This window comes from Callorhinus ursinus, unplaced genomic scaffold (assembly GCF_003265705.2).
Source record: "Callorhinus ursinus isolate GAN/ISIS: 27379988/994484 unplaced genomic scaffold, GSC_fseal_2.0 scaffold1, whole genome shotgun sequence".
Classification (NCBI taxonomy): domain Eukaryota; kingdom Metazoa; phylum Chordata; class Mammalia; order Carnivora; family Otariidae; genus Callorhinus; species Callorhinus ursinus.
The window spans coordinates 13,273,282-13,345,370 of NW_027397063.1; positions in this window are offsets into that span (position 1 = coordinate 13,273,282).

Here is a 72,089-nt window from a genome sequence, read left to right on the forward strand (position 1 = left end):
CATATTGAATGCACTTGACATCATGATATAAAAATGTCTTCATACATTATGCTTCTTTCACGGTAAAAATTTTATATAACATTCAAAGTTCAATGTAAAATACATTGCATACCTTATTCCAACAATTTGTCTAAACCGACAACAATGAGAGAAATAAGATGTTGTAAAAGTCAGGTTTAATATCTTTTCTTTGTAGGTTTCTTCTCACTTGTTGGTGATACTCATCTTTGTTATTGGAAATTGAAATGACATAAATTTTGACAGCAAATGCAAAGTAGGAGATAAAATAGATACTGTATTATGAAGTAAGACTTTAATAGAAAGAAATGAATTTTAAAATGTATCTACTGATTATTTAAATGTACTTTAACCATAAATTAGTTTTGTTTTGTTTTCCAGGTGGATTTGGGTAAACTATTAGAAATCTTTTTATACCTGTTTGTGTTACCCTAATCCCCAAGGTAATAGTATTAGGCATAGAACCCTTGGAAGTGATTAGGTCATAGTAAAATCAAACACAGATATCTTTCTCTGACTGAATTATTTCACTGAGCTTTATATCCTCTAGATCCATCCATGTTGTTTCAAATGGCAAGTCCATTTTGTTAATGGCTGAGTAATACATATAAAATATACATACCACATTGTCTTTATCTATTCATTTATGAATGGACAAGGATTTCACTCAAAAATAGAATTTAAGAACAAACAACCTGGTGGTTGCCAGGAGAGAGCTGGGTGGGGAGGAGGGGGATGGATGAAATAGATAGACGGTATTAAGGGTCCACATATCATGACGAATGCTGAATAATGCATAGAAGTGTTGAATCATTATATTCTGCACCTGAAACTGATATTACACTGTATGTTAATTATACTGTAACTTTAAACAAATAACACAAATGGAAACCAGATTTGAAAATTCTTTGAGCAGACAAAAACAGTTTAGTCATACAGGTAAAGCTTAATTTAGCTTATTTTTCAAGACAGGTGAGGCTAATCTGACCTGGGTTACTTCTTGCTTATGCCTCTGAACAGCATAAATGACCCTTAGATTGTTTCCCCAAATGAACATGAGGTAATCACTAACCAACTCCCTTTCATTTAAGAAAATTCTAACATTGTAACCAAACACTATGGAGAATAAGCAGTCACTGTCTCTGTACTATGTAAGCTGCTTTATAACAATGTAACTCTGGGGCTCCCTGAGCATGGCATTGGCAAGAACAAACACCTTAGGAAAGGAAGTGAAAAGGGAGCCGAGAAGACAGTGGTTGATCCATTTTCTAAGAAGGAGTGGTATGATGAGAAAGCACCACCTATGTTCAATATAAGAAATGTTGGGGGAAAAAAGAAATATTGGAAAAACACTAGTCACAAGAACTCAAGGAACCAAAATAACATCTGATGGACTCAAGGGTCCTGTTTTTGAAGAGAGCCTTGCTAATATGCAGAATTATAAGAAAGCATTTAGAAGTTTAAGTTAATTACTAAGGATGTTCAGGGCAAAAACTACCTGAATAACTTCCACGGCATGGATCTTTACTGTGACAAAATATGCTCCATGGTCAAAAAAGGGCAGCCCATGACCAAAGCTCATGTTGATGTTAAGACTACTGATGGTTATTTGCTTTGTTTACTTTGTGTTGGTTTTACTAAAATAAATAATAAATAAATAAATAAATAAATAAATAAATAAATAAAATGCACCAATCAGAGTTGGAAGGCCTCTTAACATTCAGCACCAAGAGGTCTGCCAAATTCAGTAAAAGATTTTATTTGTGACAAAGTACACGTTTCATTTTGTAAATGTTCCATGGGCATAAGATAAAAATGTAAGTTTTCTACTTGTGAATGTAAGGTGATAATATCACTATACATCGAGTTGTTGATTTTTCATCTATTTTTCTTTATTTATATCTGCCTATTTGATTTATCACATTGTTGGAAGGTATATTACTTGCTACTATAATTAAATTTGTTAATGTTTCACTGCATATCTAAAGTTAATTTATTTAATGAGATGGTTTTGTTGCACTGTTGAAATAAACAATACATCAGTAACAGTCAAGATTTAACATTACATAAAGTTATTTTTTTACATTTATTGTTTTTAGTCTTTCAGCCAATTTAATCTACCCTTAATGTTTGCACTCCTTTTATAAATTCTGGTTATCTATATCTCATTCCTTACTTTTCAGATTTAGACATTTTGTTTTAATTTATTTATTTTAAAATTATAACCTGGTTCTCCATTTTTTCACATTTTTTAAAAGATTTTATTTATTTATTTATTTTTATTTTATTATGTTATATTAATCACCATACATTACATCATTAGTTTTTGATGTAGTGTTCCATGATTCATTGTTTGCATATATAACACCCGGTGCTCCATTCCGAACGTGCCCTCTTTAATACCCATCATCAGGCTTACCCAACCCCCCACCCCCCTCCCCTCTAGAACCCTCAGTTTATTTCTTAGAGTCCATGGTTTGTCTTCCCCACCGATTTCCCCCCCTTCATTTCTCCCTTTCTACTATCTTCTTTTTTTTTTTTAAACATATAATGTATTATTTGTTTCAGAGGTACAGGTCTGTGATTCAATAGTCTTACACAATTCACAGCGCTCACCATAGCACATACCCCCCCCATGTCTATCTTTAGTTGATCTTATAACTTTGCCTTTTAATGGATTCAGTCATTTGATATTAAATGCAATAAATTTTACATTCAATTTTATTTTTTTGTGTTATTGTACACCTCCTACCTAGTTGAGAGTTTTTTCTCCTAAATTGACCAATTTTTATGATTTTGGTTACTTCACCAAGTGGGGATTTACTTAAATTTCCCCTGGATAATTTGAGGAGCTTACTCCATTTCTCCTTCTTTCATTAGATTTCTTGATCCAACTCTCTTAATGACACATAGATATTTATACTATTCTATTTTTTAATTGAAGACTTCATTTTTTAAGTTTTTATTTAAATTCCAGTTAGTGTAATATTAGTTTCAGGTGTACAATGTAGTGATTCAACACTTCCATACAATACCCAGTGCTCATCACAAGTGCCCTCCTTAATCCCCATCACCTGTTTCACCCATACGCCACCCACTTCCTTCCTGGTAACCATCAATTTTTTCTCTATTAAGAGTGGTTTCTTGGTTTGCCCCTCTCTTTTTTTCCCCTTTGCTTATTTGTTTTGTTTCTTAAATTCCACATATGAATGAAATCGTATGGTGTTTTTCTTTCTCTGATTGACTTATTTCACTTAGCATAATACTCTCTAGCTCCATCCATGTCATTGCAAATGGCAGTTTTCATTCTTTTTATGGCTGAATAATATTTCATATATATATAATATTCCATTATAAATATATATATATATAAACGGCTCAGTTTGTTATTTTTTTTAAAGATTTTATTTATTTATTTGACACAGAGAGAGACAAGCGAGAGAGGGAACACAAGCAGGGGGAGTGGGGGAGGGAGAAGCAGGCTTCCCACCAAGCAGGGAGCCTGACGCAGGGCTCGATCCCAGGACCCTGAGATCATGACCTGAGCCGAAGGCAGTCGCTTGACCAACTGAGCCACCCAGGTGCCCCACAGTTTGTTATTTTATATGTATTTATATTTATATTTATTTATTTTTATATGTCTCACATCTCTTCCTGTTCATCAGTGCATAGACACTTGGGCTGTTTCCATAATTTGGCTATTGTAGATAATGCTGCTATAAACATCGCGGTGCATGTCTCCCTTCAAATTAGCACTTTTGTATTCTTTGGGTAAGTACCTAGTAGTGCAAATTGTTGAATGACAGTGTAGTTCTATTTTTAACTTTTTGAGGAACCTCCATACTGTTTCCCAGAGTGGCTGCACCAGTTTGCATTTCCACCAACAGTGCAAGAAAGTTCCTTTTTCTCCACATCCTCGCCCCAAATAGCCAAAGCAAACTTGAAAAAAAAAACTTGAAAAAAAATTATCATTCTTTAAAAAAAAATATGTCAATACTAGCATTCAATGCTGTCAGAGTTCTGGATATCAGTTATTCTAATAGGTGTGTAGTGGCATGTCATTGTTTTAATTTGTACTTCCCTGATGACATAAGATGTGGATCATCTTTTCATATGCTTCTTTGCCATGTGTATATCTTCTTTTGTGAGGTGTCAGTTAAGGTCTTTGGCACATTTTTAATTGGGTTGTTTGTTTTCTGATTGTGGATTTTTAAGAGCTCTTTGTATAATTTGGAAAAAAGTACTTTATTAGATGTGTTTTTTCAGATATTTTTCCCTCTCTGTTGCATGTCTTCTCTTTCACCTGAAATTATCTCTCACAGAGCAGAAATTTCTAATTTTAATAAATTCTAGCTTATTATTTCTTTCATGAATCACACTGATAATTTTGTATCTAAAATATAATTGCCATACCCAATATCATCTAGATTTTCTTCTGTACTGTCTTGTAGTAGTTTCATAGTTTTGTGTTTTACATGTAGGTTTGTGATCCATTCTGAGTTAATTTTTGTAAAGGCTGTAAATCCTGTGTTTAGAATCTTCTTTTTTTTAATTTTATTTTACATGTGGATGTTCATCTATTTCGGTGTCATTTGTTGAAAAGACTTTGCTGTATTGTTTTGTGTTTGCTTCTTTATCAAAGATCAGTCGATTATATTTATGTGGTTCTATTTCTGGGCTCTCTATTCTGTTCTATGATCTATTTGTCTATATTTCCACCAATACCACACTGTCTTGCTTACAGTAGCTTTATAAGTCTTGAAGTCAGGTAGTGTCAGTCCTCCAACTTTGTTTTTCTCCTTCAATATTGTGTATGCTACTCTGAATGTTTTGACTCTCCCTATTAACTTCAGAATCACTTTGTCTATATACATAAAATAACTTGCTGGGATTTTGATTGAGATTGCATTGGATCTATAGATCAAGTTGGGAAGTATTGACATCTTGACAATATTGAATCATCCTAACTATGAACATGTGATATCTCTCCATTTATTTATTTTTTTACTTCATTTATCAAAATTTTGTAGTTTTCCTTATATAGATCTTGTATGTGTTTTGTTAGATTTATACCTAAGCATTTCATTTTGAGGGTGCTAATTTATATAGTACTATGTTTTTAATTTTAAAATCCACTTGCTCATTTCTGGTATATAGGAAATTGATTGACTCTTGTATATTAACCTTGCTTCCTGCACACTTGCTATAATTGCTTATTAATTCCAGGAAGAGGTTTTTTGGTCAATCTTTTTTTTTTTTTTATTTCCTACCTAGATGATCATTTTATCTGTGAGCAAAGACAGTTTTATGTCTCCTTTTCCAATCTCTATACCTTTTTTCCCCCTTTTCATATTCTATAACGTTTTCTAGAACTTTTAGTATAATGTTGAAAAGGAGTAGGGAGAGAAGACATGCTTACCTTGTATCTTATATTAATTAGAAAGTTTCTCAGCATTAAGTATGAGGCTGGCTGTAGTTTTTTTATAGATAGTCTTTATCAAGTTGAAAAAAGTTTCCCTCTATCTTTAGTGTACCAAGAATTTTCATCATGAATGAGTGTTGGGTTTTGTCAAATTCTTTTTTATGTGTATCTATTGATACGATTATGTGATTCTTCTTTAACCTGTCGATGTGATGGATTACATTAATTTATCTTTGAATGTTGAACTAGGCTTGCATACCTAGGATAAATCCCCCTTGGTGGTGGTGTATAATTATTTTTATACATTGTTGGATTTCATTTGCTAATAGTTTGTGAGCAGTTTTATATTTATGTTCATAAGAGATACTGTTCTATAGTTTTCTTTCTTGTAATGTCTTTGGCTTTGGTATTAAGGTAATGCTGGACTCATGGATGGGTTAGGAAGTATTCTTTCTGCTTTTATCTTCAAAAGAAGATTGTAAAGTATGGTATAGCTTCTTCTTTAAATTTTTTAGAATTCACAATAAATCCGTCTTGGTTTTGTACTTTCGTTACAGAAAGTTATTTTTTATTATTTTTTTTGAGAGAGAAAGTACACACAAGTGTGGGGGGGAGGGAGAGTGAGAGAGAGAATCTTAAGCAGACTCCTCACCCAGGTCAGAGCCTGATGAAATGGGGTTAATCTCATAGCCCTGAGATCATAACCTGAGCCAAAATCAAGGTCAGGCACTTAACCAACTGAGCCACCCAGGAGCCCCTGGAAAGTTATTATTGATTCAATTTCTGTAATAGATATAGGTCTATTCAGATTACTTGTGTCTTTTGGTGTGAGTTTTGGCAGATTGTGCCTTTCAAGGAATTGGTCCATTTCATTTTGGTTATCAAATTTGTGGACATAGAGTTGTACATAGAATTCCTTCATTATCAGTTTAATTTCTGTGAAGTTTGTAGTGATGTCCCCACTTTCATTTCTGATATTAATGATTTGTGTCCTCTATCTTATTTTCTTACTTAGCCTGGCTAGAGGTTTTTCAATTTTATTGCTCTTTTCACAGAACAAGCTTTTTGTTTTATTGATTTTCCCTACTGATTTTGTTATCAATTTTATTGATTTCTACTCTGATTCTTATTATTTCTGTTTTTTCTGCTTACTTTGGATTTAATTTGCTCTCCTTTTTCCCATTTCCTAAGATGGAAATTTAGATTATTGATCTTAGATTTTTCCTTCTCTAATGTATGTTTTCAATTCCGTAAGTTTCCTTTTAAACACCACTTTCAATGCATTATACAATTTTGATTAAGTTAGGTTTTCATTTCCATTTAGTTCAAAATACTTTTTAAATTTCTCTTGAGATTTATTCTTTTACCCATATGGTATTTAGAAATGTATTGTTTCATCTCCATGTATTTTGAGATTTTCTAGTTTTCTTTTTCTTTTTGATTTCTTATTTAATCCCCTTGTGGTCTAAAAGCAGACATTGTATGATTTCTATTCTTTTAAAATTGTTAAGGTGTGTTTTATGGCCCAGAATGTAGTCTATCTTAAAGAATGCTTTATATAAGCTTGAGAATAATGTGAATTCTGCTATTCTGAAGTAGACTACAGATGTCAATTATATCTAGTTGATTGATGGTGTTGTTGAATTCAACTCTGTCTTTACTAATTTTCTGTCTGCTTGATCTGTCCATTTCTAAGAGAGAGGCTTTGAAGTCTCCAACTATGATCATGGATTTATCTATTTTTTTCTTGCATTTCTATCAGTTTTTGCCTCCCAGAGTTTGACATTCTGTGAGGTGCACACAAATTAAGAATTGTTATGTTTCCTAGGAGAATTGACTCCTTCATTATTATGTAATGCCTTTCTTTATCCCTGATAACATTTGATAATTCTAATCTCTGTTACATCTGGTTCTGATATTTGCTGTCTCTTCAAATTGTGTGTGTGTGTTTTCCTTCTGGTATGCCTTGCAATTTTTTTCTTGATAGCTAAACATGATGTATTGGCTTAAGGGGATTGCTGCAAACAGGTCCTTGGTAATGCGGTGGTAAAGCATGGGGTAAGGGAAAGCATTCTATGGTCCTAAGATCAGGCCTAAGTGTTTTAGTGAGCCTATTTCTATTTCTCTGGATGATGAACTTCACAAGGTCTCAGTTTTTGTTTGTTTGTTTGTTTGGTTGGTTTTTTTTACCCTTAATTGTGATAGGATGGCTCAAGTGTGCTGTAGTTGGGCATTTTCCTTCCTTTAGATCAGTTAGTCGCTGATAAAATACCAGCAGGTTAAGTTCTGGTTAATAGTTTCTCCTGAAGGCAAGCCTTGTTAAGAAAAACAGAGTGCTGGGCACCTGGTTGGCTCAGTTAGTTAAGCGACTGCCTTCGACTCAGGTCATGATCCTGGAGTCCCGGGATCGAGTCCCGCATCGGGCTCCCTGCTCAGCAGGGAGTCTTCTTCTCTCTCTGACCCTCTTCCCTCTCGTTCTATCTCTCATTCTCTCTCTCTCAAACAAATAAAATCTTAAAAAAAAAAGAGTGCTCTGGGATATTTCAAAATGGTTCTTTTCCCTTTCTCCTACTAGATATAAGAGGAGATAGTTCTCTCATATTTACTGTGGGAACCTGGTTAAAATCTTAGAGGCAAACCTCACAGTGATATGGAGGCCCTCCTATCCCATAATTGGGTTCTCCTAAAGTTTTTAACTCTTCAAGCTGTCCACACTGAGCCTCCAAGCAATACGTCAATTCCTACTCACTACCAGAAACAGAAGTTTCTGGTCCTGAGTCCGCTCTGGTAAATTCTTATTCCCTGTATTTGCCTATCTCTCTAATCCTGAACACAGTGGTTTGTCCTGTCATCCCTTCTCTTATGGATCCAAGAAAAGTTGTTCATTTTTTTTCAGTTTTTTCAGCTTTTTACTTATCAGGATGGAATGGCAACTTCCAAACTATTTAAATGCAGAACCAGAAGCCAACTCTAATTAATATATTTTTATATTTCAAAGTCATTTTGTTAAGAACCAAACAAAATTTAACTTTGTGTTCCATTTGACTCTCTACTCTTTTAATAATTCCATTCCTCTAGCACTTCTACTTTATGATTCTCTTGAAAGTCACCTGGAGCCCCCTCAGATTAAGAGCTAATTAAAAATTAAAATAAAAAAAAGCTGTTCTGATAATTAAAACTCTTGTTGGGTGTCTGAAAATATCCTTTGTATCTGGGATCTCAAAATGATAAAAAGCAAACAGGTTTTCCCTGTCTGCCTGTGATTCAAATACAGCTATCAACCCCCTTCAAGAAACTTGGGAAAACTATTCTTTGTGTTCTATCCCATTTTCACTGGCTCAGGGTGGATAAGACTATCGAATAAATGCTCAACTTTGTCTTAGCCTTTTGGGGGTCTAAAAGACCTAGTTCAGTAACTGTAAGGTCATTATGGTTGTTTTCCCCCAAATTCCAGAGAACCTTAATTGGCTTTGTGTGTGTGTGAGGAGAGAGAGAATTTTGTTTGGCAAGTTTTGCTTTTGGATTCAGAATCCATTCTTCATTTGAGTATCTCTCAACTGTTTTCACAGGAGAGATACTCAATACTTCATACTTAAATCACCTGAACTTTAAAAGAGTTTAATTCCTCATTCACTGGCAGTTGCTGAAGGATCTCTGTGGCCCTGGTTCAAATAAGCTTAGAATTAAGAGAAAAAAAAAAAAAAGCTGTGTCTTTTTCTAACTTTTTTTCTCCAGAAAACATCTTGTTGTAGGGAGTGCTAAATAAATTATTAATTGGTGAGAGCATTTAGCCTAAGTAGGGGGTGAGGTAGGAAGGGACCATAGCAATCCATAAGACTACTTTTAAAAGAATCAAACTAACACGTTTCAAAAACAGGAAAAGTTATGCATACTTGGTTTAACTAATTTTAGTGACATAATTTTTCTTCAGTTCTTCAAACTTACATGAAGATGGTAAAGAGGATATTATAAAAAAGAAAACTACCTTAAATCTGTGTTCTACAAAGATAGGGCTAAGTTGTTGATCTTTATATGTGTGTGTTTGATATTCTTCCATGAAGAGGCAGAGTTATTTCTTATATAATATTCGAAGCTAGCTGATGCAAAAAGCCAAATATCAATCTTATGAGGGTCTAAAATTTCAATCTTTTTACACATCTTTCCCATAGTCTGGGTCTCAATAGGAAAATTATTTAGTCTAATTGGATAATAACATAATTCTGTCTGGAAATCCTCTATGACTATTCATTTCATAGCCAATTTATAACACAGGTTGGCTTATATTGAATTAAAGTTTATATTTTATGAAACTAACAAAGACTAAAATATTACAAGGTAGTATATTGAAGTTGTAGAAGTTTCACTAATCATTTGTCAAGTAGGAAGTTTAGTTGGTGTTATTTAATGACTATTGAGGCGTTCAACCTGGATGATCATACCATGGAACCCAAAAGTAGGCTAAGAAAAGACTTTTCAATACATCATTTTTTTTTGATCATTCAATTTCTTTTGTTTTTTCTTTCCCTTTGGATATAACAGCTATCTAGCATCCAGACAGGAAATACTATTTCCTATTTTTTTAGGACTTTTCTTCACATACATTTTGAATGAATGTCTTCATCTGTTGCACAGCAATTGAGGCATGAGGACATAGCAGCAAGGCATTTTCAAAAGACATATTATGGAATTGGAGGAAAAAGTTAACCATCAAGACATCATTCTTTTAAAAGGTGGCCCTGCTGAAAAGAGGTTATTAGGCTTCTAGGTAGAGACAGTAAGGTTGGTAAAGTTCAGAGAAATGATAGTCAATAATGTAAGGTTTGTGTGGTTGCAAGAACCAATGCTATTTTTTTTTTTTTGATCAATGTAGAAGCCAGTTTTAGGCAAACAGGCTTGAGCGATGGAATGTAGAAAGGGCCCACAGTGACCATCTGGCTGGATACAGACAGCCTATCAGGTGACTCAGCTCAAGATATCCATGGGCCCTAACTAACCAAAAGTTACTTACAATCAGGTACAGTTACCAAAAAAGGGAAAATTCCGTATGTTGCCATACCTCCTCATCTCCCCCCCTTTAAAAACAGCCCCCACCCACTATGTTGCAGACAGCTTCTCTTTTGCTGTCCTGCCTGCCACTCCCTTGCAGTGTATTCAATAAACTTCTATCTCCTTTGTTCTATCTCAGGTGAATTTTTTTCATGGCCCAGGCCACCGGCTTCCACTTGATTGTTGCCCCACATTTGGGGGTCCCCATCCAATCAAGAGAGACCCCACAATTAATAACAGTGCTGTACTCTAAAGGAAAAAAAAACAGATTGAAAGATAAAACATGTTCTAGTGTCATTATATAAACTGTAATACTTAAATAATGATAACTAATTCCACAATCTGGATATAAAATGCAATCCTCTTTGCAGTCACGCTTGATAGTCAGTTGAATTAAATGTCAACCTTACACAGAGACAAGCATCCTCCAGGATTGCTACCATTCACCCTCAAGTCAATTAGTACAAATGCCACAGAGAAAGAAATGTTAATTTACATCATACTTAAAGGGAATCTAAACATGACTTGTAATTAAAATCAAATCACCCATATACATATATTTTCTCAAGTTTACCTCCTTCCATCTAATCTCTAATTCGTACTAATAATGGCAATGTTCCTTCTCCATGTGTGGCTGAAATGATAAACTTTTCCTATTAAAGTGGTATGGCTTCAATTTGTACACATCTTCATTTCCTGATCAACAGAAATGTATTGCATTTTTCTGCACAAAGATTTGTATATATTCCTCTATGATCTTAGAACCCTGCAATTACTTAACTATATCTAGTAAATATGTTTTCATCAGACCAGGATAAACATAAATTTGAAGGAGATGAGCTTATCTTCAGCATCTTCCTATCCCTTAAGGCTTCTTTCAACTCAAATCTCCTATCCATGGGGCAAACTTTGATAAGGACCCTTGTAATAAGATTGGAAAGCAAATGGCATGGAATGGAAAGCGAATGAAAAAGGAATGGAATGGAATCGAATGGAGAAAATAGGAGAGGAAGAAAGAGAAGGGAAGAGAGACTTAATTAGGCTATAATATTACTGAACACCAGATTAATAAGTATATACTATAATAATCTTCAAAAAGAAGTTTAGTTCACATGTATTACTGTGTTAAATAAATAAATTTTGAGGTAATATAAAATCATGATATTCTAATTAATATTATTCTTTCCTAAAAACTGATGCTTATAATTTAATTTCTCTTTTCAACAAATATATAGCTCATTCTCTCTCTCTCTTTGCCTTTCTACACATTCTCATTATGTTGAAATTTCAGAGTTAAGAGTTGTAGCCCCTATTGTGGAAAACAGACACAATGACAATTACACTGTGTTATAAAAAATGCCTTAGAAGTAATAAAGGAAGTCGTAACAAATCTATCCTGAGAAACTGGGAAATAAAATTTGAGCTAGTTCCTTCAGGACTATAAAGATGGGTTGTATTTTATTAGAGAGATACGAAAGAACATGAAAGATAAAACTCAGGTACTTGTAACACAATCTCATATTTGAGAAAATAGGAGAAATGTAATAAAACTAGTTTGTAGGAAACGTGAGCCAAAACTGTAACAAGAAATGGGATTAGGATGGATTTACAGAGACGTTTCAGACTCTGCAAAAGAGATTCACTCTTTAACCTTCATTTGGTAGCAACTATGTTACAAAGAGCAAAAATTGAGAAAGGTATGGCTAGACCCATGATCTAACAGAATAATGTAAAAGAGAACATAAACCAGAGAAGAATAAAGAGGATACATTTAAAGGGCCTATTAAAATGGTCATGGTATGGGAGAGTGACAACCTGATAAAAGTCACTGGCAGTAGGAATTAAGAACAAGAATAATCAAGCGGTACTTGCTAGAAATTTTGGACTGAACCTGGTGCTTTGTTCCATTAAATCAGTGTTCTGACAGTTAATAAGAAGCAAATGTATAAAAGTATGGCATACTAAATTATTACTAGTATGTGTAATTTACAAACCTATTTTATAAAATTCTGGTAAATTTTTAGGTATCTTTCCTTGCATCTACATCAAATAACATATCATTTTATTATCATAATAGTACTATAAAGCAGGAAATATTACCCATTTGAGAGATGAGCAAATGAGAGGTTTACTAATTGAAGTTGTTCAAGGTCACATCTTAGACTGGAGATTCAAACCAGCTTAGCTGTTGCCACAGAGTCCAAGTCTTTTTGATTCAGTGCAACAGTTCAACATTACTTCAAATATTTGTATTTGTTTCCTATATGGTGAGTAAGTGGCAAGAATACAGAGGTAGTGAAGTAATGAGATGGCCAAGAGGAAAGAGGAGAATATTGGTGTCATAGAACAAATTCTGGATATGTGTAAAGATAAACATTTGGCTTTAAAAGTAGCCTGAGGATAATGCAAATGGACTTCATCTACGCATACCCAACGTTGTGCATAAATATTTATACTTTTATCATATATAAAACATCATCCTAGAACATTTATAAACAAAAAAAATGATTATATAAAGGTTTACTTTTATTTGTCATTTTAAGATGGTAAGAAATACTGTGGAGTAAGAAAAACCTTCTTGTTATTGTCACATTATACCACTCACAACATCTAGAATGCTAGCATTATTGTTTAAGTTCATTAGATCTGAAGGACAGTCATGAATGCAAAATCAGTGGCATAGAAAAAAACTATTTATATGTCTTAGAATATCTTTATCATGCCTTTAATTACTGATATAAAGAAATATATATATACATATATATATATATATATATTTTTTTTTTTTGCTTTCAACATGGACCTACCCATGCAATTGCAGCTGGCCAAGGAGTGAACCATAAATGGAATCACAGGTATGTCAGAATTAACAAGTTTCTAAAAGGCATTTATTCATGCTTCTTCCTAATTCATTTAAGAAATGAAGGCCTAGAAATATAAATGGCTTGTCCTAGTTAAATTTTTAATGATATCCAAGGTTAAAACGTACGATTAAGTGTAGGCTTTCTGGTGTTATAACCCTGTTATAATATTTTAAGATATTATTACCATACAATAAAATAATTTCTTGGTCCTTTGGAAAGGGGATGAAATAAATAAGCAAAATTAAGCTGACATCCTGAAGAAGAAAAATTGATATATTTAAAGATGCTGGAACATTATAATGTAACATCATGTGTTGACTATACTCAAATAAAAAATTCAATTAATTAATACATGTTAAAATTTTTATTTTTAAAGATTTTATTTATTTATTTGACAGAAAGAGAGAGAGAAAGCTCAAAATTACAGTGGCAGCAGAAGGAGAGGGAAAACAGTGCAACTCGGTGCTTGACCCCAGGACCCCGGGACCATGCCCTGAGCCGAAGGCAGACGCTTAACAGACTGAGTCACCCAGGCGCCCCAACATTTTTTTAAAAAATAAAGAGATGTTGGGGCGCCTGGATGACTCAGTCGTCAAGTGTCTGCCTTCAGTTCAGTTCATGATTCCTGGGTCCTGGGATCCAGTCCCCCGCATCCGGCTCCCTGCTCAGCGGGAAACCTGTTTCTCCCTCTCCCACTCCCCCTGCTTGTGTTCCCTCTCTCGCTGTGTCTCTGTCAAATAAATAAATAAAATCTTTAAAAAAATTTAAAAAAATAAATAAAAATAAAGAGCTGTAGCATTAGCCCTGATGGAGACAGGAAAGTACATTTATCTTCATTTATTTTCCCTCTTACAAGTTTATTTTCTCTGAATATCAAAAAATCGCAGGAAAGGATTAAGCCAGAAATTTACTGAAGTAAAGTCTTATGTATATAAGACTGTCAGAATATAATGTGTAACTCAAAGGCAATTGACAAATGCATTTTCATAATTATTTCCACTTACTCTTTGTGAGTGGGGGGAGGAGGATTGAGCATTTTCACTTGCTTTCTGGAGCAGAACCTCAGCTAGATGATAGACTTTAATTAGAATACTCCTGCGAGAAAAGAGCATTGCACTCCCAGCATCCTGAGATAGCAGTCAAGATGTAGCAGGTGGACAAGAGACACTACAGCACACCAGCAAGGAACAATACTTCAGTGACTACAGGAGCATACAGAAAGCAAGTGAAATAAGTACAACAAGAGCATGGGCGGAGCAGTTCCCATCCTGTTCCTCAGACTGCATTCACTGTTCAGTGATGGAACAATTACGCTACTCCATCCTCCTTTACCCAGCTGTTCAAATGCTGCCATGATGTTCCAGGTAGATATAAAATGCGGTATGATATGTATCACCAACTCAGACATCATTACATTACTGTCCACTTAATGATAAAACTTTTACATGTTAAATTTATTTGCCTTCAGATAAAAATATATTGGTAAAATTATTAATCTTTCAAAGGATAACTTCGTGATTTTTACATTATTTCTGTCACCGAGGCTTCGGGACCTGAAATCATCTAGCAATGATGTTTAATTTTCCTTTAATTAAAAGCACAAAATTTCTAAATACAGTGCCACTTTTAACTTTGATCCTGATTTCTTCTATATTAGTGATGATTCAAATGAATTTATCCCCAAAGAATCATAATATTCTGTATCTTACCCAAAAGGAAGATAATATAACAAATGAGTCAAAGTTAGCTAGTATATTTCATATTGTACACACGTGTAACTCCTGATCTTTTATTTACTCTTTCAACTTGGTGAGGAGAATTTGGCTTCAATGTTCGTATGTGTGTAAATGTACACAAACAAGCATGTGATAGATCTATTCATCTGCATCAATATAAAACACAGATTATTACATTGTTTTTAGGGTTCTAAAAAGTACTCTGTATTGTTATTAAATTATTCAAACAAGGATTTAAAGAAAAACAGAATTAAAACGTGCCATCCTAATTTTAAATCCAAGTAATTTTAAAGCCAAGCCAAGCTTCTCCTTTGATGTTTGTTTTTCCTTACTATTGTCATTAATAACAGTTCATCCACAATGAAAGGTGTGCTATTAGTCACCTCCGAAAATTGGCCACTTGTTCAGTCTGACATTTTTACAGAATTGTAAAGGCACATTAGTTTCTTCCTGCCCTTGATTAAGCTTACCACTTTCTCAAATCTAAATGCCCACCATTTAGCCAAAACAATAGTAGCTAACAGCATAGCATTTGCATGTTTCACTTTTAAGGTTTTAAACTAGTTCTTTTTATTATTTATGGGGTTGTTTTGTTTTGTTTTGTTTGCTTTTGCTCTTTCTCTTGCCTGCTTTCCCTAAGAGCCCAGAATGAATGATCAATATATCTCTTGTTTGGAGAGATGAAACAGCCTCTTTCGCCTTCTTCCCATGATCTCAAAAAACTCTCCTGGGTTGAATGGGCAGTGACAGTCCATAATTTTTCATACTCCAGTCAGGGAGTGTGTTGATTAAACATACTTCACAAAACTTTACTACAACCTATTTTTCTCCTCTCCTAGCACAAGGTTCGGGGACAGGCTGAGAAGTTGATTAGGTGTAAAGGGACTGAGCTTTCTGAGTGTTTCTATGTTATAATGTGATTAGCATAGATCCCAAGCTCCTGATTCATCTGGTCTTGTAAAGAAATATAGCCAATGTCTTAGAATAAAAAATTGTAGTCATAGTACTTAAAAGTGCTCAGACCCCACACTTTCACATAGTTCTAGAATGAAAATGGCACAGGATTGTGCAGATAAAATAAGGTGAACAGAAAAGAGACCATCTATTTTCTTTTCTGATCCTAGTTAAAGTCACTTTGACATGAAGGAGCAACTATTAGCCTGAGGACTTCTGTGATACTAGAATTTGCTTAGAATGTGGAACTAAATTGAGGATTCATTAAATGAGGATCCGTTTGAGTTTGCTTTGAGTTACAGATCTTCCAAACTTTTGGAAGACCAAAAGTTTTTGAAATCTGCCAATTAAATTAAAAACAAATAAAAAATACCTGACATCAATAGAATATAAAACAAATGCATTTTGTTTGTCTTTTGTTTGTTTTCTTACCATAAAGGAGTAGTGTTTTCCATTTGGAAGTTGAGGGCGCTTATAACATCATACTGCTCTTTTCATATAAAATAGGGGAAAAATTAGACCAACACCATCACAGCAATCAGTGTCCCTTTCTCCATCTGAAAAGTTGTTGCAACTTCTGCCAATAGCTCCTAAATCTTTCTCTATGGGTCAAGGGTTTAACTTCCAGCATCTGTATGGCACAGTGTCACAAAGAATGTGTAAGATGTTGCATTGTCTAAGAACGCCACACTTGTTTAGCATGAGTCTATGCAGATCTGTGAATCATTTATTTTAGGCATAATTTGAAAGGCTAAAAATCACTTGTGACAGTCCTGTATGCCCATTACTGTATTGATGTGGCACAGATGAGCTGGAGAAGTTGAACATAAAATAGCAGACAGTTTCGTTATCCATTTATGCATACTATTGATATCCTTTAAGGGAATACACAGTTGGGAAATAAAAGTTATAAAATTAAAAACAGATAACTTGAAGCACAGACAGGAATAGGATATACGTAACAGAAAAAATTGTAGGAAAAGGACAACACTGAATACCTGGCATAGAAAGAACACTTAAAAATTGATGGTTAGCAGAAACTAGTGTAAGATTTTTTTATTGTATAAATTTGACATGTAACATTATGTAAGTTTAAGGTATACAGTGTGTCACTTTGATATATTTATATATTGTAATATGATTGCCAGTACAGTGATATTTATCACTTTGCATAATTATAGTGAAATATTATGATCTATATTTATTGCACTGTGCAATAAATCTCTATGGCTTATATACAACTCATTGTAAGTTCATACACTTAAACACTATCTATAATCCCCCCACTCCCATCCCCTGGTAACCACCATTTTACTCTTTGTTTTAACAGGTTTAACTTTTTTAGATTCTACATATAAGTGATACAATACTTGTCTTTCTCCCACTTATTTTACTTAGCATAATGTGCTCAAGGTCCAGCCATGTTGTCCCAAATAGGAGGATCTCTTTCTTTCTCATGGCTAAATACTATTCCATTGTATATATGTGCCACATCATTTTTATCCATTCATCTGTTGACAGGCATTTGGGTTATTTCTATATCTTGGCTATTTTGAATAATGCTGTGATAGACATGGGAGTGCAGATATCTCGTTGAAATCCTGTTTTCATTTCCTTTGGGTATTTATCCAGAAGTGGAATTGCTGGATCATACGTAAATCTATTTTTAATTTTTTAAGGAAACTCTATTGTTTTCCATACTGGTTGGATGAATTTACGTTCCCACAAACAATGTATAAAGGTTTTGTTTTCACTAAATCCTCACTAGCACCTAATGTCTGTTTTCTTAATGGTAGTCATTCTAACATGTGTGAGGTGATATCTTATTGTGGTTTTATTTTCATTTCCCTGATGATTAGCAACATTGGGCATCTTTTCATGTCTGTTGGCCATTTTGATGTCCTTTTTAGAGAAATTTCTATTTATATCTTCTACCCATTTTAAATTGGATTGTTTGTTTTTTTTTGTTATTAAGTTGACGGAATATTTTATGTATTTTGGGTTTAATCCTTTATCCAATAGACAGTTTGCAAAAATTTTCTCCCATTCTGTAGGTTATCTTTCCATTTTATTAATTGTTTCTTTTGCTCTGCAGAAGCTCTTGAATTTGATGTAGTCCTATCTGTTGACTTTTGCTTTCATTGTTTGTGTTTTTGGCATCATGTCCAAAAATTCACTGCCAAGGTCTATATTGTTAAGCTTCTTTGCCACATTTTCTTCTAGAAGTTTTATGGTATCAAGTATTATGTTTAATGCTAGCTTTCTAAAATGAGTCTGGAAGTGTTCCCTTCTCCATTATACTTTGGTAGACTTTGACGAGGATTGATGTTAAATCTTTAAATGTTTGGTAGAATTCTGCAGTGAAGCCTTCTGGTCCTAGAGTTTTCTGTGTTGGGAGTTTTGTGATTACTGGTTCAATCTCTTTACTAAAATTGGTCTTTTCAGATTTTCTATTTCTTCCTGATTCAGTCTTGATAGGTTGTGTGTTTCCAGATATGTATCAGTTTCTTCTAGGTTATGTAATGTGTTGGGATACAGTTGTTCTTAGTGGTCCCCTGAGTCTATGTATTTCTGTAGTATCAGTTGTAATGTTTTTCTCTTTTTAATTTTGAGTCTTCCTTCTTTTTTTTTTCTTAGCCTAGCTAAAGGTTTTTTGATTTTGTTTATAATTTTGAAGAAACAGCTCTTAGTTTCATTGATCCTTTCTATTGTTTTTCTAGTCTCTAATTCATTTATTTCCATTCTGATCTTTATTATTTCCTTCCTTCTACTAACTTGGGGCTTAATTGGTTCTTTTTCTAGTTCCTTGAGTTGTAAAGTTAGGTTGTTTATTTGAGATCTTTGCAATTTCTTAATATGTGCAATTTTTTTTGCTATAAACATTGCTCTGAGAACTGCTTTTGCTGGAATCCGTACTTTAATTTGTTATATTTCTATTTTCATTTGTTTTGAGATTAAAAAAAATTTCCTTTTGGTTTGTTCTTTGACCCAATGGTGTTTAGAAATGTATTGTTTAGTTTTCACATATTTGTAGATCTTCTCACTTTCTTCTTGTTATTGATTTCCAGTTTCATATTATTGTGGTCAGAGAAGATATTTGGAGTGATTTTAATCTTAAAACTGCTAGGACGGGTTTTGTGAACTATCATATATGATCTGTCTTGGAGAATGTTCCATGCACACTCGATTCAGTTGGGTGGAATGTTCTGTTTATGTCTATTAAATCCATTTGTTTTAAAGTATTGTTCAATTCCAATGTTTCCTTGTTGATTTTCTGCCTGGACAATTTATCTATTGATAATAAGGGGGTATTGAAATCCTTTATAATTATTTTGTTGTTTTTATTTCTCCCTTAACATCTGTTATTATTTGCTTAATATATTTTGGTGCTCAGGTGTTGGAAGTGCACATATTTACAATTGTTCTATCTTCTTGATATACAGATTACTTTCATTATATAATAAGCCTTTTTGTCTCTCATTAACTTTTTTGGCTTGAAGTCTATTTTGTCTAAAACAGTTATGGCTACACCCATCATCTTTTGGTTTCTATTTGCTGGAAATATCATCTTCCATCGTTTCACTTTGAGCCTATGTACGTCTTTAGAGCTGAAATGGGTTTCCTGTAGGCAGCATGTAGTTAGGTCTTGTTTTTTTATACATCCAGCCACTCTGTGCCTTTAGAGGGTTGAGTTCAATCCATTTACATTTAGGGTGATTATTGATATGTAAGGATTTACTACTGTCATATTATCTTTTCCTTTACAGTTATTTTGTCTCTCCATTGTTTCTTTTTCCTTCTGTTTCTATCTTTGTAAGCTGGTGGCTTTCCATGGTGATTTTGTCAGTTTCCTCTTTTTATGTTTGGTTTCTCTGCTCCAGATTTTTGCTTTGTGGTTACCATGATATTTACAAAAAACATTTTTTTTCTGCTGATAGCAATTTATCTTCATTCGCCTATGAAGTTTCTATCCTTTTACTCTTTTTCTTTTAATTTTTGATGTCACAAATTATCTCTTTATGTTACGATTTTGTTATCAAGTTGGAGCAGCTATACTTATTTTTAAAGCTCTTTTCCCTTAACCTTTATGCTATAATTAGGAATTTAATATACTATTCTAAAAATCAATTACAGTTTTCTAATTCTGACTACTTATCTCCTTAATCATAGTTTTTTGTACTTCCATCTTTTTGTCTTAGTTTGAAGAGCTCCTTTCAACATCTCTTATAAGGCAGATCTGGTGATATTGAACTCCTTCAGCTTTTGTTTATCTGAACAAAATTTCTCCTTCATATCTGAAGGATACCTTTACTAAATAGAGTATTCTTGGCTGACAGTTCTTATCATTCAATATTTTGACTATGTCATTCCACTCTTTCCTGGCCACAGAGTTTCTACTGAGAAATGGGAGTTCCCTGTAGGTTACCATCCTTTTTTTTTTTTTTCCTGGTGTCATTAAAATTCTTTCTTTATCATTGACTTTTGACAGTTCTAATATAATGCATCTTGGAGACCTTTTTGTGTTGAGACAATAAGGTGTTCTAAAACTTCATAGACTTGTATATCCAGTTCCTTCCCCAGATTTGGGAAGTTCGCAGTATTATTTCTTTAAATAATCTCTCTTCCCCCTTCTCTCTCTCTCTTCTTCTGGAATACCAATCAATCTTATGATAGCTCTCCCAAGGGAGTCTGATACTTCTTGTAGGCCTTCTTCACTTTTTAAAATCCTAGTTCTCTCTCCTCTTCCACCTGAATCATTTCTATATTCCCATCTTTGAACTAATTTATCTTCTCTTCCATCTGATCTGTTCTATTTCCAATACTTTTTAATGCATCTGTCATCTCATTTATTGGCTTCCTCAGCTCTAGAATTTGTTAGGTTCTTTTTAAGAATCTCAATATCTTTGGTAAAGTACTCCTGTTCATTAATTTTATTCCTGCGAACATTGTATTGCCATTCTGAGTTTGCTTGTAGCTGCTGCAATTCTTCATAACAGCTATTTTGAATTCTTTTTCAGTTAGATCATAATATTCCATGTCTCTGAGTTCAGTTACTGGAAAACTGTCATGTTTTTGATACTTCGTTATCATGATTTTTTAAAAGATTTGTTTATTTATTTTATTTATTTATTTTTATTTATTTATTTATTTTTTTAAAGATTTTATTTATTTATTTGAGAGAGAGAGAATGAGAGATAGAGAGCACGAGAGGGAAGAGGGTCAGAGGGAGAAGCAGGCTCCCCGCCTAGCAGGGAGCCCGATGTGGGACTCGATCCTGGGACTCCAGGATCATGACCTGAGCCGAAGGCAGTCGCTTAACCAACTGAGCCACCCAGGCGCCCTTGTTTATTTATTTTAAAGAGAGAGATAGAATGTGAGCGGTGGAGGGCAGAGGGAGAGGGAGAGACTCCTCAAGTTGACTCTGTTGAGCAAGAAGCCCGAAGGTGGGACAGGGCGGGGCGCTCAATCTCATGATCCTGAGATCGTGACCTGAGTTGAAATCAAGAGTCCAACAATTAATGCGCTGAGCCACCCAGGCGCCCCTCATTACCATGATTTTTAATAGTGTCTGATGAACAGTTCCTCTGCCTGCTGCATTTGATGTAGCAAACACCTTTCTTAGTTGAGCAAAGATTTTTTTTTCACTTTGATACTACCAGTTCATTAGTCTGGTAACTAAGAACCTTCCTTTTGTTTTTCAGAAGGCGGCGCTATAGCACAAGTTTTTGGTTGCTTTTAGCTGCGCTAACTTCCTGGCAAGGTAGGGAACCTCACAAAAAATAAAGTAACAGAGGGGGATAAAAGAAGCGGGGGGCTGCAGCAGAGTTGAGAAAGGTGAGTGGTTAGCGCTTGGGGCTTTTGTTGTCCCGGTAGGGTGATCCTCCCGTTTGCGGATCCCAGAGGTCCCTGGGTTGTGGTTTTGCCGGAATCCCAGGGAGACAACAGGAAATACTTTCCTTCATTTTTTTTCTTTTTTGTATCCCTACTTCCTATTCCTTTCTCTCTCTCCAATCACTGCAGTTTCTGTAAGAGCAAGGGTCCCCCTCCAGCTGTAGCACTTGCAGCTGGGCAGAACGCCACCCACTGCCTTCACGCTTCAGCTCATCTGTCAAAAGTGTCCTCCTGCTGGTCCGCTGTCAAACCTGCATCCAGCCTTCTCTGCCACCACTGCCTCTACGGCCTCACTCTTTCTTCTCTCCTCTCCCTCTGAGTTCCAAACCACCCATTTTCCAGTGCACAGATGGACAGATTTCTTGGGTGTGCTAGTATGCTATGCAGAGGCTTGATTCTGGAATTCACTGCCCAAATGATACCATGACTATTTCCATTGTTTGTGTAAATCTCCTTCTCATGTCTCTCCTTCCATATCAGACAGCAACATCATTGCACACAGCAAGAGTCTAAGTGGTGGCCAAGGGGAAGGTATTTATGGGCTTGTAGATGTGGTTGTAGTGAAGTCTAGGTAGGTAAATTAAATGTTTGGGTCCATATTGACTCAACTAATTTACCTTATACTGATAACGAATACATCAGTTTACTAATGCTGTGGCTTTTGTGATTTGATGGGGTTAATAGCAACTCCTTGAATCCTTCTCTGACCCTGTGTAGGGCTATTTCCCCTGCTACTCCCTTTCCAGAGACATACAAGGGAAATCAAATCAACATAAACTATGGTGGAAATTAAGACTGTGAAATTAATAGTTATGTAAATATGAGCACCATGATTCTGCAAACTCCCACAGCTTCCTGCTGAGATCAGAGAGTCCATTTCTTTTACAATAACTTCAACTTGCTTTCCTGGCTTAAATTGCCATTTAAGGATCTTGTCAAAATGCAAATTCTTATGATTTCCACTCTAATACAGCAAATGCAGATGCATACTATATTTCATGCACCCACATATATATATTATTACTTAAAAAATTATTTATTATTTGATAGAGATAGACACAGTGAGAGAGGGAACACAAGCAGGGAGAGTGGGAGAGGGAGAAGCAGGCTTCCTGCTGAGCAGGGAGCCCAATGCAGGGCTCGATCCCAGGACCCCGAGATCATGACCCGAGCCAATGGCAGACGCTTAACAACTGAGCCACCCAGGTGCCCAATATTATTATTTTTTAATATCTACATCCACAGTTAAGCATTTTCTGCATTGGCATGAACTCCAAGAAGAATTTCCAATAATTTTGACAATATAAAGCAACAAACTCTAGCAATTCTTCCTGGAAATATATCTTGTTTTTCCTACTCTGTTTCTGATTTTTACCACACAAATAATGTTGAGATCAGTCTGGTTATAGTCTTGCCACTTAGATGTATTAGAATGGGGGGAAATTTTTTATCTTACTCTGGTAGGGAAGACTCAGTGGGAAATGTTTCCAGGGTCATTAGGTCATGGAGAGGCCAACTTTTTCTGTAAAAGTTCAAATAATAAATATCTTACACTGTGAGGGCCACATAGAATCCCTTTACATATTCTGTCATGTTTTCTTTTGTAACTCCTTTAAAATGTACACTCCAGAGCTTGTTGCTATACAAAAACAAGCTGTGGGTCTCATCTGGCCATAAGCAATAGTTTTTTAACTCCTGGTATAAATGATCCATGCACTCCAGAACCTCCAAGATATAGCCAAATTAATGGTCTGGATTTGGCCTTTTCTTATTCAAGGAGGTACTTTTCACATAAAAGAATGTGTTAGGTTCTAAATTCAGTTGAAGTTCATCAACACACATAGTTAATTTACTATTATTATTAATTATCTCTACTACTAAATGCAGTGAGAAAATAATTTAGCTTCAGGCATAGAAAGGCACTTCATTACATACAACACCTTAAGCATTTAAATTATTTGAGCTTGACACTTGTTTAAAACTACTTAGTTTCTTCAGGAGCATTTCTGTACCATGATCTTATAAGTATTACTACCTGTATGTTTTCCTAAAACTGTGCCCTAATGGAAGACAAAGTTCTAGGAGATCATGCATTATAACTTAATCAGATGGCTTTTTTTATAACATTTTTCTTAAGTTCTTTATTAACTTTATTGACATATACTTACAATGAAATCCACCAATTTTAAGGGTACAATTTGATTAGCTTTAAAAAGTGCATAGTGATTTAATAACACAGTCATGTCATAGGATATTTCCATCACCCCTTGTGTCCGTTTGCGGTAGTCAGTCCCTCTTTCCCAAGTCCTGGACGCTGGCAACTCCTGACCTGCTTTTTATCCTTTATATTTTGCCTTTTCTAGAATTTCATATAAATGGGATCATACAATATAGTCTTTTTGGCTTGTTTTACTTAGAATAATGCATTTGGGATTCAACTGTGTTGTTTCACGTACGAATAGTTTCTTTCTTTCTAATGCTGAGTAGTGTTTCATTGTATAACCATTTTTTATCCATTTACCAGTTGATAAATGTTTGGGATCATTTCCATGTTCTCCTTTCTATGAATTACACCTGTATGTGTTAACTTTTATACAGGACATTGTGTGAACATATGTAATTTGATGTTTCTTGATTGTGAGGAATTACAATTTTCCGTCTGTAGCATGAATATGAGTTTTCCTGCATTTCAATTTTAAAATTATAAAAAATTTCCAAATTCTTTAAGTATTTCCAAAGATTTATTTTTAAAAATTCCTAATCCAAATTCCCTTGTTCATTTTATATTTTTAATTCAAACAACACATCTAACTCTGCCTGATTTAAACAAACAAACAAAAAATTTAATGGAAGGATAAACAGTAACATGTAAATAACCAGTTATGTTAAAAGTAAGATTAAGTCAGTTTATTCAAGTTATGTGTTCAGGGCCCTGTAATTAGTTCAGATAATCTCCAAGTGTTTTTTGACCCTTGACTCTATTCTCCTTTAAATACAGATTTCAGGGGAGAGTCTTGTTGCCATAGTCTAGTTCATATGCCTACCCTTTTGGTTTAAAAGGAATTGAAAGATAAGGAGGAAAGCATGTGATATAAGAAGAATAGAACCCAGAAGAATATTACCCCTGTCTTACCAGCCAGGAAAAGGAAGAGACATTGGGCAGCCAAAACCAGAAGATGATGATTCTACAATTCAAGGAAAATCTTCTGTCATAAATATTCAAGAATTTAGAGTGACAAGAAACATATAAATCAAAATAATTTTAAAAATAGAAGGAATACATAATGGAAGAAATAGCTGTCAACACCAAAACATGTTTAAAACCAAAGATTAAAAAAAAAACTATAAAATGATTTAATTCATTTAACAATTTAGTTGAATTAACTCAACTGTTTAAAAATGAGAACTAAGAAAAAGAACAAAAAAAAAGTCTGAATCTAAGACTTGAGGTGATTTCAACAAATACAGTAGATAAACAAGAGAGGAGAAAATGAAAACCCCATAACTCCATGATTTTTTTTACGCTGTGGGAGGAAAGGGGGCAAACTTATGGACTTACTGTGCAGCTGAAGAGTATCCATCAACCGTGGCTGTATATGATTACCTGTGGATCTGTTAAACATTCTCATAGCCAAACAACACAGCACATACCATTTTAATCATAATCCCTGGGAGTGGGACCTTGATGATTCCCTGTGCAGCCGAGGTCGAGAACTAGTGAAAGAAGGAAAAGGCAGAGCAGGAGGAGGAGAAGGGAGAGGAAGGATAGCAGTAAAATCTAAATAAGACTACGATTACTGTAAAGTAATTTAAATTGCTATAAATTTAAATTTAAATTTATACTCCTTACAGTTTCTCTATGAATAGATGTTTTAATTTTCTAAGGTTAGCTGTTCCCATAAGAATGAACTATACATTTAGTAATTCTGTTCATATTCACCTATCTTCAAACAGGAAAAAAGTGTGAAAGTGTCCCCTTAAGAACTGCAATGGGAATTGATTTGACCAGCTTGACTCATGCATTTAATCTTGTTTAGTGACAAAGAAGTGATACTGAAAAAAGGAAATTTAACAAGATAACCTAACTATACAAACACAAAATTAAAAGTTGGTAAGAAGGCCAAATACATATTATTCAAATAAATATCAATGATAATATTTAGATAATAAAGAAAACAGAGCTCAGATTAGTATTTTTTAAAACTATATAGTTATTATAAGGGATAAAATTCAAAAATTTGACACAAAATTGGGGTGCCTGGGTGGCTCAGTCAATTAAGGTTCAGACTCTTGGTTTAGGCTTGGGTTAAGATCTCAGCCCCACCTCTGGCTCTCCACTCAGTGGGGCGTTTGCTTGCTCTCTCCCTCTGCTCTACCACCCTGCTCTCATATGCTCTCTCTCTCTCTCAAAATGAATGAATAGGGGCACCTGGGTGGCTCAGATGGTTAAGCGTCTGCCTTCCGCTCAGGTCATGATCCCAGCGTCCTGGGATCGAGTCCCGCATCGGGCTCCCTGCTAGGCGGGGAGCCTGCTTCTCCCTCTGCCTCTGCCTCTCTCTCTCTCTCTCTCTCTGACTCTCATGAATAAATAAATAAAACATTAAAAAAATGAATGAATAAAAAATGTTAAAAAATGAATGAATAAAAAATGTTAAAAAATGATACAAAATTTAAAGATAAGGAGATAGAAAAAAATTTAAATGTAAATACTAACATATTCAAAGTAGCAGCATAAGATTTTAATGTTTGATGCCTTAAAATAGGATGATAGTAACTGTCCCCATTCAATTATAACAGTCAAGTATTTGCATGCATAAGACAAAATAGCATCACAGTAGTTTAATTAAAAACTACAGAGTGTGAAAAAATGAAAATTAAAAGAAAGGTGGCAGCATACCAGTCTCAAGAATAATCTTTAAAAAAAGAATGTTCTGTAATACATACATACATACATACATACATACAAGTCATACGAGACATTTGATGGTTACCGTGTTTGGCCTTGTAATCCTTTCTTTAACTAAGCTGGTATGATTTACCTTAGTTCTGACTGGAAGAGCACTGTGTCAGTAGATTTGAGAGCACCAAACTGGACAGAGGTTGAGAGTTCAAGGGAATATTGCCTTTTATTTATTTATTTATTTTTGTATTTATTTATATATTTTACTTTTCTTGTTGTTTCTTTGTTTTTTGTTTTGTTTTGTTTTATCTTATTTTATTATGTTATGTTAATCACCATACATTACATCATTAGTTTTTTTTTTAAAGATTTATTTATTTATTTGAGAGATAGAGAGCATGAGAGGGAAGAGGGTCAGAGGGAGAAGCAGACTCCCTGCTGAGCAGGGAGTCCGATGTGGGACTCAATCCCGGGACTCCAGGATCATGACCTGAGCTGAAGGCAGTCGCTTAACCAACTGAGCCACCCAGGTGCCCCATCATTAGTTTTTGACGTAGTGTTCCATGATTCATTGTTTGTGTATAACACCCAGTGCTCCATTAAGTACGTGCCCTCCTTAATACCCATCACCAGGCTAACCCATCCCCCCACCCCCCTCCCCTCTAGAACTCTCAGTTGGAATATTGCCTTTTAAATGTGTACAGTATTGGTATCTGAGCAAAAGTCACTCTGATAAATTACAGAGTCCAAGGTACAGGTAAGGAAAGATGCAATCATATTCTGATTACAATTTTGAGGAATGTATACTTAAGATACTGCTCCAATATTTTTAAAGAAGTTGTAATAGTGTTCTGTAATAATAGGTTTTAGAATGGTTTAAAGGGAACACAATAGGTATTCATTCAAAATGTAGCAAGGGAGTCACTGCATTGTGAAGAACACACAGAATAGTTATTTTGCTTTGTCCAATACCCAAACGCTGACTCAAGAATTGCCATGGTTCAGCAGAAGAAAAATTTGTGCCATTGGTATTTTGTAGAGTTTATTATTAAGAATTAAGTAACAGCAATCATCATTTCCTTTTGCAGCATTATGGGAAGAATATAAATTGCCTTCTTTTTGTAAACACCTGAGCAAAGACACCTGAGAAGTAAGAGGATTTTTTTTTAATATTTTATTTATTTGTTTGTTTGAGAGAGAGAATGAGAGAGAGAGAGCACGAGAGGGGGGAGGATCAGAGGGAGAAGCAGACTCCCTGCTGAGCAGGGAGCCCGATGTGGGACTCGATCCTGGGACTCCAGGTTCATGACCTGAGCCGAAGTCAGTCGCTTAACCAACGGAGCCACCCAGGCACCCAATATAAGAGGATGTTGAGTGGGAACACTTTTGAAGTGTTGCTTGAAAGAAAATTAATTATGCAAACAGGAGGAGAGAAAATCATCAATGGGCTTATTTTATGGCATAGGAGGAACGATAAAGATTCATATGACATTATAGAGAGAGTCCAATCTTGGATAAGAAGAGTACCAGATGAAGAAAGAAGAAAGATACTGTGGAATGGCTTCATTATTTCAAAAAAATAATTCTCATTTTATGGTGACGTCAATTTAATTAAATAAAGGTAACATCCAATACCAGGGATGTAAACAGTAATGAAAGTGGGGAAATGATCTAAGAAGTGTTACTAAAGTGCATACACACACACAGAAACAGAAAAAGATTCAGCTGATTGTTGTGAATGCAAGTAAGCCACTTTTTTTCTCCACAAGTATAATATTTCTTTGCTAGATCGTTGGCAGTGACCAATATTTAGATACTACTGAGGGTTGACTATTCTGTTACACCTTGCTCTTAAGTTAAAATAACCCCAAATCTGCCATGTTTATAGACCTTTGTTAAACACGTAAGACCAAAACTATCCTGCAATCTCTTCTGTATGCTTGATGAATACCCATTTCTCTATCTTTTAGAATATTCTGGATAATAAAAACAAAACTCTGAGCCATTTTACTGGAAGTGAATATAACCACACTGATTGTAGGCCCAGGGTTTGATTTACCATCTTTTAGAAATCGGACCATATAAGGACCAAACTGAAAAAGTATCAAACTTTAAGGATAACCACGGAAGCCCTCCCAGATTCTTACCCACTTACCCAGATTCTTACCCACCCCCTCTAAACATACCAAAAATATTTATTTCAGTCACCTCACCTATCTTTGTTACCACCAATTCCACTAATGAAAACCCATATCCAAATTTCATTTTAAAAATTTTCAAGGCAATGGAGTTTCTGATAAAAAAAGATGAAGTTCTCCTGTAGCCACCTCCCAGAAAGTGAATTTTTTAAAGATTTTATTTATTCATTTGAGAAAGAGAAAGAGCACAAGCAGGGGGAGAGGCAGAGGGAGAGGGAGAGGGAGAAACCGACTCCCCACTGAGCAGGAAGCCTGACAGGACCCCAGGATCATGACTTGAACGTAAGGAAGACGCTTAACCAACTGAGCCAGCCAGGCGCTCAGAAAGTGACTTTTTAATTCAATGCTAGCTTATTCCCCATTGGAGTATGAATTCCTGAATAAAGCAAGTCATGTGCATCTAGATAGTAGATCAGATTAACACATAGTGCCACAGTGTCTGAGCTGAAGAATTCTAAGTTACTGGCATCTTAACGTTGACCCTGTAGGCTCGGGAGTGCTACTGGTTACTACTGATTTGTTGCTTCTCCTATTGACCATTCAAATTAATACTTGTAATAAATCATGACATGTCTTATTCACATTTTTTTTCTTTTCAAGTCTACCTGCAGGAATTACTGCTTAAAAAGAAACTTCAATATTCAGGAACCTTGTATTAGAAAAAAAATGAAAGTTTGCTCACCAAGTGTTCTGTTTAATCTCCCATGCAATCCAGATGACCTGAATTTTAGGGAGCTCTCCCTCCTCTTACCATCACTCCAGATGGTTAGGCCTATAAATAATGCAATTCAAAAATTTACTCTTGAATATCACATAGAATGTGATAACCACTACATTTATGACAACCATCTTTTCAAGCCCTTTCCTTTCTGTGAGTCACTATTAGTCATAAAGTTCTCTGCTTGTGATTAGTGCCAAAATTTAAATTATGTATTCAAGACTTCTTGTTCTTCAGTTCTAAAAACTACATGCTTAATATACCTTCTTTGCTTACAAAAATGTGAAATATACAGAAAGTTAATTTAAAATGGAAGTTTCAACATTTTATTAAGATTTTAAAATTTATTTACACATAGTTGTCATTAAATATATCCCACCAAAAGTATTTATACTTTTCTTTTCAGTGTTCTGTCTCTAGTATTGCATGCTTTGTGATCTTGAAGCAGAATTGCTCCTATTATTAGTGAACTTAAAGGAAATTTGATAGAAGAAGTTTGGGGAAGTTTATTTATTCTCTGCCATTACAGATTGAGTCATATTTAAAAAACCTCATCTAACTTTCTTTTACTTAAAGATTTTATTTTGCTCTTATTTACTAAGGAGTATTAATTTTCTTCCCAGAGCACTCTCATCACTGAACTGTTTAAGATTTAACACATAAATCAAAATCCATCTACTTCTCTTTATAAATGTATTTCAAGGAGGTATGAATTATTCAGAAATATATATCAATCAAAATACACATATATACATATCATATCAGACTTTTTAATAAGTATCTGACATATGCATACATCTATGTACATATAAACAGTTGTATACAGATATACAGTGCTACAAAAGTTGAGGAATGTGTTTTTTTAAATGTATTAAAGAGGGCACATTCTGCATGGAGCACTGGGTGTTATGAAGAAACAATGAATCATGAAACACTACACCAAAACAAATGATGTAATATATGGTGATTAACATAACAATAAAAATTAAAAAAATAAATGCACTTTATTATGTTAAACATAATGTCAAATTTTGCTTATAGGAAATTTAGATTCAGCTAAATCTCAGTGGTCTAAAATTGCCATCATAAGGAAATTAATTAAAATATTCCACTGAGAGAAGAAATAATTTTTGAGACAATGAATTTCCAATTTCAGATTACTTAACAAAAAAGGCAGCTGAGCGGAGCTCCATTTACATTGGTATCATGAACTTTATAATTAAGCTTTAAGTATTAAATTTACTAAAATATTTTTTTTAAAGATTTTATTTATTTATTAGAGAGAGAATGAGAGATAGAGAGCACAAGAGGGAAGAGGGTCAGAGGGAGAAGCAGACTCCCTGCTGAGCAGGGAGCCCAACGTGGGACTCAATCCCGGGACTCCAGGATCATGACCTGAGCCGAAGGCAGTCGCTTAACCAACTGAGTCACCCAGGCGCCCCAAATTTACTAAAATATTTTTAAGCAAACACTTATCATGGCATAATAACAGATCCTAACTTGGGAATCCATGACTGTCAAGATTATGGTTAGCATTTCTTTATGTTGACACCCAGAAAAAATTCTTAGAGTGATCACTCGACTATACCTATTTCCTTTAAAAGTTATCCCTGAGTGTTTGCAAATAAATATTCTGTTCACCTCTTGAATTCTCTCATAATATATGCTGATAAAAATAAAGCTATATAATTGGTTTGTTTCCTTAAAATATTCACATAAACCTATCAAATAGGAAAGAAGTAATTGAAGCCACTTATGCACAATTAGATGAAAAATTATTCTCTTCAGGGATGCTTATTTTATCTACTACCTATACTTTATTTATAACAATGATTTCACAAGGCTTGGCATTATTCGTGCAATATCTTCTTTTCTAAACAAACTTCAGTTTAAATAAATATTAATAACAATGTTAAAAGGATACATTACTGTTTTGACATAATACAGAGATAAACTATAATTTATTGAAATCTTAATCTGTGCTAAATACTACTCTAAATTTTACACATTTATTATTCCAAGTATTTATTATACTAATTCTACCAAGTGCTTGATAATATTATTCCTATTTACAATTACAGAATCTGAAACTTAAAAATGTCTAATTACTTTGAAGAAATGAGTTTCACCCCATGTAGATGTGAACCCATATGGGTAATAGCCAGGGGGCAATGCATTAAGATCATTGACTTTAAATACAATGGATTTAAGTTCTTACCTTATATCCCTACATTTGTAAATGTAAATAATTTTCACCACACGGATAGTGTGAAACAGCATACTCAGGAATCTGTAACTGTTTTGTGCTTGATCTATTATGTTATTGACGTTAATACCATGTTTATAAACCTAGAAATCTCAACATAAGTGCTGTGATGAAATATTCATTTGGGAGGGAGGCACTGGAATGGTTGGTTAAGTGGGTAGACAGTTTCTTGATGTGTACCGTTTTGATGTGTTATCAAGTGTTCCCGGAGTTAAAAATTATCTGTTAAATAGAAATATTTAGGGGCGCCTGGGTGGCTCAGTCGTTAAGCATCTGCCTTCAGCTCAGGTCATGATCCCAGAGTCCTGGGGTCGAGCCCCGCATCAAGCTCCTGCTCAGCGGGAAGCCTGTTTCTTCCTCTCGCACTCCCTCTGCTTGTGTTCCCTAGCTCACTTCTCTTTCTCTGTCAAATAAATAAATAAAATCTTAAAAAAAAGAAATATTTAACTTTATTAGATAAATTATATTGTATTATGTGGGGATCAAAATAAAGCAGAAGTCCCTCAGTGAGAAGAGAATTTGTTACTGAGAAGAAACTTTAATAAAAGATCTATTTCTATCTCATTTAATCATAGTTGTGTGCATATGACTCATATCTGTAGGCTGACTCAACCTTACACTAAATCTGGTCCTATAGTTTCTCAAGAGATGTTAATAATAAACCTTGCAATTGTGTTGTACAGGGGCTTCATTCTGAGCTTTAAAAAAGTAGTTGTAATAATAGCAACACTCTAGTGTAAAAGTTTTAGTGTAAAAATAATAATTACAATAATATTATGTTTTATATCTTTCTAGCTTTTATTTCTTTTAAGATTTATTTATTTGAGAGAGAGGGAGAGAGCATGAGTAGGAGAGAGAGAAGCTGAAGCTGACTCCGTGCTGAGCATAGAGCCTAATGTGGGGCTCGCTTTCATGACCCTGAGATCATTACCTGAGCCAAAACCAAGAGTCAGATGCTTAACCAACTGTACCACTTAGGTGCCCTTTTTCTAGCTTTTTAAATATTATCTGATTCTCACAATAAAAAGTATGAGAAAGGCAGATGAGATAGTATTAGTTCTGGCCATAGATTTTTTTTTTGAAATAAAGGTTTTATATTTATTTATAGCATATTAAAAAGTTCAAAAATTATACATATATATGGCAAAGTAAACACACATACACTAAAGAATACCTGTGTCAAAAAATAGAACATTTCCTGTACCCCGAAAGGCTCATGATTTCCTTGTCAAATTGTTACTCCCTTCCTATCTCTCAAATCCTAATATCTGTTTTTCTTAGCTTTATAATATTTTGATATTTACTTCCACTTGCTGATGAATAATTTGCTTGTTTCTAATTTGAGCTGCCATTTCTAAAAGCTATGAACATTTTTCATGTCTTTTCATATAGATCAGTGTGTATTTCCATGGGATTCTTAGCCCATGTTGAAAATCTAAGGCATAGGGTCTGCATATGTTGAGTTTCAATAGAAATTCTTTATAGTTATAAAATAATTATACCGGTATGTACTATTACTCATTGTGGTGAAGAGTTGCAGTAGCTCCACATCCTTGCCAATACTTAACAGTATTGGTTATTCTCTTATTTATGTGAGGCATCTCATTACAATATTTTTAAATCTATTATTGAAGTATAGTTGACATATGATGTTATCTTAATTTCGGGTATAGAACCTATTGATTTGATAATTCTATAATTAGTGCTCACCACAATAAGTGTATTCAACATTTGTTACCATATTACATTACCACAATATTATTGACTGTATTCCTTATGCTGTACTTATCATGACAATATTTTTAACAGAACTTCTACTTTTTTAATAATTTTAGATTTGCTGAAAGTTTAAAAGATAGTACATAGATAGTATGCTACTCAAATTTTCCTAATATATATTAACTGTGATCAATTTGTTAAAACTGAGACAGCATTGATACAATGATATGAAGTCTGTTCATATTTCACCAGTTTTTCCATGCATGCATTTTCTTGATTTAGGGTCTGATTCATAATACTATTGCATTTGCTCTTCATACTTCCTCAGTTTCCTTTATCTATTGTGGATTCACTCCTGTCTTATTTTTTATGACTTTGAGATAACTGAAGAGCCTTAGTGATGTAACTTTGGGTATATGTGCTGTTTTCTTATGATTCTCCTGGAATTATGGGGAACAATAAACACGCTTTGTTCTCAGACTTCCAGCCTCCAGAACCATGAGAAAATACATTTCTATTGTTTAAACCACCCAGTCTGTGGCACTTTGTGATGGCAGTCCTAGCAAATGAATACAGATACAGATTTCATCTGTAAAGAGTTATCTTTTCTTCCCAATTTTTTTATTCGTTTATTTATGCCAATATGGAGTCATGTATATTTATTGTTTTCTTGAGATTATAATCTAATATTTTCATTAATATTGTTGCACCAATTATTATCATTTTGGCCATTGGGAACTCTTCCAGTTTTACCTCTATGTCCCTCTGATATGCTCCTTTATCTTTATCTTTTGAGAGCACTTTATTTTTTTCTCTTTCCTTTTTTCTTTCTTTCTTTTTTTTTTTTTTGTACTATAAGATAATCGAGACTCCCCTTGCATATTCCTTGCCTAATCTCTACAAGTAGTCTTGGTTGCTTTTACTGTAGAAAGGTATTTAGAAACCAAGTTATAAGATTTGAGTGTGTTCATTTCTACTGAGTCATCTACTGTTTCTAGATGTACTTAGTGAACAAAGATAGGAAATCCATATTTATAAAATAAACCATGTTTACTAAAATATCTATCATTAGTTCTCTATATCTGTGTGTGTTTGTGTGTTTAAACATAATGTATATGTATAAATATTTATACACACTTTTGAATATATAGACTATAGGTGTAGTAACTAATGTCTGCAAATTATAGCATATGTCCATTTCTAGGTATATTTTCTTTGATTGAATATTCTCATCTCCCTGATTCTTTGTTTTCTGATCATCTTTGGATGTAAGACTGTGAATTTTACCTTGATAGGTGCTGGCTATTTTTATATATCTTAAAACCTTTTGAGTTTCTAGAAGAGATAATTCAGTTAATATACTTGGAATACATTGATCCTTCCTGGTATTCTTTTGTTATTGTTGTTGTAGATGTTGATGTTTTAAGGCAGAGTCAGTGCAATCCTCACTCTAGGGCTTATTAGTCCCTACTACCTAGATAAGACCTACTTAAGTATTCCACCCAATGTCCCATGAATTATGAGATTTTCCAGCCTGGCTGGAGAAAGCAAACACAACACTGCTTGAGCACTGGGCACTGTTTATTTTAATCCTTTCAGTGGTCATTTGCAAAAATACCCAAATGAACAATTAAGAAAAAATGTATGCATTAATGGTTGTAACAAAATGGCACGGATAAATTACTTCCAGAAGATAGAAACAGCTGCAGCATAAACAACTTATTTGTTCCCGGTCAATGACCTTCTCCTTTGTATTTAATATAGTCAACTTTAGCATTGCCTTGACACCGTGGATCCCCACTGAGTTGCATCATGTTGGCAATTCTACCCCCTGCATCCAAACTCAAGGGAACAGCACAAGCTTTCAATAGGCTAATCAAAGCCACTTCCATGCTCTCTAGGAGAGCAAATTAAGTTGATTATTTTTATTGCTCAAATGCAAATGTTGTTGCACTAAAAATTTAAGATATACAATGCATAGGTTGTATTCAGTGTCAGCATTTTAATATACTCTTGTAGAAAAACCCACACAGTGCTTTTAAATTTGCACGTAATTATAGAGAATGATATCATTAAATTTCAGTGTATCACTATTATGCAAAAGAAATGTGTTAAGTGACTCTGGACATCTTTTTTTTTCATTTTTTAGAATGTTATTAGATATTGTTTTAACAGTTTATATTATTTCTCATAGAATTTGTAAACACATAGACCGGAAGTGTCAGTAGAAAAACACATAATTTTAAATGGAAATATTACCATTTCAGTTATTTGCAGTGAATGTCTCTTTAGTAATCAAGTAAAGTAAACACATTCATGTGATAGAAAGCTAATATTCAAATAATGTACATCAACATTACAGTTGCACTTCACAGAACCTTTTTCTTTTTTTTTATTTTAATTCTGGTATAGGTAACATACAGTGTTAAATTAGTTTCAGGTGTATGATATAGTGATTCAACAATTCTAAACATCATTACGCAGTGTTTATCATGATAACTGTGCTCTTAATCCCTTTCATCTGTTCCACCCATGCTACCCACCTCCCCTCTGATATGTTTGATTTTAAATGAGTACGCTCAGTTAAAGTTATTTTTTTCAACAAGAACATTTTTTATTTGAAGCATACTTCAGAATACATGTTTCTAAAAGATACATCTAAAGCATTCCGTCAGAGAAAAATAGAATACACGTTTCCTTTAAGTATACACAGAAGAATCTCCTGGTCAAATCACATAAAAAGAGACATAACAAATAGTACAAATTTAAGAACTCTAAAAACTTTGTTCTAAAATTAGAACCCCCTTGAATGAAGGAGATTTAAACATAAACATAAACATGGTGAAAACCTTTTGGAGGGAAAGGAAACATCACACTCAAAAGTTTTATTTGGAATATCCCAACATGAGAAAAAAGAATAGAATGGTTAGTTCTTTTTAAAATATAATCTAATGCAGTAGATGGGGGGGTCCCTTATAAAATAGGTAATGTTGAAATATGAACACAATTACTAATTGCTTGCTTGGTATAATATAAATTGTACTCCAGGCTTCTACTTGCTTTTTGAAGAAAAACTAAATATAATTGAAGTCTAATTATTTCTTATAAAGGAATAGTCTACCATATTACTTTAAAAAATAAAATAAAGCTTAATTTTAGATAGATGATAGATAGATAAAAGTAATTCATATGGGCGCCTGGGTGGCTCAATCAGTTAAACATCAGATTCTTGATTTTGGCTCAGGTCATGCTCTTAGGGTTGTGAGATCGAGCCTTACATAGGGCTCAGCACAGAGTCTGCTTGAGATTCTCTCTTTCCCTCTCCCTTTACCCCTCCCCCAGCTCTCACTCACTCTTTCTCTCTTTCTCAAATAGACAAAGAAAATCTTAAAAAAAAAAGTAATTCATATATCAGAACGCACAGAATGGAGGCCACCCAGTGGCCTGGCCCATGTCACAAATCTAAACTTAAGTCAGCCTGCACTTATGGGAAATGCCTCACTATCAAGAAAACCTAACATATACCAATCACAATCCTCTACCTCAGCTGTAGCTAGCTTATCTTGCCTCAGAAAATTGGACTTGCTAGCCTTAATATGTTACCAAAAAAATCTATCACAACTGTTAACTCAGGAAATGAACAGGTAAGCCCTGGTGCACAGACTTGGCCAGCTACTCCATTCCAGGGGAACCCAAGGAGGCTGGACAAATGGAAAGCATAGCTCCAGCTGGGTTTGCCAACACTGTTGCCAAACAAACGCAGATAAAGTCATCATAAAAGAAGTCAATAACTCAAGAGAGGAGGGTTTTGAAAAGAGCAAGGGAGAAATTAATTTCCTGTGCCGGTAGCCAGGGGAGGTGACAGGTTCAATCCTTAACAATCGACCTCTCTGCTTACAATATGGACTCTTAGAGTTTTATGAGGAAAGTTTCAGGAGTACCTGCAAAAGAGCAGGCAGAGAGTTCATGGTTCTGGGCAGGGGTGGCACGTGATCAAAGGCACAGAAGGGGACGTGTGGGGTGTGGTCTTCCAGGCATTTTATTGCTATTTGAGTTCTTCAGGTCTGGTGGTTGGAATGTTCTAGTAATTGTCAATGTCTCAAGAAAGTGCAATAAGAAATCATTGTTGGGGTCTATAGTTGAACAAGACCACTCGCTGACAACCTCCTAGCTAATTATGCCCTGTTTCTATGTTGCCTCTTCTAACACCCTATAAAACTCGTTTTGTGCAAAATCCCTTGGGAATAGTGCCCCACTGCTGTTAGGCACTGTGCTCCCCCAATCTAAGAACTTTTTTCCTTGAATAAATAACATGGAACTTGTTATTAAATTATTATTTTTGTCATTTAGCAGTATGTATGTATATAACAATTATACTGTTTTCCAAAAGAAACACCACAACATGACTAATCATTTAGTATGCATACCTATATTGAACATATGGTGTGATTAATTTTCAGAAAGTTTGTTTTATTCTATGTATTTAAAAAATAGATGTGGAATAAGAACTTATTCAGGAAGTAGTTTTTTTACTTTATAAAGTTTAGAAATTCTTCATGATGCAATTCTAATTGTAGCTATGAAAAGACAATCACAATGTCTACACCTATAGATTTATCTGCAAATAGAAAAGACCATTATTACAATATTGTAGGAGACCAGAATACAGACATACACTGTTTTATTGCAATTTGCTTTACTGAACTTCACAGATAATGTATTTTTTACAAATTGAGTTTGTGGCAACCTTGCATCTAGGGAAGTCTATTGATGCCATTTTTCCAACAGCATTTGCTCACTTCATGTCTCTGTATCACATTTTGGTAATTCTTGCAATATTTCAAACTTTTTCATTATTATTATATTTATATGTTATTATATATATTCACCATTAAGATGCCATGTGATTCATGGTTAGAGATATAAATATCAACATTAACAAGAGTTTGGAAAAAGTTAATTCCCACCTACATGGATGACTTTGAGTGGCTCAAGACTTTCATGAAGGAAGTAACCACTGATGTAATGGAAATAACAAGAAGCTAGTTAGAAGTGGAGTGTAAAGATGGGTCTGAATTGCTGCAATCTCATAATAAAACTTGAGTAGATGAGGAGTTGCTTCTTATGGAAGAGTGAAGAAAGCGGTTACTTGAGATAGAATCTACTCTTGATGAAGATACTGTGAAGATTGTTGAAATGATGAAAAGGATTTAGAATATTACATAAGCTTAGTTGATAAAGCAGTAGTGGGGTTTGAGAGGAATGACTTTAGTTGTTTTTTTTTTTATTAAAGTTCTGTTGTGGATAAATTACTATCAAAGAGCATTGCATGCTACAGAGAAATTGTTTGTGAAGGAAAGAGTCAATGGATGTGGCAAACCTCATTGTTGTCTTATTTTAAGAAATTGCCACATCTACCCCCAAATTCAGCAATCACTACCCTGATCAGTCAGCAGCCATCAACATTAGGGCAAGACCCTCCACCAGGAAAAAGATTATGACTCACTGAAAGCTCAAATGATGGTTAGCATTTTTAACAAGAAATTATTTTTAATTAAGATATGTATATTGTTTATTTTGACATAATGCTATGCATACTGAATAGACTAAACCAAAAACAAAAATTCATTTGACTCACTTTCTTACGATATTTGCTTTATTACAGTGGTCCAGAACCAAACCCATAATATCTCTGAAGTATGCATGTATGTCACTCAAAAATATGTCTCTTTGGCATAAAGATTATTCTGAATGGATTATTTTAAGAAAGAGCAGACACACAAGCAATTCTGAAGATAGCCCATGTTTTCTCTTTTTGAGGGAAATTTACATTTTTAAGGGAATCTCCCCTTGTAAATGTCTCTCTCTGTACCAGGTAGACAAGGATGACTTAATCACAAAGGATTTACGAATGGAGAAGGCGCTGACAAATCTATCAAAACTTACCCTCGTTGGGATGCCTGGGTGGCTCAGTTGGTTAAGCGACTGCCTTCAGCTCAGGTCATGATCCCGGAGTCCCAGGATTGAGTCCCGCATCAGGCTGCCTGCTTAGCAGGGAGTCTGCTTCTCCCTCTGACCCTTCCCCCTCTCATGTGCTCTCTCTCTCTCACTCTCAAGTAAATAAATAAACATCTAAAAAAAAAAACAAAAACTTACCCTCGTTTACCACACTTTGCCCCATCACCTTCCCGCAAGTTGTCTCACCTACCCAGAAGCCCCAAATCTCTTTTCTTTAGTTGACAATAGTATATAAGCCTAAGATCTAAACACCCCTTAGAGTTACACATCTCTGAGTTTCTCTCATTTATATATGAGTCATACATGTTAACACACTTCTGTTGGTTTTTCTCTTGTTAATCTCTTGCGACAGAGACCCAGCCAAGAACCTGGAAGGATAAAAGCAAAAATCTTTTGTTCCTTTACAATATCTAATTACTTTTTAAACATATTTTATTTATTTATTTGTGAGAGAGAGAGGATGAGAGCTAGAGAGCACGAGAGGGAAGAGGGTCAGAGGGAGAAGCAGACTCCCTGCTGAGCAGGGAGTCCAAAGTGGGACTCGATCCCTGGACTCCAGGATCATGACCTGAGCTGAAGGCAGTCGCTTAACCAACTGAGCCACCCAGTCGCCCCTAATTGCTTTTTTAAAAAGATTTTATTTGTTTGTTTGACAGAGAGAGAGAGACAGCTAGAGAGGGAACACAAGCAGGGGGAGTGAGAGAGGGAGAAGCAGGCTTCCAGCCAAGCAGATCATGACCTGAGCTGAAGGCAGACACTTAATGACTGAGCCACCCAGGCACCCCCAACATCTAATTACATTGAGAAAGGTCTGTTTTCTTTCACATTGTTAAACAACAAAATTCAACTGAGTAAATTTGAATATTTAATTGACTGTATTCAACAGTTCACAAATAGAGTAGTATCCAGTCTAGGAAGTAGAAAGAGGCTCCAAAGAACTGTACAAAATAGGTTTTTAAAGGTAGAAAATGGATGGGACAAGGAAGTCATAAAGAAAGGATTATATCAGGTAAGGTCACCTTCTTTTGGGGAAAGGGTGTCTATCAGACAGATTACCTCACTAGTGTTGATCAGGTAATTCCAGACTGACTGGTTAAAAAGTCACATCCTTAGGAGTGGCTGAAATTGCAGTCAAGCCTTGGTTTGTTGAGGTGGTGGCAAGAGATTATATTTTCAGCTTGTTATTTCTTTTTTGACATGATGCTCTGAGATGCTTTTTGCTTCCCAAAGTTTTATTTTTATTTCTTCATATGTTGCTCAAATAGCAATGACTGACTAAATTCAATAGAACAATTGTACACACTATTCACTTTGGCCAAGTTAGAGAAAGGCACCTAATTTGAACAGACTCATGGACCTTAGCAATTTTACTTCATTCTGAAATGACTGGTAGGAAAGCCACATGTTCTTTAAAGTTCTCTTGCTATGACATCTTTCCTTAATTTATATTAAACATTTTTGTTAATTTATTGGAGTTATTGTTAAGCATTTTAGAATTTTATAAGCAAGTTATGATTTATTTCTCTAGAAGACATTTATTGGGTGGGGGAATTAAAGAACAAAATGTTCTTAACTTTCTAAAAATCAGAAAGTCAAAACTACAAAGTTTACTTTCTCAGGACCTTGGCAGTTCTTGTAAACTGTGGAAACTAATTTTCTTCTTTTGTTATTTACTTCCTTCATAAGAACTCTAATACTTAGATTGTCAATAATAGTCTTAAAAAAAGGAATAGTTTGATGTTAAAGTTAAGTGGAAATGATGACATATATTTGAAATATGTCATAAATAAATTAATTTTTACCACACAGAATAAACAAAGATGAATGAAGGAGCAGATGTTATGGAGAGTTATCAGACATCATTATCAATAAGGAAAAGGGAAAAGTGGGCATTCAGTAACCAAATTTTGCAATAAGAGAGAAAACAGTCCTCTCATCTGGAATTTTACCAGGAAACTTATCAGTGGCTTTCAAAAATCCTTTCAGATATCATGTAGATTGAATTTATATGAATGCAAAGAACTACATATTTTATGGCCATCTAAGAATGTAATTTCTGATTCTCTTGCTCCTAAGGAGTCCACATGATGTGATGAACACTGGGTGTTAAACTGATTTACTGAACTCTACAATATGCAACTAATGATGTTCTATATTTTGGTTAATTGAATTTAAATAAAAAAAAGAAAAGAAAAGGATTCTTTCTCTCACTCTCCTGCTACTCTTCCTCCACTCTCTCTCTCTCTAAGAAAAATAAAATAAAATAGCAATTACCTCTTATAAATACCTAAATAAAAAAATAAAAGGTATAAGTACTCTTCACTATATTCAAATTTAGAAAAAAATATTTTGATTTTATATAATAGCTGTGAATTAAAACTCAGTAAATCTGTTTCCTTAACCATAAAATTAGTTGATAATACTAGGATTAGGATGCAAACTAAAAATTAACAGTATATTTAAAAGAACACTGTAAATTAAAAAGCATGTTCCTGCTTAGTTATTTAATAATTATAGGAGGGGAAAGTAATTTTCTCTCTACCCTTCTGAATTCTTGGCTGAGATTCTTGTAATAAAAGACAGATTAACAAGAGAAACAGAAGTTTGTTACCATGTATACCTCATGTATACATGGGAAATACCCAGGGAAAAATGTGTAACTCTCTGGGGTGTTCTAAACCACCAGCTTAAATACCATATTCAAGAGAGCAGGTGGTGGCTTAGGTGGGACAGTTGTCAGGTATGGTGGAGCTGTTTTCAAAGGTTTTATAAAAAATTCAAAGGTTTTATAAAATTGTATTTGTTTATTCAGGCTCTAATTAGGAGCATCATATAACAGCTACTTATTGTAGATTTTCCAGTTCAGCCTAATCAAACAGCATGTCTTGAATTTTAAATTTTAGCTTTCCATGAATTTGTGCATTTTTTTTTCAGGTTAGAATACTACTTATAGGAAGATAATGTTCCTCCCCTGGGAAATTAGATCTATATCTTCTCTAAAAATTCAGTGGGGAGCAGTGTTTTATCAGGATGGTACATATTCTTGTTGTATTCTATTTCTCACTGAAATAGTGGCATGTGTCTGAATGGCCACACTTGGGTTCCCTGCTGCCATTACAAATGAGTATGAAGCCATTTCCCTGGTGGAAATAGCTCTAGGACTGACATTTCATTATAATGAAGGGACCTGGTGTTCCTCCAGATAGAATGCCATTAAATGCTTCCCCACTTCCCCACTTTTCCAGTTAAGAATCTCAAGTAAGATAAGAACTGAAATGCAGCTTACATTAATATAGGGCCATTCCATTTGTAATCGTAACTTTTTATATAATTACATCTAGGCCCCCAATGGCCTTCATACCTAATGTTCATCAACCTTACAATATTTGTCAAAGATCCAAAATAGTGCTGGATTTTTAAGTAAAACATTTAATTCAAACTAATATTTTTTTCTTAGTTATAATTTATTCACCTCTGGCTGACATTAGATGGGAGTACATTTTATGGACAATGAAAATTAATTTGCTAAGTTAATAAAAAAAAATATTTCTGCAGTCATTTGACCTCACAAGTTTGTCTTTCTAAATTAACTCTTTTATTATTATTTGTTTGTTTGTTTGTTGTTTATTTTTAAGTAGGCTCCCTGCCCAGCATGGAGCTTAACACAGGGCTTGAACACAAGACCCTGAGACCAAGACCTGAGCTGAGATCAAGAGTGGGACACTTAACCCACTGAGCCACCCAGGTCTGAATTAACTCTTTTAATCAAGTATTTACATATTGTACTAAGCATAAATGAATCTGCCTTCTTGCCTTTTGTAGATGCATATGTTGCTTTAGTAAATGTACTGTTTCTTTTGTAATAGTACAATGAGAAGTTTGATACTGTAGTTTTTCCAATTGCCAGAAATTGAAAGTTTCACAGTATAGAAAAGTAAAATTATTTTCTTGGAATTATTTAGCAGACACATCAGGAAACAAAGTACTGTGCCTTCATACTTTTTGTAATAGAACTTATCTTTTCCTTTCTCCCCCCATCTTTTTTTTTTTCTGTTAATGATTTTGGCAATGTAATAAAAAATTCATTTATTCTTTCCTCTATTTAGTCAATAGTTCTTACATGCTTATCTGACTAGCTACTACATAAAATAATCCAAACAAAAGCTGTGAGCTCTAAAATTCTACCATCAGTTAACTTTTGTCAATTTTATCCTAATAATGAATAATAGGGAGTATATTTGAAAATAACAAAGCGAGTTTCAATGACAGATACTTAAACATTTGATAAAGTTTATCTGTTAAAACATTTCATCAAACTCATCAGATATCTTCTTTTAAAATTCTGTTATTTATTAAACCAAAGTTTTTGTTTTAATTTGTTTTGTTTTGAAAAAATCCAAATCTGTATGATGAAAATAACTCATTTTCAATCCTCTCTTATGTTTATATGCTTTAAAATAAATGTGACCATATTCTCAGAATTTTAAAAAACAAACAAATTAACAAACAACCATTGAATGACATTCTTGGTTGGAGAGAATTTCTTCAGAGTTTTAAAAATGTTATAAAATTTAAAATTGATAATTTAATGGTGTTTGAAGATTATTTTATCTGAACAACTATGCTTGGTTTAGCCATGCAATTGTATTCAATTTTATTTAGTGTCTGTTTTTACTTGATTCTCAGTTGCTCATCCTGCATGTGCATCAAGGGTTGATGCAAGATCAAGTTTGTTTCTGTTTCATAGATTCGGTGAAAATTCTCTATTTATTATCTTAGATTAAACTCTATAAAAACATTGAAAATTAAAACATTTTATTTCTTTGTTAAATATATACCTACATATTAATCAGTAGATATAAGAGTAGTTTGGACAGTCTTGCCTTCTTTTCTCACAGGATAATTTACACTGTAGAGTGAGCATTTTTTTCTAAGCCTCAGTGACTTGCCATAGCCCTTTCTAAGGTTGGATCAACTTCTAATATGTTATCCTGTGAATTTTCGTTGTCATGAAACATCTTTGAGAGTTTCCTCAACATGAAATTTGACTGACCTCACTTCCCCTGAAACATATTCATCCTTTTTGTCACAGTTAGTTTCTTCATTTTTTTTTTTTTTTGGTAAGTTCACCTTTACTAAAATTCCTTGACTGCATATCTCAAGTCTCTGAAACTATGGCAGTGTCAACATTCCCCTGGCCATCGATTTCTTCTAGAACTCCATTTATGTTACATTTTAATTGAACTTTTTAACTTTACTGAACTCATACTTTTGTTGGCCAATTCCTTCTTTCTGTTGTCCATCTTGTAAAATGTCACTTGGCTTTACACTGGGAGAAAGAAGGCAACACAACTACATGCTTCTTGTCTGCATGGGCTGAACTAAAGATGGGAAGTGACCACCACCATCAGACTTCAAAGTATACAAATATAACAGGTTATGATGAACAGATCACTTATATGGTGATTTGTGAACTGAAGAAATAGCTGTGAATTTTGCACTTCATTGCAATTGATCACAGTTAATACACCTGGGTAACAAATTTGAATAATATTTTTAGGGGGACTGATTTTAACTAACAATGGTAAGTAGAATTTGTGAACCTCAGAACCATGCAAAACAAGGACAGCATCCATAGCTTCAGATAGAAACAATTTAAAAAATCTGAATATACATTTTCTTTGTGTTCTGTGTACACTGAAAAATAACCCTCAGACAGCAAAAAAGTATATCATATTTCCTCCATTTAACCAAAAAGAGGTTTTATGGACAACGAATATTTTTCTCTGTCTCTCTAATCCCGTTCATCCCAAATGTGTTATTGTGTGCATTCTGAATGACAGATACAAGGAGACTTCATGTTCAAGGCAAGCTCATTGTGGAGTAATCTTCTTAGTTATCCTTATGGATATTTTATTTCCATGTCCTTCAATCCATCCAATCCATCAAATACCCTTTGGGATATTTGAAATCTTTACCTATTTTTGCTTATTTCTCATAAACTCACACAGATCCTATATTTCTCTCTCAGTGTTCCACAAGCAAAACAACAAATGCATTCAATTCTGGAACGCTTTCGGTACACTTTGTCAATGTCCAGATACTTTTCAATTCTGTACATTTTTTTAACTGATGTGCATCTAGCAGAGATGTATGACTTAGTGTATATCACAGGTACTCTTGCCAGAGTCAAAATGGAAACAGTAGGAAAAAATTATTCTGCCACTCTCACACTACTGTATTTTATTCTTAAATCATTGCAACCAATTACTGGAAAATGTAACTGATGAAGAAAATGTTTCCTCCCAGTGGGAACAGTATTTTTGATATGCAGAGTCCCTTAGTCATGAATTAAAGTACCTCCTTAAGATTTGGTTCATTCAGTTTCCCGGCAGGGTCCACTCATACAAAGTGTGAAATGGCAGGGTGTCATCAAGCAAATGTCTGGTTAGAAAACATTTCTCCGTAATCTAGTGGCATGCCAATATCAAACATAGGAACAAACGAGACAGGGATTAAAGAGCACGGAAAGGTCAGGAAAGCAAATGTTCCCTCCCAAGTACAGGCAAGCTGGTGAACAAACGTATTGACAGTTCTCATTTTGGAAGGTCCCACTTTTACTGTGTAATCTGTATTTCACTGAAAGCTATTCTTTTCTTCCCTAGTGTTTCTATGAAAAATGTTGTCATTGCTAATACTTATAATACTTCAGAAATTAATCTCAAAAGGAGGCAGATTAGTGGCAAAGGCAGAGATTACTTAAAACACACACACACAAAAATACTTGACATACAATCAGATATTTTTTTTCCTTTTATACCCCCTGTCCCATATCTGAAATTATAAAGGAAATAAGTCATTACTATAAATTGAAGTAATATATATATATGTACGTACATACATATAATACATATATTACTATATATATATTACTTAAGAGCATAATCCTCCTTCCCTTAGTAACTTCCTCATTTCATGTTATTCATCTTACTCCAAACGCATCTGTAAATGATGGAGTATTAATTAAGCCTTTTCCTATAACTCTGAATTTGAGGAAGTTGAAACAGAATTATTAACTAGGGACCAAAGGTGAAGAAAGCAGTTGTTAAGTGCTGTATGTTCTAAAGAGAGCCACAGATCACTGGGGCAGGTATTAACTACAGACTCACCAAAAGATGGAAAGATGTATCCACCAAGTACTGCATCAATACCCCACTTCCCAAAATAAGACCTGTAAAATAGAGTGACGTACTTTGCCGTCTTTCCTGGTTCAGCCAAAAGGAAGCTAGTTCTAAGAGTGCCACATAAAAATAAACATGTTTAAGATGATGATGCTAATACCTTGTTTCCTGGTTACTCTTCTAATGAACTAAACAATCTAAGGGACTACCATCCTTGGGACATCTTGATATTTGAACCCTGAATTTGAGAAAAGGTTTTAAACTGAGACTGGTACCTACTTCTTTCCAAGATGGAAGGTTTAAAGAAATAACCCATTCATTCTTCTCCTGGTTGGGGTCTAAAACTTGAGTGGGTCAGCAATACTTGCAATACTTGTCTCCCACATCTGGCCTCTCTCTTCGGCAAGGACACCCTTACCTCACTGGAGCTCTTACACCCAGAGCCTGCCCTGAGATATCCTCTCTCTGGGCAACCAAAGCTTCTCAAACCAATTTATACTACCTTACAAAGCACAAAAAGTGCTTCTTTCTGCCTACTTTCTGTATTGAATATTGATAAAATTTTTAATTTGCATTCTTAATAGTGTTCATATATTGGATATTTGTATTTATTTTATATGAAATATCAGTTAATTGTTTGCCTTCTTTCTTGTAGAGGTATGTAGTCCTTTTTACTATGTTGATTTCTAACTATTTTCTAATTTAATTAGCCTTTATGCATTTGATGGCTTTTATAAAGCATGCCAATTTTTTTACTCATTTTTAACAAGAGAAGTATTTGATTATTATATAGAAAATTACATATTTCTACATTTTGCAGAATGCTTAGAAATACCCTCTAAAACCAAATTTATAAAGTTAGTTTTGCCTAAATTGGAGTACATATCAGCATAATGTAGCATTCTAAGCAAAACGTGATAAAACATTATTATTATTATTGTTTCCACATTAACTGATAACTTTTCCCAACATTATTTATTGGATAGTAAAACTTACCACTACTAGAATCAATTTCCTCTCTACCTTAAAATAAATTATCTCATGTATTTATATATATCTTAGATATTGTAATTATTTTTATTGACTCATCTATTCCTTAGTTCTTTAAGGTTTTAATTACCATAGTCTTATATCATGTTTTAACTTATAGTAGGAGTATAAATTTTGTTAAACTTATCTGAATTTTCATGGTTACTTGCATTTATTAATCACTGACATACTTTGTGATGAACTTTAGATACTTGTGATGAATTTTTGATCCATCCTGTTAACTACTTCCTCCCTCAAAATATGTATTGATTTTTTTAAAAAATGTTGATTGCGGGGCGCCTGGGTGGCTCAGTCGTTAAGCGTCTGCCTTCGGCTCAGGTCGTGATCCCAGGGTCCTGGAATCAAGCCCCACATCAGGCTCCCTGCTCGGCGGGAGGCCTGCTTCTCCCTCTCCCACTCCCCCCTGCTTGTGTTCCCTCTCTCGCTGTGTCTCTCTCTGTCAAATAAATAAATAAAATCTTTAAAAAAAATAAAAATGTTGATTGTTTTGCATTCCAAAATAATTTAAAGGGAATTTACAATTTTACAACACAAAATTATCTTTTTTTTTTTTTTTGGAGAGAGAGAGGATGGGGAAGGGGAAGTAGGGGAGGGAGAGGGAGAGAGAATCTTAAGCAGGCTCCATGCCCAGCATGGAGTCCAACTCAGGGCTCCATCTCATGACCCTGAGATCATGACCTGAGCTGAAATCAAGAGTCTGAAACTCAACTGACTGAGTCACCTAGGCACCCTGAGTTATCATTTCTAAAGACAAATGTAATGCCCCTCATTTATTCAGGTCACTTATATTTTCATCCCTTTTATATTTTTCCTTCATACTTGTCCTTTTTTTTCCTTAAGATAGACATAAATATTCGTAAAATATCATAGAGCAAACTTGGCTACAAATAGTGTTATAAATTCATATTTTTCTTCATTTTTTCATCTTTATTGAAGTATAATTGAAAATTAAAACTGTATGTAGTTAAGATGTAGTACTTGATGTTTTTGTGTAAGCATACATTGTGAAATAATCACAATAATCAAGCTAATTAACATATCCATCACCTTACATAGTCACCATCTCTTTCTTCTTTCCTTCCCTTTTCTTCTTGTGTCTTTTCTTTCTCTTCCTTTTGTTGTGGTGAGAATGCTTAAGATCTAAAACCTCTTACAAATTTCCAGTAGACCATACAGTATTGTCAATTATAGTCATCATGCTGTATATTAGATCTCCAGAATTTACTCATCTTACATAACTGAAAATTTGTATCCTTGACCAAAATATCCCCATTCTCCCTCCCTTAGACCCTTACAAATTCTACTCTCTGTTTCTATGAGTTTGATTATTTTAGATTCCACACATAAACCAGATCATGCAGTATTTGTCTTTCCATATCTCACTTATTTTATTTAGCATAATATTCTCCAGGTTCATCCACGTTGTCACAAATGGCAGAATTTCCTTCCTTTTTTCTTTTTAAGATTTATTTATTTTAAGGGGGGAGGGGCAGAAGGAGAGAATCTTTAAGCAGATTCCCCACTGAACATGGAGCCAGTTGCCAGGCTCAGTCTCAGGATGCTGAGATCATTACCTGAGACAAAACCAAGACTATGAGGCTTAACCAACTGAGCCACCAGGCGCCCTGCCCTAGAATTTCCTTCCTTTTGAATGTTAATAGTCCATCATATTCCATTCATACATATATTCTTTATTTATTCATTTGTTTTAAACAAGTTAATTCAACCTTATCTCTGGAAAGTAAGTGAAGTCAGTGAGAGTCTGTGTTTATGTACTTTAAGATGGGAAGGAGAACTCAGATATACAAGAAAGACAGAATCAAGCCTACACAGAGAAATTTGAAAACTTGTGAATGTACTCACAGAAGATCAATAAGAGTAACAAAATTTACCATTGAAACTACAGTAACAGTTTACCTCATGTGCAATTCAAGGATGAAAATTATTAAAATTTAAAATATTACATTTATTTATTGAATTTGAAAAGCTTAAAGAAAATATTAATATTCTCTGATGGTAAAATATTTAGAATTGTTTACAATAACAATCTTGTTTCTAAAGAAAAGATATTGCACAATTGTAAAAGTTGGGCTAAATACATTGTAGCATAAGCCTACAATCAAATATTAGGTGGCTTTAAGTAAGCAGAACTTTAACTGTACAGACTCAGCCTTCCAGATTGTCTAGTTCAAATTCTTACCTTCACATTATTGTGAGTCCAGGGCTAAGTTCTTAATGTGTCTCTGACTGTGTCTTTGTCAGCAAAAGGCAATCTATGGTGATAATAATCATGCCTAACTATCTTATAAGGTAGCTATAAAGATGAAGTGTGGTAACACAAGCCATGGCTAAGGACAGTTTTTGACTCATTCTGAACAACGAATATATGATCTCTACTGATGAAAATAATGCCACAGAAATTCCTGTATTAAAAAGAAATTACATTGTTTCTTTTTCTTTTTTTTGTGTTTTTTGAAATTACATTGTTTCTAATTTTTGAGTTAAAAATGCAAAAAACAGTGTTTTGTAACTGTTTTTTTTTTTTTTTAAATATGCCCACCCCCTCAATGTGGGGTTCAAACTCATGACCTGAGATCAAGAGTCACATGTTCCACTGACTGAGCCAGCCAGGTACCCCTTTTAAAACATCTTTTAATGTCAGAAAAACAAAAATATTACAGATGGTTATCTCTAAGATGGGGATTATGTCTATTTTTATTATTTTCCCCTTTATAAAGTAAATTTGCAATATTTACAGTACAGTAAAAATCTAAATGAAATTAAATTACTAATATGATCCAAACAAGAAATGTTTCTTAAAAAGTCCATTTCTTAAAAGTTATAAACCCAGTTATTGCTGGTCTGATAAATGTAAGCAAAGAAAGTATAAATATGAATTAAAAATTGAAGTTATAGTAGAATTACATGAGTGAAATAACCAGATCTGTAATATTTTGACTACACAATTCATGATATCAGAAATATTTGGTATAGTTATCAAAAGTAAGCACAGTGTGTTTTCTCCAATAATCTTTGCAACCTAGACAGGAAGAAAATAAAAGAAAACAATTTTAAAAAGATCTGAATAAGAAAAAAAAATAGCTTGTTAAATACTCAGAACCTAAGTCTGAGTTGCCAGGAATTGCAGAAAACACCTTTGTATGCTTCCCATGCCCATTTCCTAATGCCTATTTCTTTTCAATAAATAATGAGTGGAATTATTCACATTATAACAGGACCAAAATGGAAATTACTATCATGCTTGACAATTCTCAGGGCCATAGAGTCAGAAGAAAATGTGTGTTATCTTATGTTTGCACTATTCTCTGTAGAATAACTCAAGTTAGCTCGCACATGAGAGACAGGAGAAAAAAATAATGCAATGGGCAACGAGTTTCTTGAGTGGTGATAATCAGCCCTCAGCTAAATAGAGTGGAGCTCAGTCAGGGTGAAGAACGTGAAAGACTATTCAAATATGCTTCTGCCCACTTAAATGATCAGCATAAAGAAAACATTAATAGGCAGGCATGACATGTACTATTTTTGCCTTTCCAAAATTTGTTATACCATTTAATATGATTTTGAATTATTTCTTAAGATGGCATTTAAATATGTTCTCTATTTAAAATGCACACATTTACAACGTTTCCTTTTTTTCCCCACTGTGGCTCTTCCCCATCCAGCTTTGTCATGTAAATTGCTGGCTGCCTATTATTTGTTGTTTCAGCCATTCCTGTCTTCCTTGCTTCTGTATATTATTTTGTTGCATGTCTCAGGAGAAAGGAATTTTAATAACTTTTATTTTAACCATATTCTTCATTTTTATTTTTGTGCTGGGAACTTACATGCTTTTATATATTACCATAGTTTATGCTGGGAGATTTTAATTTTTAATAAGTATTTTTCTACTGCATAATCTCTTTTTCTAGAAGTTTGTGTTTAGAGATGTTTTCCCCTTAAGTTGTCATGTTTTTAGAGATTAATTGACTTGTTTTAATCTTGCCATTGTACTGTACAACAGAGTCTAAAATCAAGGTTAGGTCAAAGTTTTATAAATAGCCATGTTGTTTTCCTTTTCCTTTTTCTTTTCTTTTTCTCGAAAGAAGACAACAAATATTTCCAGATGATATTTTTTTCTCTGAGGAGAAAAAATAATTTAAAATTCATAAAAAGTATATATCTCTATATATACACACATACACATACCCACATGTTTCTTTCTGACAATGCCAATGAATTATTTAAAATTTTTAAAAAGATGTTTTCCATTAAAAACGTAGTATTATGGTATGATAAAATGTATACTCTAAACTCCTCTCTAAATGCTTTAAATATATTGCTAATACCTCATACAACTCTGTGACTTAAGCACTTACCGTTATTTACCCTAGTTTACATAAAAGAAAGCCTAAGCTAGAGAGTCAGAGTAACCAATGTAAGATCATACAGATGCTAAGTAGCAGATCCCAGACAGTCTAGCTCCAGAGCACATAACCTGTATTTGTTATTGCCCTTGTTACATTCCTTAATAAGTTAACATGGAAATAAAATTCTTAGAACTGGGTATATTTAGAATGAGCCCTCTTAAGAGGTAATAAAAAATAGTTAATAAGTATTGAGAATTTTCAGTGCAAGAATTATTTTAATTATATTAGTTTTAATAACATACATGATTGAAATAATTTAACCCATAACATAGGTGTTATTGTATCCTGATTTTAGACTTACCTCCTGTGGCTTACATGAGATTAACTAATCAACCTAAGGTTGCACTACTTGCAAGTGGTAATGCCAGGGAGGACTCTAACTCAGGAAATCTGGTTCCGGAAGGCACAGTTGTTGATAAGAGATACCAGCCTAACCTTTCTCACTTATATCAGTTGGTTGTTCACCATTCCACATGTGAATGAGCAATATCTAATGGCTTGCCCTTAGATTTAAATTGCTATTTTAGGCTATGGAGGATTTGTCTTTAAGACTTTTCCATGCTGAGAGGTATGATTTTACTCCTCGAATTCTTAAAGGTCCTGTGCCAAATTAGTGGGAGGAATCTTTAAGAGAAAAGCAAAAATGAACTAAATTGAAAACTTTTGACAAATGTTACATGGATGCTTGAAAAGGGGGCACTGCTGAGAAAAACATGGCTACAGGAAAATGCCAGATTTTATAAATAAATGCAAGCATTCAAAACATAACAATTCATAGATAGAACATTTTTGTGTCTAGAAATTATGTACATACATGGGAATGTCATTTTCTGAGTAGGAAATCCAAAGAACGTGGTGTTTTAACTGTCGATATGGGTACATTTGCCTGCATTATCCCTTGCTTTGGACTACCTAAGTGATAGAAGGAACAAAAAATCCTTAAAATCGAAGCTGCATCTTTCCTCTGGTATTAAGTAAAATCCTACAAAAATCATCTGATAATGTTACCTAAAACCACAGGGTAATATGGTGTGGGCTATCAGAGTGGAGATCATGAAAATCAGTCTTAGCTGGTATCTGTTACATAAGTACATGAAGACCATAGCCTCCACTTACTTTCCCCTTTTCATTGTGGATGAATGTGTATGTCTCAGCATGTTCATAAATTGTCTATTTTTTTTTATTTTCACCCTCCACCATTTTATAGAGGGAATGAATATATTTTCCATTTAGTTTACCTTAATAAATACCTTAATAAAAACAAAAAGGCATTATTTGAGAGGGGAACAACACTATTCACATATCCTAGAATGCACTAAATAGAACAAATGGAATTATATGTCTGTGGGTGGGAGCCGCATGTGGATTCAGTGAAGCACATGTTATTTGTCTTGTGGAATTTTAAAATAAATCTCAAGAATGGTGTGTGGACGTTGAACCATCAAAGTATGCAATATAATGAACATTACATTTTTTGTGTCCTTCATGTCTTCCTTCTTTTTTTTTTCTAATAAGAGAAGTCCAAGTTTTCTGTGAGAACAATCTCTCTGCACAATAGATAATATTAATGGGAGTGTCATTCATGGTCATTGGCACAAGATCCATTTCAGGGCTGATAAATGTCCTTTTGCTCCCTCTGTGGGACACAGCACAAGAGTTAAAAATGGTTAGACTTGTTCCACTGTGGTGCTGTCTTGGTAAAAAAAGGTCTATTTCCTTTGGTCAGCCAGATTCCCTGACTTTCTCCAGTCAGTGTCATTTTTTATCACCCTGGTAAGCTATGACCCCCTAAGTTTCAAAAACTTTTCTTACCTTCATTATTCAGAAAAAACTGTAATTTGTACAGCCAAAGAAAATTGTGGTTTTCTTTTCTATCAGTTTTTTTTTATGTTCACACTAATTTCTTAAGACCACAGATTCATCAAAATAATAACTTTCTAGGGAATAAGGTTCCCTATTGCTCTTAACATGAGCAAAAGCAGGTTCTTCTTTTTTTTTTCCCCTTTAAATTTGTTCATCATATAGTTTTGCCTCCATAGTTTCAAGTTTTAGTGTGATTTGAATGTAAGGGGTATATTTACTTTCTTCCAGAAAGTTTATTTTAATAATTTCCTAAAAAAGTTCTGCTGAATTTAAAGGCATTTTTAGCTTTTTTTTTAAATAATATTTCTTAGAAATGATTCTAATATTTTACAAAACTTTAAATTAGTACATTTGAGATGATGTCATTTGATTGTACATGGAAATGCATATGTAGATGTAGATTCTCATCAGTCATTCCAACATTTTTAGTTTTCAGAACTTCTTTTGTTTTTTCAGCAAAGTACCTACTAAGGCATACCATTATAATTACATTCCTTCTGTTAATCATTGATCTAGAGGAGCTATATGAACACTTCTGTCCAGTGAGATGTAAGTGGAACTTTGTAGCAGTGCTTTAGCATATTTTAGTCTCCAATCTAAAGAGCTAAGCACACAAGAAAAGTAACCTGCCTTATCCCCTTCTTTTTCTGTTTTTGACTATTATAGAGTGAGTAATGAAATCCTTAAATCTGCTTCAGCTACCCAGAGAAGATATATAGTGAGGATGGTAGTAGACCAGAAAGATGAGAATGACTTGAGCTTACCCTGTTGTTATTGAGCAGTTGAAACTTCCATCTACCTCCTTCTAAATTGCTAAGTAAGAATTCTGCATTTGTTTTTGCAGCTTGGCACTGACTAAACCTAGAAGGTATATTCTTAGTAAGTCTATATGTGACTACTGTAACCAGGATGGGAATGTGCTCCTGGTACTGTGCAAGGTGCAACATGTGCTTTTGGCAGGTGTATGTTCTGGCTCAAATAAGAGAGATAATAAATACCTTAATTGTATAAGTCACGCCTATTGGATATCATATTTTCAGCAAAAAATATAGTGACATTAAAAATCTGAAAAATAAATGCATAGTGGTTAGCTGTTTCTCTTACAATAAACTGCTGTAAATGAATAACATGTATTAGTAATATTTAAAATAGGAATTGTCATGAACTATTTTTATCATCTATGATTAAAGAGGTAATATTAAAATACAAAGTAAACTAGTGCTCGGGGCACCTGGGTGGCTCAGTCGTTAAGCGTCTGCCTTCGGCTCAGGTCGTGATCCCAGGGTCCCAGGATCGAGCCCCACATCGGGCTCCCTGCTCGGCGGGAAGCCTGCGTCTCCCTCTCCCACTCCCCCTGCTTGTGTTCCCTCTCTCGCTGTGTCTCTCTCTGTCAAATAAATAAATAAAATCTTTAAAAAAAAAAAAAACAAAAACAAAGTAAACTAGTGCTCGCTTAGGCAGCACATATACTAAAATACAAAGTAAACTAATTTATTTTAACTACAATATAACACATTTTAATACTTAGTGTCCTGATAATACCTAAGTTTATAATTACTTTAATTGAATTTTTATTTTACACTGATATTAAATAAGTTATAACATTCTATATATTAGGAGATAACTAATTGGCTATTCCATAGTTGACCCAAAATAATGTCAGAGCTTTTATAAGAATGCTATTCTGGTTATAATCTTTATACAAAAGAATATGAGGGCTTATAAGAAAAGAATTCAGGGTATTAAATGAAAACAAAAATTAATATGCATTCAGAAATTATATATTTCTACATAACATACAATTAAATATGATGAAAGCCTCACTTCCTAGTTTAACAGAAATATACATATATAAATATGCAGAAATTTTTATATAGCTATAAATTTTTAAATTTATAAAATTAAGTATTATACTTGTATGACTTATAAATATAAATAAATATAAATTTTAACATTTATAAACATAAATTATAAATATTTATATTATTAATATAATAAATTGATTAAATATAAAATTCAAAATTTAAAAATAGCTACATATAAATTTTAAATTGGTAAATTTATATATATAAATTTTGATTATTAACTTGGAAAAATGTAATCTTTCAGGGTGTTTTAATTTGTATGCTAATATATTCCTCAATTTAATTTCATAAGGAAATTTCTATTTGGAATATTTGGGAGGAAGAGAACCTGACAATTGCTAAAGACATAGTCTTGCTTTTAGGTCTGATGAAATGCTTTATATTAAAGTCCTTGAGGACTCCAAAACACATTGGTATTAATTATCCCAGTTTTAATTAAAAATAATGTGGAACAGAGTAGTTAAAAAAAAGAATAAAAAGAAAGGCCATTGTCTTAAAAAAAGGTGCTTCTGCTTAGTCTGCCTTAATTAAACATGAAGAAGTTTGCAAGTCTCAGTAATCAAGATACATTATATGAAGGATTTTTAAGAAGATGGATCATTGTTTTATTTGGGTTCTACTTTTTACCCCCTAGAGAAATTAGATACTGACATGATTGCCTTCATTAGGACACTTCTAATTTCTCTCAAAATATTTCATCTCTTCTAAAGCTGTAATAAATAAGGTGCAGTGCAAAGGTAATTAATCCTTTGTGAAATGAAAGAGAAATACAATGTGCTTACTTTGATTTCTTTTATTATGAATTAATTCACAATCAAAGCTACTGGAATCCACAAGTAGTTTTACACATTAATCTTGTGGAATACATGTCCCTATACTGACATTCTTAGATGCATAGTGACTGTATCTATAAAAAATGTATAACAGATAAAAGATATATTGCTGAAGAAAGTTTGTTAGATGTGCTTATTTAGGCTACATTTGTGCTGTGACTCATGACTTCACACTGCTCACAGATATAATGTAATTATGCAGTTGATCATGAGAAGTTTATTTCACTTAGGTTTAAGATGACTATAAAATTTTTGCTTGCAGTATAGCTTCATGGTATGAAAAGAATCAGTTTTATTTTTTTTGAGAGAGAGAGAAAGAGAGCATGCACACAAGTGGGGGAGGTGGGGCAGAGGGAGACAGAGAGAGAGAATCCTAAGCACGCTTTTTTCATAGCGTGGAACCAGACTCCGGGGTTGGTTCCACAACCCTGGATCATAACCTGAGCCAAAATCAAGAGTCAGGACCTTAACTGTCAGATATTTTTAACAATATATTTGCTAACAAGTATAAGCAGGTATTCTTTGTCTTAAATATTTGAATATTAGAACATTACCCTCATATAAAATATCATCCTTTTGACATTAAATTTTTCCTGAAATTCTCCAAATGGTGCAAAGGGATAGTACCAATTCCAGTTATTTAGGACACCTGATTTTTTTTTTTAACATGTAATGTATTATTTGTTTCAGGGGTACAGGTCTGTGATTCATCAGTCTTGCACAATTCACAGTGCTCACCATAGCACATACCTTCCCCAGTGTCCATCACCTAGCCACCCCATCTCTCCCACCCCAGTCCACTCCAACAACCCTAAATTTGTTTCCTGAGATTAAGAGTCTTTTATGGTTTGTCTCCCTCTCTGGTTTCATCTCATTTCATATTACCTCTCTTCCCCTATGATCCTCTGCCTTGTTTCTCAAATTCCTCATATCAGTGAGATCATATGATAATTGTCTTTCTCTGATTGACTTATTTTGCTTAGCCTAATACCCTCTAGTTCCATCCATGTCATTGCAAATGACAAGATTTCTTTTTTTTGATGGCTGCATAATATTCCATTATATATATATATATATATATATATATATATATATATATATATATATTACATCTTCTTTATCCATTCATCTGTCAGTGGACACCTAGGCTCTTTCCATAGTTTGGTTCTTGTGGACACTGCTACTATAAACATTGGGACGCATGTGCCCCTTCGGATTACTATGTTTGTATCTTTGGGGTAAATACCCAGTACTGCAATTGCTGGGTCATATAGTAGCTCTATTTTCAACTTTTTGAGGAACCTCCATACTGTTTCCCAGAGTGGCCGTACCAGCTTGCATTCCCACCAACAGTGTAGGAGAGTTCCCCTTTCTCTGCATCCTCGCCAACATTTGTTGCTTCCTGCCTTGTCAATTTTAGCCATTCTGCTTGGTGTGAGGTGGTAACTCATTGTGGTTTTGATTTGTAATTCCCTTATGCCGAGTGATGTTGAACACTTTTTCATGTGTCTGTTGGCCATTCGGATGTCTTCTTCGCTGAAATGTCTGTTCATGTCTTTTGCCCATTTCTTTTTTGTTTTTAAGATTTTATTTATTTATTTGACAGAAAGAGAGAGACAGCGAGAGAGGGAACACAAGCAGGGGGAGTGGGAGAGGGAGAAGCAGGCTCCCCGCTGAGGAGGGAGCCTGATGCGGGGCTCGATCCCAGGACCCTGGCAACATGACCTGAGCTGAAAGTAGACGCTTAATGAATGAGCCACCCAGAAGCCCCTCTTCTGCCCATTTCTTGATTGGATTATTTGTTGCTTGGGTGTTGAGTTTGTTAAGTTCTTTATAGATTTTGGATACTAGCCCTTTATCTGATATGTCATTTGCAAAAATCTTCTCTCTTTCTGTCAGTTGTGTTTTGATTTTGTTGACTGTTTCCTTTGCTGTGCAACAGCTTTTTAAAAAATTTTTTTATTGTTATGTTAATCACCATATATTACATCATTTGTTTTGGTGTAGTGTTCCATGATTCATTGTTTGTTCATAACACCCAGTGCTCCATGCAGAATGTGCCCTCTTTAATACCCATCACCAGGCTAACCCGTCCCCCAACCCTCCTCCCCTCTAGAAACCTCAGTTTGTTTTTCAGAGTCCATCATCTCTCCTGGTTCCTCTCCCCCTCTGACTTTCTCCCCTTCATTCTTCCTCTCCTGCTATCTTCTTCTTTTTCTTTTTTCTTAAAATATGTTGCGTTATTTGTTTCAGAAGTACAGATCTGTGATTCAACAGTCTTACACAATTCACAGCGCTCACCGTAAGTCCCAATAGTTCGTTTTTGCTCTTGTTTCTCTTGCCTTTGGCGATGTGTCTAGGAAGAACTTGCTGAGGCAGAGGTCGAAGAGGTTGTTGCCTTTGTTCTCCTCAAGGAGTTTGATGGATTCCTGTCTCACATTTAGGTCTTTCCTACATTCTGAGTCTATTTTTGTCTAAGGTGTAAGGAAATGGTCCAGTTTTATTCTTCTGCATGTGGCTTTCCAATTTCCCAACACCATTTGTCGAAGAGAATGCCTTTTCTCCATTAGACATCCTTTCCTGCTTTATTGAAGATTAGTTGACCATAGAGTTGAGCGGCCAGGTTTGCTCTGAGGGTCCTGGGATAGAGTCCTGCATCAGGCTCCTTGCTCAGCAGGGAGTCTGCTTCTCCCTCTGCCCCTCCTCCCACTCATTTTCTGTCTCTCTCTCAAATAAATAGATAAATAAATAAATAAATAAATAAATAAATAAATAAATAAATAAACAAATATAAAAAAAAAAGATGAGGACTAAAAATGAGTTAGCAACACGGTAGTTATTGATACACAGATATCTCCCTTCCTGGACTATTGCAATAGATTCATAGCTAGCTAGTCTGTCTGCTTCCATTCTTGTTTTCTTGTATTTATTCTCAAAACAGCAGCCAGCATGATCCTGTTAATATAGAAGTCTGAGTGTGTTGAAAATTCTCCATTTCTTCCTAACTTATTCACTGTTAACAAAATGTCTTAATAAGGCTGACAGTGCCTGGACTATTTGGACTCATACTACCTGTCTGGTCTTATCTCCTACCACTCTCCCTTTTGCTCCTCCCTCTGAAGCTCTTCTTGCAATACCTGGACAAAACCCCACCTCAGGAAGCATTTTGTGCTTTTTCCTCTTGTGTCTGAGATTCTTTTTCCAGATGACCATGTGGCTCATTCCATCATTTTCTTCCAGTCTTTGATCAAATGCCAGCTTCTCTGAAAGTTTTCACTTAAAATTATTGTTTAAAATTACAAGTACTCTTCCACTTGGCTACCTGAAACATCTGCCTAGTTTTAATTATCATAATAACACTTGGCACCTTCTGCTATATTACTTATTTTTAATGTCAGCCTATATCCATTAAAAATTAGTTTCATATCAGCAATGTTTTGTTTTTTTTAAAGATTTTATTTATTTATTTGAGAGAGAGAGAATGGAAGAGGGAGAGCATGAGAGGGGGGAGAGTCAGAGGGTAAAGCAGACTCCCCGCTGAGCAGGGAGCCCGATGCGGGACTCGATCCCGGGACTCCAGGATCATGACCTGAGCCGAAGGCAGTCGCTTAACCAACTGAGCCACCCAGGCGCCCAGCAATGTTTTTTGTTTGCTTGTTTTACTGCTTTATTTTCAGAAATGGAACATGCTGGGCAAATGTTAGGCACTCAGTAAATATCTATTGAATAAATTAATGAAATAATGAGTTAAACTTTTTTTTTTCTCCACTGTAAATATGCACAGTCAACAAATAGTATAATTAGAGAAGGGTAGGGCATTTGGGTTGGAAATAAAGTAAGTTACCATTAATGATTGTATACCCATTTATTTGAATCACAAGTTATTACATCAAGACGTTTGATGATTTTCTGCAGAAAAAAAAAACTGACATTCAAAAAGCTGTACTTATTAATGTATGCAACTTGATTAGTTTGGAATGGATTCACCAATAAAACTCACCATAATCAAGGCCATAAACATATTCATCACCTTTAAACATTTCCTTTCACTCTCTTCATTTTGTTTAATTTATTTTTCTTTTATCATAAAAGCATACCTTAAAATCTACCTTCTTAGCAAAGTTTAAGTAGAGAATACAATATTGTTGCTTATAGGCATTGTGTTATACAGTAGATCTTTAGGACTTACTCATCCTGCATAGCTAAAACTTTGTATCTTTTGATTCATACTTCCCTGTTTCCCCTTCTCCCCAATCCTTAGTAACCAACTTTCTGTTCTCTGCTTCTATGACTGACTATTTTAGAATCTTCCTTTTTTAAATTTAATTTAATTTATTTTTTCCGTGTAAGAGTTATTCTTTTTTTATTATTATTATGTTATGTTAATCACCATATATTACATCATTAGTTTTTATGTAGTGTTCCATGATTCATTGTTTGCGTATAACACCTAGTGCTCCATTCAGTACGTGCCCTCTTTAATACCCATCACCAGGCTAACCTATCGCCCCACCCCCCTCCCCTCTAGAACCCTCAGTTTATTTCTCCGAGTCCATAGTCTCTCCTGGTTCATCTCCCCCTCCGATTTCCCCCCCTTCATTTTTCCCTTCCTACTATCTTCTTTTTTTTTTTTTAACATACAATACATTATTTGTTTCAGAGGTACAGGTCTGTGATTCAACAGTCTTACACAATTCACAGCACTCACCAAATGAGGCCACCATTACCTTGATCCCAAAACCAGACAAAGACCCCATCAAAAAGGAGAATTACAGACCAATATCCTTGATGAACATGGATGCAAAAATTCTCACCAAAATACTAGCCAAAAGGATCCACCAGTACATTAAAAGGATTATTCACCACGACCAAGTGGGATTTATCCCTGGACTGCAAGGTTGGTTCAGCATCCGCAAATCAATCAATGTGATACAATACATTAATAAATGAAAGAACAAGAACCATATGATCCTCTCAATAGATGCAGAAAAAGCATTTGACAAAGTACAACATCCTTTCTTGATCAAAACTCTTCAGAGTATAGGGATAGGGGGTATATACCTCAATATCATAAACGCCATCTATGAAAAACCCACAGTGAATATCATTCTCAGTGGGGAAAAACTGAGAGCTTTCCTCCTAAGGTCAGGAACACGGCAGGGATGTCCACTCTCACCACTGCTACTCAACATAGTATTAGAAGTCCTAGCCACAGCAATCAGACAGTACATCATTAGTTTTTGATGTAGTGGGATTATGTAGTTTTTGTGAGTGTATGGTTTATATCTCTTCACATAATATCCCCCAGGCCCATCCATGTTGTTGCAAATGGCAGGATTTCTTTCTCTTTTTAAAGCTGAATAAAATACGGGATGCCTAGGTGGCTCAGTCGGTGAAGTGTCTGCCTTCTGCTCAGGTCATGATCCCAGCATCCTGGGATTGAGTCCCGCATCGGTCTCCAGCCTACTTCTCCCTCTGCCTGCCATTCCCCTTGCTTGTACTCTCAATCTCTCTGGAAATAAATAAAATCTTAAAAAAAAAAAAGGCTGAGTAATATATCATTGTATGTAAATACCTTATTTTCTTTATTCACCCACTAATGGACATTTAGGTCATTTCCCAGTCCTGAATACTGCTGCAATAAATATGGTTGCTCATATATCTCTTTAAGATTCTGATTTCAATTCATTTGGATATGTCCAGACATAGAATTACTGGGTTATATGGTATTTTAATTTTTTGAGGAACTTCCATAGTATTCTCCATAAGAACATGGTATTTTTATTTTTTTACAAATTGATTTTCTGGGGCACTTGGGTGTCTTGGTTGGTTGAGCATCGGACTCTTGGTTTCCTCTCAGGTCATTATCTCATGGGTCCTGGGATTGAGTCCTGGATCAGGCTCCACACTCAACATGGAATCGTCTTGAAAAATTCTCTCCCTCTGTCCCTCCCCCTACTCTCTCTCTCTGTTTCTCAAATAAATAAATCTTTAAAAAACTGATTTTCTAGGTATATGTATAGTGAGATATAGAACAAAAAAACCTAGACCAGTTAACAAATGTGTCTCATAATATTTATTTTTTCACAATTTTATTTAAAAATTTTACTTGATTTGTTAATCACCAAAGTAACAAATGCTCATAGTAGTATGAGAAAATTTTTACACTTCAGGTGCCTGGGTGGTTCAGTTGATTAAGTGTCTCCCAGGGTCCTGGGATCAAGCCCATGTCAGGTTCCCTGCTCAATGGAGAACCTGCTTCTCCCTCTCCCTTTGTCTGCTGCTCCACCTGCTATCCTCTTTATCTCTCTCTCTGTCAAATAAATAAAATCTTTTAAAAAAAAAGAACACTTTTACACTTCTACAACTTAAAATAAATTTTGTCTTTATTGTTTTAGAGCAGTTTTCAGTTTACAATAAAATAAGAGGAAAGTATAGAGATTTCCCATGTGCCTCCTGCCTCCACACATACATAGCTTTCCACATTATCAACATCACTCACCAGAATGACTTATTACCAAGGATAAGCACCACATTGTCACATCATAGTCACCCAAAGTCTGTAGTTTACACTGGGGTTCACTCTTGGTGTTGGACACTCTATGGGTTTGGACAAATGTATAATGACATCCATCCATCCTTATGATATCGTATAGAACATTTTCACACAAAAAAATATGCTTTGTCCATTCATTTCTCTTCTCTTTCACCCCCAGCAACCACAAATATTTTTTATTGTCTCCACAACTTTGCCTCTAACAGAATGCCATATAGTTGAAATTGTACAATATGTAGTCTCCTTTCATTTAATATTATGCATTTAAGATTTCTCCATGTCTTTTTCTGGCTTCAAAGCTCATTATTTTTTAGCACTGATATTCCATTGTTTGGAATATTCTATAGTTTGGAATGTATTTATTATTTATCCATTTACCTACTGAAAGACATCTTGGTTTGCTTTCAAGTTTTAGCAATCATGAATAAAACTGCTGTAATAGCCATGTGCAGGTTTTTGTGTGTACATAAGTTTTCAACATTTTTTGGTAAATACCAAGGACTATATTTGCTGGATTGTATGGTAAGAGTATGTTTAGGTTTGGGAGAAACCACCAAACTGTCTTCCACAATGGCTATGCTATCTTACATACCCACCAGCAATGCATTAGTTTCTGTTGTTTTGCATCTTCACAAGTACATGGTATTGTCAGTATTCTGGATTTGGGCCACTCTGACAGGTGTGTAGTAGTATGTTATCTGTGTTTTAATTTGCATTTGCCTATGACATATGAAGTAGAGCATCATTTCATATATTTATTTGCCTTTTATAACTTTTTATTTATTTGTTTTCTTAATTCCAGTATAATTAACAGTGTAATATTAGTTTCAGGTGTACAACGTGGTGATTCCACAATTCTATACATTATCCAGGGTTCAGCATGATAAGTGTACTCTTAATCCCCTTCACCTATTTCACCCAGCCCCCATACCCACCTCCCCTCTGGTAACTATCAATTTGTTCTCTATACACCAAGTGTCTTTTGTTTGTTTGTCTCTTTTGTTCTTTATTTGTTTTGTTTCTTAAATTCCACATATGAGTGAAATCCTATGGTATTTGTCTTTGGCTGACTTATTTCATTTAGATTTATACCCTCTAGATCCATCCATGTTGTGGCAAATGTCAAGATTTTGTTCTTTTTTATGACTAATATTCCAATGTATATACCATTCTTCTTTATTCACTCATCTATAGATGAACACTTGTGTTGCTTCCATAACTTGTCTATTGTAAATAATGTCACCGTAAACACTGGGGTGCATGCATCTTTTTGATTTAGAGTTTTCAAATTCTTTGAGTAAACCCAGTAGTGTAATTACTGCATCATGAGATAATTCTATTTTTAATTTTTTGAGGAATCTTCATACTGTTTTTCATAGTGCCTGTACCAGTGTGAATTCTCATCAACTGTGTACCAGGGTTCCTTTTTCTCCATATCCTCATAACACTTGTTTCCCGTATGTTTGATTTTAGCCATTCTGACATGTCTGACATGTCACGTATCTCACTGTGGTTTTGATCTGCATTTCCCTTATGATGAATGATATTGAGCATATTTCCATGTGTTTGTTGCCCATTTGTATGTCTCCTTTGGAGAAATATCTGTTCATGTCTTCTGCCCATTTTTTAATTGGATTATTTGTTTTTTGGTGTTGAGTTGTATAAGTTCTTTATAGATTTTAGATACCTTTATCAGATATGTCATTTATTAATATATTTTCCCATTCAGTAGATTGTCTTTTAGTTTTGTTTATTGTTTCGTTGTTATGCAAAAAAAATTTTGTTTTTTGTTTTTTGTTTTTTTTTTTAGTTTGATGTAGTACCAATAGTTTGTATTTGCTTTTGTTTCCCTTGCCTTGGGAGATATATCTAGAAAATGTTGCTGTCACCAATATCAGAGAAATTGTTGCCTATGCTCTCTTCTAGGATTTTTATGGTGTCAGGTCTCAAATTTAGATCCTTAACCCATTTGGGGTTTAATTTTGTGTATGGTGTTAAGAAAGTGGTTCAGTTTTATTCTTTTGTATATACCTGTCCAGTTCTCCCAACACCATTTGTTGAAGAGACCATCTTCTTCCCACTGGATAGTCTTTCCTGCTTTGTTGAAGATTAATTGGCCATATAATCATGGGTTATTTCTGGGCTCTCTATTCTGTTCTATTGATCTATGTGTCTGTTTTTGTGCCAGTACAAAACTGGCACAAACTGGCACAAACTATTTTGATTACTGTAGCTTCATAGTGTATCTTGAAATCTGGAATTGTCATACCTACAGTTTTGTTCTTTTTCAAGATTGCTTTGGCTATTCAGGGTCTTTTGTAGTTCCACACAAATTTTAGGATTATTTTTTCTAGCTCTGTGAAAAATGCTGTCAGTATTTTGATAGGAATTGCATTAAATGGTATGATTCCTTTGGGTAGTAGAGACATTTTTTACAATATTTGTTCTTCCAGTCAAGAAGTATTTTCTTGCCTTTGTGTCATCTTCAATTTCTTTCAACAGTGTTTTATAATTTTCAGAGTACAAGTATTTTACCCTTTTGGTTACATTTATTAATAGGTATCTTATTGTTTTTAGCGCAGTTGTAAATGGTATGGATTCCTTAATTTCTCTTTCTGCTCTCCATTATTGGTATATAAAAATGCATGGATTTCTATACATTGACTTTGTATGTTGTGACTTTACTGAATTTGTTTATCAGTTCCAGCAGTTTTTGGTAGAGTCAAGTTTTCTATATAAAGTGTCTTGTCATCTGCAAATAGTAAACATTTGACTTCTTCCTTGCTGATTTGGATGCCTTTTATTTCTTTTTGGAGTTTGATTGCTATGGCTAGGACTTTCAGTACCATGTTCAATAAAAGTGGTGAGAGAGGAAGTCCTTGTCATGTTCCTGACACTTAGGGGAAAAGCTTTCAGTTTTTCACCATTGAGTATGGTGTTAACTTCGGTTTTTCATACATGACCTTTATTATGTTGAGGCATGTTCCCTCTAAATCTACTTTCTTGAGGGTTTTTTTTTTTTAATCATGAATGGATGTTGTACTTTCTCACACCCTTTTTCTCTATCTATCGAAATGATATGTTTTTTATCCTTTCTCTTCTTGATGTTATGTATCATATTGATTGACTTGCAAATATTGAACCGCACTTTCATCCCAGGAATAAATCCCACTTGATTGTGGTGAATGCTTTTTTAGATGTATTATTGGATTCCATTTGCTAATATTTTGTTGAGAATTTTGCATCTCTGTTCATCAGAGATATTGACCTGTAGTTCTCCTTTTCTGTGGTGTCTTTATCTGGTTTTTGTATCAGAATAATGCTGGCCTCATAGAATGAGTTTGGAAGGTCTCCACCCATTTCTATTTTTTGGAATAGTTTTAGAAGAATAGATATTAACTCTTCTTTAAATTTTGGTGTATTCCCCTGGGAAGCCAACTGGTCCTGGATTTTAGTTTGTTGGGAGTTTTTTGATTATTAATTCAATTTCATTGCTGATAGTCTGTTCAAATTTTCTATTTTTTTTCTGATTCAATTTTGGGAGGTTATATGTTTCTAGGAATTTATCCGTTTCTTCTAGGTTTTTCAATTTGTTAGCATAGAATTTTTCATCATATTTTATAATCTTATGTATTTCTGAGGTCGCTGTTTTATTTCTCCTCTTCCATTTCTGATTTTGTTTACTTGAGTTTTCTCTCTGTTCTATCTTTCTAATTTTATTTTTGTGTGGGGGGTCAGTCAGTGAATCTGGCAAGAGGTTTGTCAATTTTGTTTATCTTCTCTAAGATCGAGCTTCTGGCTTCATTGATCTATTCTATTTGCTTTCTTAGTTTCTCTTTCATTTATTTCTGCTCTAATCTAACCTTTCTTCTATTGGTTTTGGGTTTCATTTACTGTTCTTTTTCTAGCTCCTTTAGGTGTAAGGGTAGTTGTTTATTTGAGATTTTACTTGCTTCTTGAAGTAGGACTGTATTCCTATAAAAACCCACTTAGAACAGCTTTTGCTGCGTCCCAAAGATTTGGAACTATTGTGTTTTCATTTTCTTATGTCTCCATGTATTTTTTGATTTCCTCTTTGATTTCTTGGTTGACCTTTTCATCCTTTGGTAACATGTTATTTAACCTACGTATTTGTGTTCTTTCCAGATTTCTTATTGTGGTTGATTTCTAGTTTCATAGAATTGCACTTGGAAAAGGTGCATGGTATAACTTCAGTCTTTTTTAGTTTGTTGAGACTTGTTTTGAGGCCTAAAATGTGATTCATTTTGGAGTATGTCCCATGTACACATGAAAAGAATGTATATTATTCTGTTTTAAGATAGAATGTTCTGAATATATCTGTTAGATCCATTTGGCCCAATGTGTCATTCAAAGTCACAGTTTCCTTGTTGATTTTCTGTTTGGATGACCTATCTTTTGGTGTAAGAGAGGTGTCAAGTTCCCTACTTTTATTGTATTACTATCAATTACTTCTGTTATGTTGGTTAATAGGAACTTTATGTATTTGGGTGCTCCCATGTTAGTTGTATAAATATTTATAATTGTTATATTCTCTTGTTGGATTGTTCCCTTTACAATTATATAGTGTCTTTCTTTGTCTTTTGTTATAGTCTTTGTTTTAAAGTCTATTTTGGGGCACCTGACTGTCTCAGTCGATTAAGCATCCAACTCTAGATTTCAGGTCAGTTCATGACTTGAGGGTCATGAAATCAAGCCCAGTGTCAGGCTCTGCATTCAGCATGGAGTCTGCTTGAGAGTCTCTCTCTCCCTCTCCTTCTGCCCCTCCCCACACTCACATTCTCTAAGTAAATAAATAAATAAATTTTTAAAAAATAAAATCTATTTTCTTTAATACAAGTATTGCTACTCTAGCTTCTTTCTCACTTCCACTTGCATGATTAGTGTTTTTATTATTATTATTATTAATGTTTTTCCATCTCTTCACTTTCAATCTGCATGTGTCTTTGGGTCTGAAATGAGTGTCTTGTAAGCAACAAAAGATGGATCTTGTTTTTTATCCATTCTATCACCTATGTCTTTTGATTGCAGTGTTTAATCCATTTACATTCAAAGTAATTATTGATAAATTCCCTTGTTGCCCTTTTGATACTTATTTTACAGTTTTTTTGTAGTTCCCTTTGTTCTTTTCTTTCCTTGTTTTCTTCTTTCACAGTTTTCTGGGTTCTTTAGTGACAGACTTCAGTTCCTTTCTCTCTATTTTTTGCATCTCTGTTACTGGATTTTTTTTTTATTTGTGGCTACCATTAGGTTTATATACAGCATCTTGTGCATATAACATTCTTATTAACTTGATGGTCACTTAAGTTTGAACCCAAACTTAAAAGCACTAAATTTTTACTCCTCTCCCCTTACACCCAGGTTTTAGGTATATAGTATCATACTGTATGTATATCCTTTTATTTTGTGAATCCTGTGACTGATTTTTATAGATATGGTTAATTTGACTGCTTTTGTGCTTTCTACCTTTCTTATTTCTGCTTATGGTCTTTCCTTTCCACTTAAAGAATCCCTTTTAACATTTCTTTTAAGGCTTGTTTAGTGGTGATTAATTCCTTTAACTTTTGTTTGTCTATGAAACTCTACCTCTCCTTCTATTCTGAATGATAGCTTTGTTGGATAGAATATTACTAGTTGCTGCTTTTTTTTTTTTTTTTCTTTTGAGTATATCTTATCACTCTCTTCTGCCTGCAAAGTTTCTGCTGAAAAATCAGCTGGTAACCTATGGGATTTCCCTGGTATGTAACCGTTTTATTTTCTCTTGATTCTTTTAAACTTATCTCTTTTTCACTACATTTGCCATTTTAAGTACTATGTTTCTTGGTGTGGAGCTCCTTGGGTTGATTTTGTTGGCAGCTCTCTGTGCTTCTTGAATCTGGACTTCTCTTTCCTTCCCCAGATTAGAAAAGTTTTTAATTATTATTTCTTCAAATAAGTTTTATTCTCCCTTTTCTCTCTTTTCTCCTTCTGGGATTCCTATAATGTGAATGTTGTTACACTTGATGGTGTCACTGGGTTCCCTTAATCTATTTTCATTTTTTTATTAATCCTTTTCCTTTCTCCTGTTCCACTTGATTGCTTCCCATCACTGGGTACTCCAGGTCACTGATCCATTCTTCTGTTTCCTCTAGTCTACTGTTCACTTCTTCTAGGGTGCTTTTAATTTTAGTTATTGAGTTCTTCATCTCTGATTGGTTCTTTTTTATGTTTTCTACCTCTGTTGGGGGTCTCACTGAGGTCCTCCACTTTGTTTTTTCAAGTTCATTGGGTATCTTTGTGACCATTACTTTAAAATCTCTATCAGTCTTATTGCTTATCCCTGTTGCATTTAGCTGTCTTGCTGTAATTTTGTTATATTCTTTCATTTTGGGCATAGTCCTTTGTCTCTTCATTTTGTTTAACTCTGGGTTTATTTCTATGTGTTAGGAAATTCAGCTATGTCTCCTGATCCTGCCAGTAGTAGGCTTATGAAGAAGAGGTCCTGTGGTGCCCTGTAGTGCAATATTCCCTGTTCACTAGAACCTAGCACTTCAGGGGTATCTCCTATGTGTTTTTCATGCACCCTACAATTGTGACTGAGCTGCTTTTGCCTTCAGTCCAGGCATCTATAATGGTTTCTTTGTATATTGTGGGCAGGGATTGGTTCTTGCATTGTTAGTGGGCCATCTGGGCTTGAGTTGAGTCAGAGCAGGCATTGCCAGAGCTATGGTAACACTGAACTGCAAGACGTTCTTCCTGTGTTGTCACCAAGAAGGCTTTCACTGGGATGTAAGGTCTGCAGTCAGACCATATATCTGCCCTCTGCCCCTTGCCCAGTACTGGGGTTTCCATTGAACTGGTGTGTGTGGTTATCTTCCCCTCTCCCTGGGGCAGGAGTCACTTGGAGGGGTGTAAGCCCCTGTCAAGGCTGTTTGCTCAATAATTTTTTAATCTAACATTTAAGCCTTTAACTATGTATTAGAAAATATGCTGGGTAATTCCATATATTGTCTTATTTAATTCTGTGACAGCCTTATAAAATAAGTGATTTTCTGGAGTTCACATAACTATTGAATACCCTGGATATATTTAAACCTATGGCTATTCCAAGCCTAATTTGACTTACACTTTATGTAACCTCATTCCCTTTAAAGTTTCTTGAAGAAATACAGAATCATTATATTACTATTTAAATGTCCCATTTTAATTCCTTCTGATACACATTTTTGCACTTTTTAACATTGCTGAAATAAGAAGGAATCTTAGTCTTACAATAGATGGTGCTTATAACTGCTGTCAGCCAGGTGGCCATCACTACTGAATCATGTTAAATACTTCTCTTGATACTTGCACGTAAGGAAAAATTATTAACACTGGAGCCTTAGCATAAATGAAATAGATGGAAACAATGTTAGTATTGAAACAATATTATCAAATGCTTTCTGCCAAGCATTTTTCTAGTTTATTTATATGCTTTCATACTTATAATCAAGGCAAGACTTTCCATCCATGTTTCACATATGTGTATTACTTGTGTGTAAGTTCTTACATCTCAGTGATGGAAACAAGAATTGAACTCAGGTGTCTGAGATATTATAGGTGGGAGAGGTGGAATTTTAACAAATATGTTACTGATATTTCTCTGTTATGGATTGAATGCTTGTGTCCTTCCCAAATTCACATGTTAAATTCTCCTAACCTCCAATATGATGACATTGGGAGGTAGGGTTTTTGAGAGGTAATTAGATCATGAGGGTGGAGCCCTTATTTATTGACCTTATAAGGTGATGAGAAGATCCGAGCTTTGTTTTTCTGCTGCATAAGCACACAACAAGACTGTAATGTGTGAACGTGAGAGAGGACTGTAGCCAGACTGTAGATCTATCTGATGACATCTTGACCTAGGACTTCCAAGCTTCCAGAAGTGTGAGAAATAAATACCTGTTGTTTAAGCCACCCAGTTTATGGTATTTTGTTACAAGAGCCTGTGTTGACTAAGATAGTCATGAGCTGACTAAGACAGTTTGGTCCTTAATCTGTGTTTATTGCTGCATTTTTTTTTCAAGTATAGTACTTATACATAGTTGGTGTTGAACATAAGTTTAATTATTTTAATCATCATTTATTAATACATATCAGCAAGGCATTGGTCAAGTTCCAAATTCTCCCCAAATTCTGTCCATATCTCTTCCATCTTTGCCCCCAGAGAATTTTGCATGTAATTTTAGAATTGTACTTACTATTCCCTGTGCTCTTTGGTTATTATAAGAGATGGTTACCCCAAAATAAGGAACAATTCTAGTTCATCTTTGCATTCCTAAACAATGGAATGGCACTTCAAATATCTGAAATTCCACTGAACTTGGCTTTTAAAGTTTAAATCTTACAAAAGCTCAATTTATAAAACAGATGCTCTGGTAATGTTAGGCAGATAATTATGAATCTTTACCTTTTTTGCTAATCCCATTTCACTATGAACTAATCGTATTACTTGCCTCTTAAGATATAACCTAGCACAAGAAATTCTGATCCAAAAATCCATATTTATCTTTCAGTAAAAATTTCA